The 59659-nt window shown below is 34.7% G+C and overlaps 2 protein-coding genes across 2 annotated transcripts; one reads left to right on the top strand and one right to left on the bottom strand.

Annotated features, from left to right (window-relative positions):
• Positions 1-3743: 3743 nt before the first annotated feature.
• On the bottom strand, positions 3744-5503 carry LOC129232352 (extracellular tyrosine-protein kinase PKDCC-like; the record flags this gene model as incomplete). The annotated part of the gene is made up of 2 exons (XM_054866501.1): positions 5296-5503; positions 3744-3920 (listed from the first exon to the last, which is right to left on the bottom strand). Coding segments are annotated over exons 1-2 (385 nt in total), but the record flags the coding sequence as incomplete, so codon positions are not given.
• Positions 5504-8746: 3243 nt separating this feature from the next.
• On the top strand, positions 8747-52515 carry LOC129232351 (uncharacterized). Its single transcript, XM_054866500.1, has 10 exons — positions 8747-8827; positions 10841-10928; positions 18573-18619; positions 31816-31945; positions 35619-35710; positions 37738-38029; positions 39486-39604; positions 47739-47948; positions 49025-49132; positions 52295-52515. The coding sequence occupies exons 1-10, from the start codon at positions 8747-8749 to the stop codon at positions 52364-52366; spliced, it is 1239 nt and encodes a 412-aa protein (XP_054722475.1). The 3' UTR covers positions 52367-52515.
• Positions 52516-59659: the final 7144 nt, after the last annotated feature.

Consider the following 59659-nt stretch of genomic DNA (forward strand, 5'->3'; position numbering starts at 1 on the left):
CTTCGGCGGTTGTTTAAATAAATTTGGCAGCAGTATTAATCAATCCCTCTCTATCTTTTTTTTTTTGTGCCATTCACATTTTTACGCCAAGATTGCCGCCTTCGGCGGCTATCTACCTTTACAATCTATTTCTACATTTTCTTATCCATCTCTATTTATTTTGACCTCCTCACCCATTTCCTAATAAAAACAAAGAACACTCAAAAAACCGCTTTTTTTCATTTAAGTAGAGCAAAAAAAAAAAAAAAGCTCAAATTCCCCGTAGTATGCAAAAAGTAGCGTTTGACAAAGATAAAAAAAATCTCGCTGTTTTTATTGAATTAATGCGCACAACTATGAAATGTAACGTAATATAGATACAGCGAAAGGTCCAGCTTGGGGGGGGGGGGGGTGGAAAAAGAAATAAATACAATCCCTAAATAAAACAAAAAAAAAAAGGAAAGAAAAAAAAGCAAGCGCTGTCGAAAAAACACGTGGTCATCACGTCAGAAAATGAAGTAAGCTATATAGTAAAAAAAAAAGATTTAACATTGCTTGCGATTAAGATTCCATCGTAAATATCGAATCGAAACCCAAGTAGTGACGTCACAGGCATAAAAGATTGAAGAACGCTTTTTTCGACTGATGCGTGAAAGGACATGATGTGTTCAGCATTAAAAATATTGTAAAAAAAAAAACTATTGCGTATTTTTAAGAACTTTTTTCTTCTGAAGAGGGCGAAATGGTTTTACTATTACCAACTTAAATTTCAGAAATGAGGCTTTGATACTTCTCGCAGGATGATATTAGAAAAAAATAAAACCCAGGAAAACATGCAAATTAAAGGTTTTTTCAAAAATTCATAAAAAATACAAAAATTGCTCTATCTTCAAAAATTTTTTGTTCATCATATTTAAAATTAAATTTCCTACATTACAGTAAAAAAAAAAATATTTGTCTGGCGCGATTGGTTCGGGGTCTGTGAGGTTAAAAGTACTAAAAAGTGCTAAAAACATTAAATAACTTTTTAATTAAAATATCAAAAATCGAAGCCCGAGGTGCACAACTTCAGCAAAAACTACACCTGTATACCAAATTTCATCTTTCTAGGCCTTACCGTTTTCCCGGGATGCGCGCCACACACACACAAACATCTTATTTTATTATATGTATAGATAATACAATTAATGAAAATTTTTCAATTTTTCATTCTTGTGTGTGTGTGTGTGGTACTCAAAACACTTATAATTTTCATTCAAACTCTTTGAACAATACATTATTCCAAAAAAATACAAAAAAACATGCTTCAGTTCTTAAACTTTTTTCTCAATTTTATCTTCTTCTATATATTTTTTTCTAAATAAATCGCCCCTCCCAACAGGATCGTCTGGATCCGCCATTGTCTGTGGATAAGGTGCACAAAAATATATTAGAATGGATAAAAAGGCGGAAGCAAGATTATGCATTGGAAAAAAGAGGAAAATTTTAAAAAAGTAGGAAACTAGGAAAAAAAGGAGGTCTGCGGACCCTGTCCGTAGTTGCCTGATAATCTTTGTTCGGACAGCATCATCGATATAGTGCACTTCTGTTGCTAACATTGGTTCCAGCTCCAAAATGCAGAGAACTTTGAGCAGTGTTACGCAATTTAGTTTTGTGTGGATTTTGGTAAATCAGCCTCAGAGACTTTTAGAGATGTGTAAGCAAGTGTTCAGAGATAATTGTATGCCAAAGGCTCATGTGTTTCGGTGGCACAAGTGTCTCCAAGATAGCCGGGAGAGCATCGGAAATGAATCTCAAACAGGGCAGGGGGGCAGAAAATGTTTTTAACACGAAAATTTCCCCAAAATTTTACAATATGCTTTGTTTCAGATAAAAATTCATTGCTATTACTATAGGTAAAGATAGTTTTGGAACAAAAAAGCAATTGCATCTTTAAAAGTAATAGAATGAACTAGTAGCTTGTAGAACTCGGTATCTAAAAAGTAAATGAAGTAAATACATGTAAGTTTTAATTAAAATCGCATATCTAATATTTATTATTAAATGTAAATTATCCAACAAATAGTTGATGAAAATATAAAGAATGGTGATGCAAAAGAAAATGCATTCAAAAGACACTTGCAGAAAAAATATCGGATTTTATTAAAATTGAATCTGCGAAATTTCCCCCAGATGGTTCAAATTCCCCCCGATCCCAGATCGCCGGATCGGACATATTCTGTACCCGTGAAACAGGGTGTCCGTCAACCAGCAGAAGGGACGCAAAAGTAGATTGTGTGCACTTGTTGTGCTAAATTTGGACCACCGGTTAAGTGTGAGAATGATTGCAAATGAAGCTGGACTTTATAAAATGATAGTTCACAGTACCATCGTTGAAAACTTGAGAAATGCTGGAAACACCTGATTCATCCTCCAAGACTTCCTGGTCTATAATGGTATCTCTACGCCTACACTTCCCCAGCCAACCAACAGCCACTATTTAGCCCCAGGGCATTACTGTGGATGCCGTGAAAGCACTAGTACAAGACTTTTAAAGGACATTCTGGAAGCAGCCTTCAAAGCTTAGATGACTCGTTGGGATAAGTGTGTGCTAGGCCAAGGGTCTTATTTTGAAGAATTTTAGGTTTAAGTATTAATATCTGCAATAAATACTTAGAACACAGCTCAGTCTCGTTACTTTTAAAACAGGCCCTGTATGATGATCACTGTATTCAAACCAAAAGACATTATCACATGAAATGTAAGTTTCCTCATCATAAAGGCAACTTCTATAAGTTTGGTTCATTGCTGATGCCCATTTTAGCATTATGCTACAGTGCTGTAGTCCAAAAGGTAAAGGAAAATATACTGCACATAAATTTGAAATTGAGAGGATATATGCTGAAACGGGCCGTGGTGACCTGATCAGTAAGGCATTGGACTTGGGGCCGAAGGGTCTCGGGTTTGATCGTAGCTGGTCGAAGATCCACCTTCCTCATTAATGTTGACTGGGCGATGTAAAATATGCTTGTGGTCACAATGTCCTCCAAGTGAAATGATACCTCTGGGGGTTCCCAGACCAGAAAGTTATTCGGCTCCTGACCTAGTTCTAAATTCTAGATGGCACCACCATCTATTGTGTTGTCTTCTGAAGGCAAGGCGCCTGGCATGCCGTCCTTCATAGTTTGAGGGCCAGAGGTCCCTTTCATGGTTGATATGCTGAAACTTCAGAGGAAAGATGGCAGGTAATTCTAAAATGTATATATATATAATACAGTCAATTGGGATAACTCGAAGCCTTATAATTCGAATATTCCTTTATTTCAAAGTTTTCTTTAGGACCCAAACTCTTAAGAAGGCTGTAGGAACTTTCCATAACTTGAAATACAAATAACTCCAAGGTTTTATCCACTTCCTTGGGACTCTGAGTTCTCAAGAGTTGGCTGTATTTATGAAAACTTGTATTCTTCTGAAAATACATCTCATGCACCAAGGTGAGATTCATATTCTAATATAAACTATAATAAACTTGTAATGAAAAATAAATTATGAGTAGTAGAAAAACGCATTTAAGTCTATCAGATATTGCTCAGCAACATTTCATCAGCAGTTTGCTATTTTTTAAAAAAATCATGAAAATAAAATTTAAAATATGAAATTCATTAAAAAGCAGAGGGTGTACGTTATTTCACAAAAGTAATCCTAGGGTATATATGCCTGAGTACAATCACCAACAAGAAGAATGTTGTACTTAAATAAAAAGGAGTGAAGAGGATGATAAATACCAGTCCATGTTGTAATGCCAGTCATAACAAATGCTTTACAATTCGAATCTCTGGAGCATATTTCGGCTGCTTCTTCTGCATCGTACACAGACACAGCACACCCATAACCAGTTGTCGCCGACTGGCAACGATAATCCAAATTCGGTGATATATCCATGTGATTTTCTTTTTTGAACCCTGTTAATAAAGGGGTAGGAGCAAATTACATCTACATAACATAACTTGCATCTCTATATATATATATATATATATATATATATATATATATATATATATATATATATATATATATATATATATATATATATATAAACATCAATAGACAAGGTTACAAGACAGATAAATGACAGAGATGAAGCCAGTACTCTTCAGCAGTAGAAACTTCATCATATGGTCGAAAGACCAAAAATTTTAACACTAAAATTAAGAATAGGATGTCCAATTCCGAAAAAGTCAACATTCATGAATACATTGGGCAAAAGCACCACATGTGAAAAATGAATGCAGATTTTTGGAATTAGGACCTAAAACTAAGCACTGGGGTTTCGTCTCGGACATTAGAAGCCAAGGCTATCAATAATGTCCCTCCACCGTACCGCCAGCAAAAATCAAAAGTCTTACCTATGTGTCCGGGTGTAAAAGTAAAATCCGCGTACTGCATAGTGCAAATTTTTTAACTTTTAAATAGCAGTTAAACTAAAACATTTAGTTGGGGATTAATATGATACTAATTATTAAATATTTGTGAATGTCATCATCGAGACAAAAAACCTTTTGTGCTATAAATGCAATTTTAATTAATTTATATATTTTATAAAATTAGTTTGTATTTTCAAAAACAAAAGTGTGCAAAAACAAAGTATTAAAAAATATATGAAATTAATGCAGCAAATATATTAATATATCACACAATAAAAATATACATGGATGAATATGTGTTGTCAAGAAGTTAAACAATGCAAATAGTTTTAAAATGCTGAAACTTTTGAAAAATTAAAAAAAAAGAAAAGAATTTTTTTTTTCTTTTTAAAATTTATTTTCAATTAAAACAAGGATGAAAATATTCTTCAAATATCATTGTTTAAATCAAATCATCATTTTTTTCCTTTTTTTAATTTCAAAGGATGGCATTTGCGTGTTGGTCTATATTGCCTGGCTCTGAACACTCTGCACTTCAGTTCCAAGCTCGAATAGACATTTAGCCTAGTACATTCACTAAAACATACACCCTTATATCAGCTGTTCTACTTAATCGAGAACATTGGAACAAGCTTAATCTGATGCAGAAAAAAAAAGCTCTTTCAAGTGATATATAATGTCTGGAGGATGTGAGAAATCTTTCATCCCTTTAATAGATAATGGAAAATTTAAAAAAAAAAAAGCAAACAAACCAACTCTCCAATTTGCAAACCCCCAACTCGTAAAATGTACCACACCAAGTAATTTTGTACCATATTTCAAGGCTGTAGGTGCTATAAGGTCTCCTGGACACAGACACACTACAGCCATTGTTTCAATTTCTTTGACGTTATGTTTTTAAAAATTAGATTACCTTCGAGAAAATGTAACTCAGCATGCCTGTAGCTCCCATTCTTAAACAGAGACGTCAGCTTCTCCATCTGTTCAGAAAACTCCACGGCACTCCAACCTCCGAGGCCGAAGGCGGCTGTGATTCTATCCGCCAGGGGGCGTAGTTGTGGGGGTGCTCCATGTGGAAGAATGTGCCGGATGAAGTGTCCTCCGGTCCTGATGATGTTCATCTTCTCGTTGAAGCCGAAGCAGGTTCCATCGACACATGGGGTGCAAAGAATTTCGTTGTGGACAGACAAATTAGATGAACAGCAGGGCTTTTCTACGCAGCGTGGCTCACGGAGCCCCACATCATCGAGGTCGATGAGCTTGAGCTCCCCATCAATAATGACAAACTGCTCACGTCTGAAGTCATTGAGAGCGATGGTCTCTCGAAATGAGGATAAATACTGCAAGAGCCTTGTTAATCCTAAGCTAATCTGTAATAAAATTGCATTTATATATATATATATATATATATATATATATATATATATATATATTTTAAACCCAAATCTATTGTCTTATACTTATATCTAGCTGCGTTGCCCGGCTTTGCCCGGTCCACCTTGAAAATAAAAATTGTGTCAAGTGACGTATATTCGACAATCAGGCGTAAAAATAAATAAAAAAAACCATCATGATTTCCCTTCCAAACAACGACGACAGATATTAAAATACTTTTAAGAAATTAAATCCAGAAATATGGATTTAAAATGCGTAACCATGGAAACACAAAATAAAATAAGTTTAAGGAATTAAAATGTGAAAGAAAATGGTTCACAATTTGAATGGAATCGAGATTTCTGAAACTTGATTTAAAAAGGCTTGTAACTTTTTTTCCTTTCGAGATAAAAGCTTATTTTTTCAACCATAGGTCGAGTAAAATCTGGAGTAAAAAATGTTGCTTTTTCCAATGGCGTCAAAAAGAAAGCTGTGGGACAATTCCTTCACTTTTTATTGATTTATTTAATGAAGAAAGCAGTACCTAAATTTCAGCTAAGCCTAAAAATATTCGAGCTAAAAACGCAAATAACTCCCGCTGTAATAAAGTTAGAGCATTGAAACAAATAGCGTAAGACGCAGAAAATTCTACCCTTTTGTACGATATGTAATATTAATATGTGCAAATAATTTTCCACCACCATATTTGGGCATTTATGTAAAAATTGGGCCTAAATTGGAATAAAAAAAGAACTATTCATCAAACTGTTTTTGAACTGGTCTGCAAACCATTTCAGGACTTAAAGGAACAAACTGAAAATTTCAGCGCAATCGGCCCGGTAGTTCTCGAGTTTTGCGAGTTCAAACACACAGACGCTTTTTGGGGACTTCATTTTATACTATGTAGAGACATGTACCCTAAACTAAAACTTTTAGGAAGGCAAAAATTCTCAATCTGTCGAATGAAATTCTAATTTTTCTGAAAATGATCAAATACGTCTATATATCTAATGAGAAGGAACATTAGGCCTCTTTGAAAACAATTTCAAAGAGGAAAAAAAGTCTCAAAAATCCAGTTTGAATAGCTCCAAATTTGTCGAATAAGGATTTTTTTTGGAACACCACAGTGATCTCCCAGTGGAGCGTCCCTGCTGCTCCTTGTATATAGTTTTCCCTGCGCTACATGTCTTGCAAGATTTGAAAGGCTACATGACTGCTGATGTAATGCTTTTTGTATTACTTGCTGATAAAGATCACTTTCGATCAAATTTGAAAATGACAGGAAGCAGGAATTTAGGATTTAGAAGTAAAACTAATTCAATTTAAACATTGGGGGGGGGGGGTTCAATTTGTGCTATAAATGGAGAGAAATTGAAGAAATTCAGCACATAGGGAGGTTTTCAAGATAAACAGATAGTCTGTTTAATGAAGAGTACATAGTGTAGTGTGATTAAAAATGAGAAAGTATTAATTTTGTGGGGAGGGGAAGCGATTATTATTTATACCTATTTATTCCTCCCCCTCTCTATATTCTAAAAACTTGCATTAATCGTCTTACTCTTACCGTTTAATTTTATCCAAAATTTTTAGCAGCTGCTAACTACTTTTGATGAATCTTTCTGAGGGGGAAGATCCCAGCTTCGACTATTATTTTAAAGGATAGGACCTGAGAAAATATCCACTATCAAGAAAGTTAGTCAAAAACAAGAAAAGTGTTCTAGTTTTTTTTTTTTTTTTCGCAGTGATTTTCAAGAAAAAAATTCAGAAATGTTGACCTACATATGAGCTGCATAATAACTCTTAGTGTAACTTAAACTATAACTTAAATAATGATAGAATGATAATCAAATATGAAATATCTACTGTTTTTTCCAACATAACTTTTTACAGTAGTATACCTTATGTATTCAAAACCGAAATTATCGCCAAATGGTAATCAAGATCATAAAACCTATTTCCATAAGTTTTCCAAAATGAGTAGAATGAGTTTGGCAACTCCATTACTGGAACTTCATACTGTTCTTTGCAGCAAGGCTTTATTTTGTGAAACAAATCAACACAATAATATGTAAGTACACTTTTTATAAGTTGAGGTTAAACCAAAATCAAATATAAATGTACTGAATTATTTATTTTTATTCTTCTCTGGGACCAGGTACGTATCACGTTCTTAGAAATGAAAAGTGCTACTTGAAACAGATACAACAGCAATATATTTTAAGATAAAATATAAACTAAAATGCCACATGCTTACTCGAAGCCTATCTTCCCATGACAATTGCAATAACTTGATGACGTCTATTGGTTGACCATATTCTTCAAAAATGGCAACAGTGTTATGTGGGTTGTTAGCATCTGGCAGCAAAGGTACACAGTATCCAAGAATCTATAAAACAAAAAACTCACCATATTAGCATGTACTTGAACAAGAAAAAAATCTTGGAAAATGTCCCAAACATTTCTATTATTACAAGTAAACAAACAATGCAGTAGAGTCTCAGTCATCTAAGTTTCCGCTTTAACCGAGCTATCAAATATTTCGATTTACAAAAAATGATTCAGGGCTTTTTTATGTAAAAACTCTTTAATTCTCATAAAGTATTTTTAAGTTAGCTTTTTAATTACTATATGAATTGGTATGTGCCGTACTTGAATAAATTTTGTACTTGTTGAATAAGAAACATTTATACCTACTTTTTCTTTCCTTTTTACTTTCTTCTGTATCTAATATGTAGAAGAAAGTATTGGATTCGTGCAAATTTTCGAACTTTGATGGATTTGAAAGTTTTGAGGTGTGCTGAGTCCATTTAGACTATTTTTGGAAAATGTCTGTGTGTGTGACCAGTTTTTTGTGGCCGCTCTACAGCAAAAACTACTCCATGAATTCCCAAAATTTGGTACACATATGTGCCTGTATGTGAGCTGGTGCACATTGGTTTTTGGCGCGAATTCCTCGAAGGGGGGTGGAGCAATGGGACGTTTCTTGAGTTATGCGTGCCTGCTATTACCCAGGAAGTAACAGGCAGAATCAAACAAAATTTAGTCCATATGTTTCCCCCTACCAAGAGCAGGTGCTGATTCAATTTCGGTGTCAATAGCTCAAACGGGGGTTGAGTTATAGAACGTTTTTTGTCGTCAATTGTGACTGCTGTATCTCAAAAAATAACAAACGGAATCAAACAAAAATTCATCAACAAGTTGCCCCTAGAGGGTATAAGAGCTGATTTCATTTTGGTGTCAACGGCTGAAAAGGGGGTGGCGCAATCAAACTTTTTTTTTCCATTGTGAGTGCCATATCTCAAGAAGTAATGCTACGTTCTGGATGAAATTTGGAACAAATTTGAATCCATATGTAATAGGCTTTTGTTAAATTTTGGCACCAATCGCTCCATGGGGGCTGATTTATTTATTTATTTATTGTGTGTGTGTGTGAATAAAAATAGCTTTGTAATTGCAACAATAAGAAAGATAATTCGCAATAGACTGTCCTCTGCGTATTTCGGTGAGTTTAATTGTTGGAAAATGACCAGAATATGCCAATGATTTAAACTTTCTAACTGTTGCAATCTTGTGTTTGTTAACAAAGAAATGTTTATGATTATTTTAAACAAGGCTTTTAAAAAAATTTCAATTTTCATTCTTTGCTTTGCTTTTGAGATAAATCGGGAATTGTGATGGTCCCATAACTTTTGGCATGTGTAATTTTTTTTTTTTTGGAAATATTGCTTCCTCGTCAAGCTTGGGGAGGGATCAGAATTGTGAAAAAGTAGAAGAAAGGTTTCGTGATGACCACAACATACTAGTTTATACTCTGACTTTAAACAAGGTTTTGGGTTATTGATCCACAGTAACTAGGATAATTGACTCTACTGTACGTGAGATACATATTTTGAAGTTTTACCTTTGCAATATTTGGATGAGAAAATCGACTGTAGTATAGCTATTTCCCTCAAAAGTTTGGAAGCGGACAGTAAGAAACAGTCGTACAAAAATCTATCTTCTTGTAGTAAACATGAAGTTTACATCATGACCTCCTACATTAACAATCTTCACGGACAGGAAAGTATTGTTGATTTTAATTTTAAATGTTGATTTAGTGTAACCAGATGCGACAAAATAGAAATCGTTAACATTTTGTAATGTGGAGCAGTTTAATTCGGTTTTTGTCAAAGATTCCGATTTAGAACTCCGATTAGATGCTGGTGCTAATCGCCATTTCATTATTGACTCGAACAAAATTTTTCATCAACTGGCCAAAAAAATACAGATTGGCCCCATTTTTCTCGGGGGTAATGTGCGTTGCCTTTTGTTCAGATTACAAGTTCCGCCGTTTAAGCATTGAGGGTTATCTCGATCATATATGAAGTAAAACAATAGAGCGTTAGTAAAAATAAATAAATAAGAAAAATGATTTCAAAATATAAGAATAGAAAACAACTGAGTTTTTTGCCTATGAAAAAAACCGAAGCATTTCTGTGCAACATTGTTTATTTTTGCGAAAACAAAACAATAACGTTAAGTTACAGTCACAGTTAACTAGTTTTTGCATGAAGACGGTTTTATTTCCGTTATAATGTGTCAGAATTTCAATGATTCACCTTTCAGTGGAAATTCTTTTTATAATGAGCAATTTTCAATTGTATTATTAGCTTAAAAATTTTTAACATAACGTAGCTTACTATTTAAAATAGTTTCGTTTTGTCTTAACTGGACGATGGAAGCAGAAGAACAGAAGCAGACTGAGATAAAACCCGAGCAGCGTTTTTTAAAAATCATGAATGAATTAAATGAAAGCGATTTATTATTTATTGAGAAATTTTTAAGTTCTTTTCAAACTTTAGGTGGTAATGAATCAGGGTTGATTGATTACAATCATTTCAAATCACTTTTCTTACAAGTAAGTCTTAATCAGTAATATTCATCTTTTGTGTACAAAAAGTAAGTCTCTGCCATAATTATAATTTCTTTCCAGAAATTCAAAGAAGATGGCAAAGAAGCCTTGCAGTGTTTAGAGGCTGAAAAATGCGTTGATACGGATAGCTTTGATTTTATAAAATTATGTAAAATTATTTTAATGACAAAAGCTGCCTTCAACAAAGTTTCAGTTGAAAATAAGAGAATTCTTCCTTCAAGTCCCAGAATTAACACCCACACCTATACCAAAAAAACGAGGTGAGTATGTATTTTTAGTATAGCCCTTTCTCCCATTTCCTGCCTTGTTTTATACCTTATTTTTTCTACTTGTTTGTTTCGGAATAAAAATGTTACCAGCAAATTTCACAAGTGTACTAATAAAAATGAACTTTTGAAGTTAGTGAACAAAACAGTTTTGCCTAGTTTAAGTGTTTTTAATTTTTTTTTATGAGGGAGCATGAGCAAAACCAAAAAAAATATATATATGCTTGAAAATTGTTTAAATTTCTGAAAGGAAAGCAAAGCAATATATAAACGAAGAAATATGTTTGTGCTGAAAATTAACTGAATCAATTAACCAACGTTTTGAAGCACAAAAATTGCAAATTACTGCACTTCTTTGAATTGAAAAAGGTGTTCCTTGTAACACTAAAAACACGTGTCAGCAGTAATTTGCAATTTTTGTGCTTCAAAACGTTGGTTAATTCATTTATTTAAAACAACATATATTCTGACATAATAAGATGTCAAACACATTATTCACATTTACACTGAAATAATCCTCCTATTAACCACCAAAATAGTCTAAAAATTGCATTACTGACAAAACTTTCCAGGGGGAGTGCCCACAAACTCTCCTACTTATGCACTATAATGTTTAAACAGCTCAAGCAACAAACAAATACATAACTATCTTCAAATTTTATTTACAATTGCAATATTTGTGTTTCTTTATATTTGGTATGAAAACTGGTAAAAAAATATAGTCCATCTTGATATTGCAACGTTTTTTTTTTTTTTATTTTTTTTTTTTTTTTTATTGACAACATACATTTTGAGTTTTGTGTTCTTGGTCACACAGGACCCGTATTGCAACCTTTCTTTCATAAGGAAAAAGTATAATTGAGGGCCTAAATGGCTGCTGAAAATACTTCACGAGTCCTCAAACGGATCAAAAGTTGAAGGGTTTTAATTTGGATAACCCCGACCAGGGATTTAGAATATTTGTACGAATTCTTCCACCTTTTTTTTTTCAATTTTTTTATTCTTTGTACTTTAAACTCTTATAACTTTCATAGCTGCCAACTTGTAAGATTTAGCCTTACATTGTAAGATTTTGGGAGGTATTGTAAATTTGTAAGATCTTATGGAATAATTGTAAGATAATTAGGTTTTAGATCTCTAGTATTGCTTTTTTTTATGAGTTTCCTGTTATGTTGCTTCAGAAGAATAGAGAAACTGCAGATGAAGAGCCTAAGATAAGCTCCAAAGTGAATTTCGCTCTCTACAAATAGATGATTTGCCTGATGTTGTGCTAAAAAGGGAGAGGACGGATAAAAATAGGCTGCTTTGGAGAAATTAGTTAATGTCAATGGTTCATTGAAGTATGAAAGGCTCTCCTTTTCTATGCTTTCCATTCTAGCCATACCTCACAGCAATAAGAATATTCAGTAGTGTCAGAAAGGCGGGGACAGAGCTGTGCAGTTTTCTGTCTGATAATAACCTGAATAACATTTTAATCATTAAGAATTTACACAAAAAAAACTATTATTTTGAATACGTTATTGAAATAAAATTTTTCAATGTTGCTAAGTCAGCAACGTAAGAAAGCTTAAGTTTCAGCAAAAGCAGCTGACTGCATTAATTTACGAAAGAAAAAGTAAGAGTATTAGTTTCTTCTAAAAGAATATTTTTTAAAGATTAATATTAAATGATGCATCTTACAGAAAAATATTAGGACAATATTTTAAAAGTGCTATGTAAATTAAAAATATGTTAAAATTATGAGCTCAGACTTCACAATAATTATTTTTTACATATATGGAATAAAAAATAATAAAAAGGACCTATTTTTGGACCATTTTAATTTGCCATGCGGTTTTCATATAAGCTGAAAAGAAGTCCATCATAAACTTTTGATTTGCTTTCTTACCCGCCATGACTCTTCTAGTTAAGCATATATGCATTTTTTATAATGTTTAATTACTAATTCTATGGAAAACAAAGTAATGGACAGATCACGATAATATATACCCTTGGGTTTAAAACCAGTTAGTTACAAGTCTTCTTTCGTACTGACCTTAAACTCCTATAATACTCGAAAAGCAAACAAAAGTGATTTTTTTGACAGGAGGTCTTGGCAGAGAGCTGCTTTTTATTCAAACAAACACAAATCAGTACTTAATAAAAAGTTAACCAGTTTATGTAATGTTTCTTCTAATCTTACAACTTATAACCAGGGTTGGGTTTTTGGGACTGTCCAAAAACTGGTTTTAAAACAGGACAGGTGGTTTTTACCGTCCCTAAACTGTCCAAAAGTGTCCGAAACTGTCTTAAACTGTCCAAAAACTATGCTACAGGTGTTATCTAATCAATTCGTATTTACTGCAATATTTGTAATGCATAATTATAGATAATAATGAGGTTTAATTAATGAATATTTGGTAATATTTTTCTCCAGAATGTTAATTAAAAATATTTTACTTAAAAAAATTGCCAATAACTACTACATAAAAACTTTCTTATGTAACAGTTGGTAGAGTTATGAAAGGAAATTCACAACACAACCAAGACAACTAATTTCAGTTCCGTTTATAACTCAAAAGGAATATTACAAAAATGTGCAATATTTAGGAGCCAAAGAAAAAAAAATTTAAAATGGTTTTTTCAAATAAGTTTTACATGATGGTTTAACGAAAATTATTTTTTAAATCATGGATGAAAGAACAAGAAATTGATGATGAAAACACTTATGTTATAAAACTAGTGCTATTCTTTTTTTGTTCATATTTTTAATATAATACATTCTGTAACTATAAAAAAAAAATTGTAATTTATTGCGTTTAAGTCAATTATAGCACCATATTTTGAACACTTTCTTTTGCATACATGCATAAATGTTGAAAAATTTGGTTTGTGGAAAAAAAAAAAAACTCCTGCATGCAAATTGAAATTTTTATTGTAGAATTTAATTTCTATGTAACTAGATTAAAATCAGCTACATAAATAAGTTATATATATATATATATTATATATATACAAATACAAAATACAAATACAAATACAAATGTGACGACCAGCAACAGGCACTGGGCCCAGCTAGGCTGGTCCTAGTCAATTAATTAGTCCCCAATGAAGATCAATGGCCCTCTTAAAGCTATCCACTCCCTTGCTCATTACCACCTCTTCCGGTAAGCTATTCCAAGTGCCCACGACCCTGCTAAAGTAGTAGTTTTTTCCTGATTTCCAAGTTAGCCTGAGATTTAAATAGCTTAAAACAATGACCCCTTGTCCTGCTTTCCCCGCAAAAATTTAATCCATTTACATCTTTCATTTTGATAAATTTAAATAACTGAATCATGTCCCCTCTGACTCTCCTTTGCTCCAGGCTTATACATGTTAAGCCTATTAAGTCTGGTATCATAATCTAAATCTGAGAGTCCCCCTTACTAATTTAGTTACCCTTCTTTGAACCCTTTCCAATACAAAAATATCTTTTCTTCAGATAAGGCGACCAAAACTGAACAGCATACTCCAAATGAGGTCTTACTAAAACTCCTATATAAAGGCAGAAGAACTTTCTTAGATTTGTTTGAAATAGATCTATTGATGAACCCAAGCATTTTGTTGGCTTTGTTACTAGCAATACTGCACTGTTGACTAAACTTGAAGTCCTGATTTATAAAGACACCCAGATCCATAACATTTTCTGCCTGATTTATGACTGAACCCTGTAAACGATATCTCATACGTTTTATTTCCACGACCCAAGTGTAGCACTTGACATTTCCCTACATTAACTGCCATACCCCATTTATCTGCCCACTTAGTAATATGATCTAAATCCTCTTGCAGCTGTTTTACTTGTTCTTCATTTTCGACAATCCCCATAACTTTTACATCGTCAGCAAAACAATTCATGCTTCCAGAAATATTATCATTGATGTCATTCATAAATATAATAAACAAAAGAGGCCCTAAAACTGATCCCTGAGGAACCCCACTTAAAACATATATAATATATATATAATATATATATATATTATATTATATATATATATATATTATATATACTATAATATATATATATATATATATGTTTTGTTTTTGATATTTTCTCACAAAATCTCAAAAAGTAGTTTTGGACACAATGGTTTTTGAACAGGATGATAAAAAACCCTGCTTTTATTTGCCCACCTGCATAAACATAGGGAAACTTGGTTACTAATATAAAAAAGCTAAATAAAATCATGCATACAAATTGAAATTTTAATCAAGAATTCAACTTCTATATAACTAGTTTTAAATCAGCTGCATAAATAAGTTGAATGTTCTCATTGAATAAATGTTCTATTACTTTGATACATTTTATTCTGTTTTTGATGTTTTCTAACAGAATACAATTTTTTTTTAATATACTTTTGGACAGTTTTGGACACAACGGTTTTGGACAGGATGGTAAAAAACCAGGGTTTTTACCGTAGTGTCCAAAACCTTGCCAACCCTGCTTATAACTTACCAAAAGTTAATGTTAATGCTGTCGTCAATCTTTCAGATGTTTCCTTAAATTCTGTTCAAGTTAATGCTTTAAAATTCAATAGTAATTTTGCGGCCCCATCTAAACCGTCGTTTCCTCTTTTAATTGCTCCGGTCGAAAAGGCCTTGAAATTTAGTGCTTTAACTTCCACACAGAAGGATTCAATCCGTCATCTCATTTCTAACAACATCAACTTCAATTCACAGTTCCATAACAACAAGCTATATAATGTAACTCGTACCGTAAGAGATTTATGTGCTAACTCTGATTTAGTCATTACAAACGCTGATAAGGGGGGCCAAATTGCTGTTCTAAACAAAAAAGATTATATCAACAAATGCAATAACTTAATTTTAGACGGGCCATATGAAAAAATCAAACAAGATCCTTGTGGTAAAGAATTAAAAACTATCAGTAACGCCATTAAGTCATCTCCGTTGATTCCAGATTTTCACAAAAAACGCTTGATTCCTTCTGTTGCACAATGTTCCAGATTCTACGCTTTGCCTAAAGTGCATAAACCACTCATTCCTCTCCGTCCCATTGTTTCTAACATTGGTAGTGCTTCTTACAAATTGGCCAAATTTTTAGTTTCCGTTTTTTCACCTCTTCTTTCCTGCAATTGTTTTACTGTTCGGAACTCTCTTGACTTTGTTCGCAAACTTCGAATTTTTCAGCTAAATAACCATAGAATGGCCTCTTTTGATGTGAAATCACTCTTCACTAACGTGCCTGTTGAAGGTGCGTTAGACTGCCTTAAAATGAGATTAACTGAACATCACTTTTCCGATTTTGAGATCAATGAATTATGCAATTTAACACGTTCTTGCTTAAAACTAAACACGTTTGTTTTCGACGGTAATTTTTTCCGTATGACTGAAGGTCTTGCTATGGGCAACCCTTTGAGTCCAATTCTAAGTGATTTGAACATGCACTATTTCGAACTTAAATTATTTAAAATTATACAATTTGATTTTTACGTCAGGTACGTTGACGACATTTTTGTGCTTTTGGACTCGTCTGTCAGTGACCTTGATAACCTTTTATCCATCCTAAATACTATTGACCCTCATATTCAATTTACTGTTGAATTGGAATCTGGAAATCATCTTTCTTTTCTTGATGTGTCCATCACTCGTCATAACAATATGTTTACAACTACTGTTTTCCGTAAACCCTTTGCTGTTTCTCTTCCCCCCCACAAGTTATCCGTTCACCCTCCTAAACAAAAATTGGCTGCTTTTAGATCTTTTATTTACCGTGCTTTAGCCATTTGTTCAAATTCCAATTTACTTTCATCAGAACTGAATTACCTACGAGGTATTGCGGTTGATCGGGGATTCACATCAGATATTATTGATACCATTTATAAGAAGCTATGTAGCTCAGCTAACAAAAATCAAACACCTGCTCCTGTGAACTATTTGAGTTCCGTTGTCTTACCCTTTTTTCCTAAAATCAGTCTACAAATTGCCAAAATCTTAAAAAAGTTTCATTTTTCCGTCACTTTTTCTCCTGTTACATTATAGTGTTTCCTGCCAGTGCAAATTGGCCTACATTGGGCAGACTCGACGATCCCTCCAATTCCGGATAAAAGAACACGAAAATTACGTCAAAAAACAGGATCTCAAACGCTCCTCTATTGCTCCACATTGTTGGTCTTGTGGCCATAATTTTATTTTTTCTTCCACCAAAGTTATTCACGAGTGTTCGTCCATTCATGATTTAGATTTTTGGGAGTCATATTACATATGGAAAAATGCTAATTTAATTGTCAATGATTTGTCTAGCACTCCCCCTTTTCCTAATGTTTGGAAGTCTGTTATTTGATTTATTTTTTGTCCGTGACGTTTTCTCCTGAGTGCGATTTGTCCTCTGTAGTTCTGACGTAACCTTGACGTCATCGTTTCCGGTACTGCTCTCATATCTTTTACAACTCGTCTCTCATTCCAATGTTCGCCTCGACTGTGTTTTAGTCGGGTTGAACCTGTCTTCGTTTTTAATTGCACTGATGATGGCACTTGTATTTTAGAGTGCCGAAACAGCTGTTTGCTGGTTTTTTAACCTTTTTTCATTTTGAATTTGTACTTTATATACGTTGTCATATTTTATTCACTATGCAGTACAAAGTTTTCGACTACTTTTTATGTAAAAGTGATTTTGTTCAAATATTCTTTCCTATTTATATGATGTAATAAGTAAAAAAATGTGTATTTACATTGTGACAAAATAAATCAAAAATTATTTAATGGGTGAGTTCAATTAATTTTATCCCTTCGAGAGGAGCACATAAACTCTCAATCTCCCCAAAAAGCTTCGCTACATCACTTAAAGCCTGATTCAAATACTTTTAAAGCTTAAATTTTGTGTTTATATACGAAATTTACAAAAAAAAAATAAATAAAAATAAAAATAAAGGAAAATTAAAATTGTATAAGTAGCGTCATTTTCCAAAGGTTTTTTCCTCCCAATTCTCAAGCGAAGGAAGAAAATGCTTAGCAGACAGACTTTTGGGACATTCGATCTGTGGACAAAGGTGGAGAAGAAACCCGCCCACAAGTGGGGAGCTGACCATTTCCGCCAAAAGGCCATAAATCACTCACGTAGTGGCAAATCTCGTACCTTTATAAGGGGGGGATGGAATTTTCTAGTTTGTGAATTGCAATAGGCTCACCTTTTAAATGATTACTGTTGTTCTAATAAAGCTATCAAAAATATTTTAACATCTTTAGAAAGCTTAGATTATACGCTATGATTTGCTTTTTTTTTTTAAAGTGAATACTCCTTATGGTTTGTCAAAAATTCACCTTTTCTCAAAGTTCAAATACAAGTTTGTTTTAAAAAAATTGAATAATTTTAATGAAAAACCACAAAAACTAAAACATGCCATAGTCGTGATAAATTAAGTCCAAAAAAGAAAAGTTTAAAAATCTCATTTTCCCGATGAGCTATCACTCGAATGAGAAGACATTCTGCCCCATAGGTTAACATAGGGAGTCGAAAACTGGGAATCTGTCTGATGCCGCCTCTTAAAATCTTGTTTACGAATTAAGTATCATTTTGAGAAGTGTATTTTACATATACATTTGCAATTAAAATGTTTGTGCTATCTTTTTTAATGTCTTACTTTTTTTTTCTCTCCGTAGCAAATGCTGTCACATCAAGAAAAGTTGAAAAAATTACAAGTCCTAAGGTAATTGTTTTTCGGGCAACAAAAAGAAAAGTTTCAGTTTATGATTTTTTTTTCGGTACTATATTTTTATAGTTGAAGCATATAGAACCAATGTAGTGTAAGTGACAAAATTAAAAATTTGGAGACAATTAGTGCAAATGGTTCAAGAAACTCGCATATGTTTTGAAGCAAGAAATGGTACTAGCATTCCTGGTAGGAGCTGATCATACATGATTTCAAAAAACTTTTCGATGAAAGCCCTGGGGTTTGACCTTGCACATGTTTCACTCAACACGTGAAAAATTCCTCTTACGTTCCTTTGCTTCTCACTGTCTCGTAGGGCCGGATTTAAGAGAGAGCAGGCGAACAAAAGTGGCAACCAGCAACAGACTCTGCGCCCAGCTAAGTTGGTCCTAGTCAATTTACAATCGCCAGTGAAGATCTATGGCTCTCTTAAAAATATCTACTCCCTTGCTCATTACTACCTCTTCCGGTAAGATGTTCCAAGGTTCCACTATCCTGCTGAAATAATAATGGAGAAGTTTTCGATTTTTCAATTTTATTTTTATATGATAGAGTAACATGTAAGAACATCATAGGTGAAAAAATTTTTGCGATACGATAAGTAGTTTTTTTTAAATTAATTTTAAAAGTGCAAGCGCTTGTGACGTCAAATGGCATAGGAAGTGACGTCATGTGCTCTTCCAATAGGGGAGAAGCCGAAGGTCACCCATTCGACTTCGAAGACGAAACGTAAAAGGCTTATCTCCTCGCATTTAACTCCTCGCGTTTCTGGAAATTAAACCTCTCATCTTCTCGGAAATATTCGAATATCATCATTGATGTTACATGAGGAAGATTATTTAGATTGTGCTTTAACAAATCCAGTCTCCATACTGTGTTCAAAAGGATTATTGAATTTTTAAAAGATAAAAATATCAGCGCGCTCAAAATGTCCCTAGTGAAAACAAGGGATCTTCGGCGGAAGGCTGCCCATTCGCGCCCTGTGACGTAGGCTCGTGACGTTTCAGAAGAGCGCACTTTTGCGCATGGATTTTTAAAAATTCATTAAAAATCAACCACAGCGTTTTAAAATTCGGCGATGGTGCATTTTTTAGTCTTGAGGATCAAGCCATGTTAGCCTGAGAGTTAAATAGCTTACAACAATGACCTCTTGGCCTGTTTTCAGTGCTAAACTTTAGCCCCTTAACATCTTTCATATTGTTACAAATTCTGTAAATAGTAATTATGGTAGGAACGTAACCTGTAAATAGTTTCCCGTAATGAATATACAACCCCTTTTTCATATGGCTAAAGTATATGACCCCTATTTCCTTTTTGTTCATTGATAAAATTTGATAACGGTCTACTACTTTACAGAAGCGTGTGGAATATTTGAGAAATTTCTTTTCGGTGTATTTAAGCCGTTAGCGATGGATAAACAGTGAGTTTCGATTGAGGATTTCGAACTGAGAGTGTGTATTTGCTCTGTTTATAGCGAGGCATTTTGCTGTGTTGTTTTCGTATTTGGAAGTAAATACGTGTGTAAACGTTGAGTTTACGGTGTTGTGTGATAATTGCTTAATTGCTGATGAATAATTTAGCAGTTTTTGAAGATCTTTCCTGTACATAGTGTAAATAAATTTCCTGTGTTTTTATCAAGAACTGTGTCTTCATTTCAAGAAAGTGGAAGTCGCACCGAATCCGTTACAATTTGGCGCCCAACGTGGGGCTACTTCAGGACTTTCTTGCAGTAAGTGTGACTTTGGACATTTTTTTTCATAAAGACTTTATAAATTTGGACTTTATTTTTATGGTGATTACCCGCGCAATGGATGAACAATTAAAACAACTTCTTGACGCAATCACCTCTGTGAAGAATGATATGGCGGCTAATCAAGAACAATTGAAAAATGATATGGCGGCTAATCAAGACCAATTAAAAAGTGATTTGACTGCAAGTTTTACTGCAAATCAAGAACAATTAAAAAATGAATTAGCGACTAACCAAGAACAGTTAAATAATGATTTAACTACTAAAATTACTACAAGTCAAGATGAAATGAAAAGTGACTTAACGTCGATGAAAACCATGATGGAGAATCAACTAACCGCCATGGCAGATAAAGTCGATGCTCTGGAAGAAAAATTTGATACTGTGGAAGAGCGTATCGCCAATGTGGAAAATAAGTTGGAAGAAGAAGACAAGAAATTTACCTCATTTAAGGAAGAAATAATTAAAGACATGGAAAGGAGATTGGCGACCGCGGAAAGCAGCTCTGTACAGTTTGGCGCTCCCACATCGGTTGCTCGACCGTCCATTAAACCTGCCACATTTGATGGGAAAACTTCGTGGCAGGTTTACAAAACTCAATTCATGATAGTGGCGGAAGCGAACGGATGGGACTCTGCTACCAAGGCCTGTCATCTTGCAGCATCCCTGAGAGGAGACGCAGCGGACATTCTCCAGACCCTTCCGGACAGCCTGCGCCTGGATTTCGCCGCCCTCACATCTGCGTTGGAGCTTCGCTTCGGTGAGAAGTGCCAGAAAGATTTCAGCCGACTCCAGTTGAAGTCCCGTTTCCAGAAAACCGGGGAAACCCTGCAAGAGCTAGCGGCGGACGTCGAGAGACTGTCTCATCTTGCTTTTTGCGACTGTCCTGCGGATGTTCGAGACAACCTGGCACTCAACTACTACATCGACGGGGTTCGAGATCCGGAAATCCAGAAAGCTCTACGGATGGCGGATGTCAAAGACCTGAATTCTGCCGTTGTGTATGCGATGAGATACGAGGCCGCCCAAGAAGCAACCCGTGTGGATCGCCATCTAATCCGGACTCAGGAAGCTGATGAGTCTGATTCCAGGTCGTCCCACCTCGCTGAACTTGAGAGACAACTCGGTGACTTGACAAGACATTTGAGCAGCATAACAGCCCAAAAGAAACAAGAGCAGAAATGCTGGAAATGCGGTAGTGAAGGACACCTGCAAAGGAGTTGTCCGGCTCGCCAAGCTACGCGAGGGAAGGAAATCACCACCACTAAAGCTCTGCAGATTTCCTCTTCTAGTAGTGGCAGTGATGGACTTTTCATTTACGCACATGTAAATGGGAACCCCTGCAGACTGATTGTTGACACTGGAGCCAATGTGACAATCATTAGGACAGATGTGGCTCGTGAATTTGGATTGAAACTGCTGTGGACATCGCCACGCGTAAGTCTCCAGACTGTGACAGGTGAAAAAATTGAGATTGACGGTAAAGTGGACTTGGAAATAGTGTTTGGGAATGCCACCTACCATCATACGGCATTCGTCGCTAATATCACGGACCCCTTCATTCTCGGATTGGACTTTTTGAAGAAATATGACTTCACTCTCGACTTCAAGACTAATGAGCTGCACTCGATGAGAGAAGACATAGCCGTTTTCCCTGCAGAGAGTGATGTAAAATCCGCTCATCAAATAATAGCTCAAACAGATTTATCGATTCCCTCAAGGTCAGAATCATTAATACCTGGCTCCCTTGAAGAAAGCAATAGTTTTCGATTTGGACTCATTGAATACCCTAACCTAAGCAATAGCCTAAAAGGAGTACTGGTAGCATCTACGCTTGTGGACCTTTCTAAGGATGTAATTCCTGTGAGAGTCGCCAACGTGAGTGAAAGGCCAAGGAATATCCGAAAAGGTGAAGTGTTGGCAACTTGTACTCCAGTAAACTGCATCATTAGAAGAATCAATTCCCCTGAGACTGTGTCTTCTGAGTCCTTGACGTCGAAGTTAATTGGGAGTGCGCCATTATCGAAAGATCAAAGAACTGCTGCGGAACAATTGGTGGATGACTTCAAGCATCTGTTTTCATCAGCATCGGAGGATGTCGGCCGTACGAATTTAACGCAGCATAGGATTTACACTGGAGAACACCCCCCTATTAAGCAGCATCCAAGACGACTACCATTCGCCAAGAAGGAAGAAGTTGAGACCCTCCTGAAAGAGATGAAGGAGAATGATGTCATCGAACCGTCATCCAGTCCTTGGGCTTCTCCCATCGTCTTAGTCCGAAAGAAAGATGGCTCCACCAGATTTTGTGTCGATTACCGACGGCTGAATGAAATCACCAAGAAAGACAGTTACCCTCTTCCACGGATAGACGACACCTTGGACACTCTTTCCGGACACAAGTGGTTTTCGACCCTGGACTTGAAGAGCGGCTACTGGCAGGTTGAGATAAACCCTGATGACCGAGAAAAGACAGCATTTAAAACTGGAGAAGGCTTATGGCAGTTTAAAGTGATGCCCTTCGGCCTCTGCAATGCACCAGCTACGTTCGAGCGTCTTATGGAGACAGTGTTAAGAGGACTTTCCTACGAATCCTGTCTGGTCTACTTAGACGATATTATCATCGTGGGACGCAGTTTCGAAGAACATCTGGCAAATCTTAGGAAGGTGCTGCAAAAGCTTAAGGAAGCCAATCTGAAGTTAAGCCCGTCCAAATGTAATTTGTTCCGCCGGAAAGTGAACTACCTTGGTCACATCATCTCTTCTGAAGGTGTACAAACCGATCCAGAAAAGGTATCTGCGGTCAAGAGTTGGAGTCGTCCCGAAAACATCCATCAGCTGCGAAGTTTCCTGGGGCTCTGCACGTATTACAGGAAGTTTGTAAGGGGTTTTTCCAACATTGCACGACCTTTGCATAAGCTGACGGAGAGCAAGCAAAAGTTTGAATGGTCCAAAGAATGCGAAGATGCATTTCTACGACTGAAGGAGGCTTTAACATCAACGCCTATCCTCGCCTATCCTCAGCCTGAAAAATCCTTCATCCTAGACACTGATGCAAGCAACGAGGGCATCGGAGCTGTTTTATCCCAAGAAATTGACGGAAATGAACATGTCATCGCTTACTGGAGCAAATGCTTATCAAAGTCGGAGCGAAATTACTGCGTCACCAGAAAGGAGTTACTGGCCATAGTGAAAGCTGTAGAACACTTCCATCATTACCTCTACGGCCGAAAATTTCTGCTTCGGACAGATCATGCCTCATTAACTTGGCTTTTGAACTTCAAAAATACGGAAGGCCAGATAGCCAGATGGATACAGCGGCTCCAGGAATATGACATGGAGATCAAGCATCGAAAAGGGTTATCTCACGGTAATGCTGACGCTTTATCAAGGAGACCCTGTCCTGAGAACTGCCACTATTGTTCCCGAATCGAGAAACAGTATGGAACGACTAGCCCTACCGCCTATCCGGTGACAGTGACTCCAACATCATCAGAACCTGATCCATAGAGTGATGACCAAGTTCGAAAAGATCAACTTGAAGACCCCGACATAAAACCAATTTTAGAGTCGACGCCCTAGCTGGCAGGACGTTTCCATCTTCAGTCCTGCAACAAAAAGATACTGGGCTTTATGGAACTCACTCCATTTACGGAACGGCGTGCTACACCGGAAATGGGAATCTGACGACGGTAAAACATCTAGGTGGCAGTTACTACTTCCCCGATCAAGGATTTCAGATGTTTTGAAAGAAATACATAGTAGTGCGACTGGAGGACATTTTGGTGTCTTGAAAACCCTCAATAAAGTTCGGGAGCGCTTCTTCTGGAGCAAGGCGAAGGATGACGTGGAGAAGTGGTGCCATTCTTGTGACGCCTGTGCTGCTCGTAAAGGACCGAAGAAGAGAAGCAGAGGGAAGCTACATCTGTACAACGTTGGAGCTCCTTTCGAACGAATTGGGATCGACATCCTGGGTCCTCTACCAAGAACTGCTGATGGGAACAAATACATTCTTGTTTCCATCGACTACTTCACCAAATGGCCGGAAGCATATCCCATTCCAGATCAAGAGGCTACCACCGTAGCAGAGACTCTAGTCCAACATTGGATCTCGAGATATGGAACACCTTTGCAGATTCATTCCGATCAAGGGAGGAATTTCATCTCTGCTGTGTTTAAGGGCCTATGTCAAATTTTCGGAATTGAGAAAACTAGGACAACACCCCTACACCCACAATCGGACGGCATGGTGGAGAGATTTAACCGCACAATCCTGAACAATCTCTCACTTATGGTATCCAGAAATCAACAGGATTGGCACAAGAAGCTACCTTTGTTCCTGCTGGCCTACCGCAGTGCTGTCCACGAGACTACCGGATACGCCCCATCTCAGATGCTCTTCGGACGAGAGCTTCGGCTACCTTGTGATCTCGTCTTCGGTCGTCCTCCGGATGCGCCTGCATCGCCTGAGGAGTACATCCAGGATCTCCAGGCCCGGTTGGAAGACGTTCATAACTTCGCACGAGAGCGAATCAACATCGCGGCGGAAAAGATGAAGACCCGATACGACACAAGGTCTACTGGACATGAATTCAACGAAGGCGACAAGGTTTGGTTATGGAATCCCATCCGACGGAAAGGTCTGTCACCCAAATTGCAGTCGCATTGGGATGGACCCTACAAAGTCCTTAACCGACTAAATGACGTCGTAGTGAGGATCCAAAAATCACCTAATGCAAAACCTAGGGTTGTACATTATGATCGGTTAGCCCCATACTATGGCCATAGTTCATGAGTATTACGTAAACAACCATGGTTGATAACATAAAAGTTGTAGATAATTTTTTTTTGCTTTTAATGTTTAGTAATATTTCTTGTTATTATTGTGTTTCCTATGTATCTGTTAGTTATTAATTAATGTGAATATTTGTAAACTTTTGATAGAAGTTCGACACCCTTTCTGGGGATTGTACTGCCCGGGACGTGCAGTCCTTAGGAAGGGGGCAATGTTACAAATTCTGTAAATAGTAATTATGGTAGGAACGTAACCTGTAAATAGTTTCCCGTAACGAATATACAACCCCTTTTTCATATGGCTAAAGTATACGACCCCTATTTCCTTTTTGTTCATTGATAAAATTTGATAACGGTCTACTACTTTACAGAAGCGTGTGGAATATTTGAGAAATTTCTTTTCGGTGTATTTAAGCCGTTAGCGATGGATAAACAGTGAGTTTCGATTGAGGATTTCAAACTGAGAGTGTGTATTTGCTCTGTTTATAGCGAGGCATTTCGCTGTGTTGTTTTCGTATTTGGAAGTAAATACGTGTGTAAACGTTGAGTTTACGGTGTTGTGTGATAATTGCTTAATTGCTGATGAGTAATTTAGCAGTTGTTGAAGATCTTTCCTGTACATAGTGTAAATAAATTTCCTGTGTTTTTATACAAATAAATATACTAATACAAATGTGACGACCAGCAACAGGCTCTGGGTCCAGCTAGGCTGGTCCTAGTCAATTAATTAGTCCCCAATGAAGATCAATGGCCCTCTTAAAGCTATCCACTCCCTTGCTCATTACCGCCTCTTCCGGTAAGCTATTCCAAGTGCCCACAACCCTGCTAAAGTAGTAGTTTTTCCTGATTTCCAAGTTAGCCTGAGATTTAAATAGCTTAAAACAATGACCCCTTGTCCTGCTTTCCCCGCAAAAATTTAATCCATTTACTTCTTTCATTTTGATAAATTTAAATAACTGAATCATGTCCCCTCTGACTCTCCTTTGCTCCAGGCTATACATGTTAAGCCTATTAAGTCTGGTATCATAATCTAAATCTGAGAGTCCCCTTACTAATTTAGTTACCCTTCTTTGAACCCTTTCCAATACAAAAATATCTTTCTTCAGATAAGGCGACCAAAACTGAACAGCATACTCCAAATGAGGTCTTACTAAACTCCTATATAAAGGCAGAAGAACTTTCTTAGATTTGTTTGAAATAGATCTATTGATGAACCCAAGCATTTTGTTGGCTTTGTTACTAGCCATACTGCACTGTTGACTAAACTTGAAGTCCTGATTTATAAAGACACCCAGATCCATAACATTTTCTGCCTGATTTATGACTGAACCCTGTAAACGATATCTCATATGCTTATTTCCATGACCTAAGTGTAGCACTTGACATTTCCCTACATTAACTGCCATACCCCATTTATCTGCCCACTTAGTAATATGACCTAAATCCTCTTGCAGCTGTTTTACTTGTTCTTCATTTTCGACAATCCCCATAACTTTTACATCGTCAGCAAAACAATTCATGCTTCCAGAAATATTTTCATTGATGTCATTCATAAATATAATAAACAAAAGAGGCCCTAAAACTGATCCCTGAGGAACCCCACTTAAAACATCACTCCAATTAGAATGATTTCCTCTCACAACTACTCTTTGCTTCCTACCAGTAAGCCAATTTCTAACCCAAAGTAAAGTTTTTCCTCCTATTCCAATGTCAGCTAACTTGCTGAGAAGAGCAACATGCGGTACCTTGTCAAAAGCTTTTTGAAAATCAATATAAACAACATCCACACGTTTTTTGTTATCTAAAGCTGAGGTAACCTTGTTGTAGAAATGCAATAAATTAGTAGTACAGGATTTACCTTTCCTGAAACCATACTGCAAACTAGTCAACAGACTATTAGTCTCTAAGAACATCATGATCTTAATTTTGATCAAAGTTTCGAAAATCTTACAAATCACCGAAGTCAAACTTACAGGTCTATAATTCCCAGCAATACCTTTAGACCCCTTCTTGAAGAGTGGCATTATGTTAGCCAGCTTGCTTATAATTAAGTGCTTCTTTAGTCTCCCTGGAGAACCACATGGGCCAAATTTTGGTACTAACACCTTTTCTCCTAAATGGAACATAGTCCCCAACGGTTTTAGCAAGTTTATCCTTAAATTCCGTCCACTGCTGATCTACGTCGCTATTTTCCAACCCTGACGAAAAAACCTCTTTCAAGCTCTGCCTAAGTGCAACAAAATCGGTGTTTCTGAAATTGGGCACAAACCTAAAATTATCATCTTTGCACACTTCAAATTTAACCCGGAACCTAATGCTGTTATGATCACTATCTCCAATATGCTCCCCTACACTCAACCCCTGAACAAAACTACCTATGTCACAAAAAACTAGATCCAAAATGGCCTCCTCTCGAGTTCCCTGAGTTACAACTTGATCTAAGAAACAGTCACCAATTACTTTTAAAAATTCCTCTTCTTTGCCATTACCAGGAAAAAAATTATTCCAATCAATACCCGGAAAATTGAAATCCCCCATTATGATAACGGATCCCTTACTGGACATGTCACTGATAATACGGTACATCTGTTCATCTTGTCCCTGGTTTGAATTAGGTGGTCTATAAATGTTTCCAAAGCGTAGCTTTATGCCCTTACTGCTCATCAACTCCAGCCAAACCATATCAATATCAGTAGGCTTATTATTTATGACCAATTCATTGCAAATAAAATTGTCTCTAACATAAAATAAAACCCCACCACCTCTTTTACCTACTCTATCCTGTCTGAATAAATTATACCCAGCAATATGTAATAACTCTGCATCAGATTCGGTAGCCCATGTCTCTGTAATTCCGATAACATCCAATCCATCAAGAACTGTGTCTTCATTTCAAGAAAGTGGAAGTCGCACCGAATCCGTTACAATATTAATAAATTTAAACAACTGAATCATGTCCTCTAGGTCTCTTCTTTGCTCAAGACTACATTTTTAGCATTCTAAGCCTGGAATCGTAGTCTAAATGAGAAAATCCATTTATTAGCCTCGTAGCCCGCCTTTGAACCCTTTCCAATACATTAATATCTTCCTTAAGATAAGGCGACCAAAATTGAATATCATACTCCAAATGAGGTCTTACCAAACTTCGATATAAGGGCAGAAGAACTTCTTTATATTTGTTTGAAATAGATCTATTGATAAACCCAAGAGTGTTATTGGCTTTGTTACTAGCCATGCTGCACTGTTGACTAAACTTTAAATCCTGACTTATTAAGACGCCCAGATCAGTAACTTTTTCTGCCTGACTTATGTCTGAACCTTGCAAATAATAACTAAAACTATTTTGCAAGGTGCCCATCCTCCAACAGTAATGGTGCCCCCCCCCACCCCCAACATCCCACAAAGACCCTGATCTGCTATGAGAATGAGAGTCCCCCCCCCCTTAAAAATAATAATAAAGGCATTTAAAAATCCCCTCCTCTAAAAATTTCAATGGTGTCAACCCACTTAGTGGGCACCTCTGTTTTATATTTTGATGCCATCATCAGCATTGGTGATAGTATTGAATGTTCAGGAGCCCTGATTGGAGGTCAGAGAGGTCATTGTGATCTACCAGAAAATTTCTTCAGCAAATTTTACTGACAATTCCCTATATTAATAGACTATTGAAACATTGAGGTTTTATTATTATTTTGTTTTTAACATTGTCGAGTATCCTTTCCCATTAGATGTGATATAGTTATGGTATATGTACAAGTTCGTAAGTCAGTAAAATTCAGTAATACATTTGTTAAATTGAGAATTTCCTCTTTTTAAAACTTTTCATTTGTTGTTCCAATGACATAAATTGAATTACATTTAGTTCTTCGTGAATATTTCAACAAAAATCAGCTGTGTCACCTTTTAGTGATGTCTGCATTGATAAAATTTGGCATTGTTTCTGAGTGTTGGTGAACTCATGAGGCATCTAACAGAGTTATACCTTTATATAACGCTGGATGAGAAGCAAAGGGATGATGCGACAAAATAAATATTTTGAGTTAAATGAGTACAAAGTCTGAATCACTTGCGATCCTTACTGCAATTTTTCTCCCTAAAAACTTTCTTTACAGCAACACCAGATAGAGTTACCACTAATATGTGTTGCTGCAAAATAGATGGGAGTTTCTCATATCATTTGCTCTTGTAACCTCAACACTTTCAAATTTGTCACAGACACCCCTTTGTTTTTTTGTGCCTCATATATTAAAAATAACGTCCAGTGCCAAGCATATAATCTATACATCTATATTCTATACTAATATTATAAAGAGAGAGGGCGGATTTTTGTGTGTTTTTATATGTTCGAAGTATATCTCCGGAACCACTTCACCTATTTGAAAAATTCCTTCACTATAGGAAAGGTGCTTTCTTACTGAGTGACATAGGATATAATTCGAAAAAATCGATAAATAGTTCTTTTTTTATTCCAATTTAGGCCCAAATTTCACATTAATTCCCGAATGTAGGAATGAAAAATTACTTGCACATATTAATATTATATATCGCTGAAAAGGGTAGAATTTTCTGCATTCTAAATAATTTGTCTCAGTGCTCTAAGTAAGGCAAATTACGGAGGGAGTAATTTGCCTTTTAGCTCGAACTTTTTTAGGCTTAGCTGAAATTTAGGCACTACTTTCTTCATTAAATCTATCAATAAAAAGTGAAGGATTTTTCCTTTGACACCATTGTAAAAAGCGACATTTTTTACTCCAGACCTCTCTCGACCTATGGTCAAAAAAACTTAGCTTCTACTTTCAACGTAAAAAAGAGTTACAAGCTCTTTTAAATCAAATTCGAAAAATGTCATTTTGATTTAGGTTGTCAACCATTTTATTTTCGCGTTTCCATGGTTACACTTTTTGAATCAATTGTTTCTTTCCTTATTTTGCATTTAATTTCTTAAACTTATATTATTTCGTGTATCCATGGTTATGCTTTTAAAATCCATCTTTCACATTTTAATTTCTTAAAAGTATTTTAATATCTGTCGTCATTGTTTGGAAGGGTAATTTTGCATGGTGTTTTTTGTTTTTTTTTCTTTTATTCAAGCCTGATGGTTGAATATTGTTGACACAGTTTTTATTCTCAAGGTAGACTGGGCAAAGCCGGGCAACGCAGCTCTTAATATATAAAGATTTGAAAGCTACTATTAATGTGGTTTTATACCTTTTTGTTTGTTTGGCGAAACATATATTATTGCCAAAGAAAAAACATCCGCCTCACTCGCAAAAGGGCTGGGTTCCTGTAGAGTGGTCGCTTGGCGCGTTAGGCACTGAGCAGTTCAGTCTAGGATTATTGTTTTAAAGCAACTCTAATTGTAATTCATCGTTTTGGCAATTTGTTTTGAAAGAAAAGAAATTTTTTATTTGTTTTTATCCGAGTGGGATGTACGACATTTTCTTCTTTTTTTCTTACGATGATTTTTGAATTTCCACAGGATCTTTTTTTTTCTTTAGACGGATGGATTATGATAGCGTGGTTAACAGGCAAGTTTGGCGATAAAGAATAGAGTTGCAGAACTATTTTTACATTTGATGTCTTTTTTGTTTATTTGGGGAAATATATTAAATTACAGTAAAAACCGCTTCACTCGCTAAATAGAGTTTTAAAGCAACTGTAAATCTAATTTAATGATTTGATGGAAAGTTTTAATTTCCAAAGAAACTTTAATAGTTTTTTTTTTTTTTTTTTTTTTTGGAAAGGTGTGTACGCATTTTATACAAAGAAAAATGACCATTTCACATCAGATGGGGAGGGGGCGTCAATTTTTTTATTTCACTGACTTCCATTAAATTTTTAGCACGGACATCACTGTGCGGGTACTGCTAGTAGTTCATAAATTGATGGTTCAAATCAAAATTAGATTAAGGAAAAAAAAATGCCATGAACAACCATTTAATTTTAATTCAATATTTTCTATTTTTAACTAAAATTATTTTTTTAGTTTTCAAATTTATTTAAAAGGGGAAACTTTTTGAAATTTAAAACATATTTACCTGTTATCTATCCTTATTTTTTAAAACAAATAAGAAAATGATATTCAATTTTGTTTTGATAAAAATTTATAGCACTTTAGAGATTAATAGCCTATATTTACTATTATCTACTCTAAATATTACTGGTTTGTATGCTCTATACTCAAATTTTAAAGCAATTTTTAACAAGTATAGGAGAAAAAAAGCTTTTAAATATGCTTCTAAAGTGAGGATTTGACTCAAATCGAAGAATGGTCCAAAACCTGCATTATTTTCAAAGATTAAAATACCCAAAATCGAAATGTATTAGGTTACGTTCAGCTCAGAAATTAAATTGTTAAATTTAATATTAACTAAACTAACTTTATAATTACTACTATTTTCATTGTTTTTGGCAACCGGAAGTAAAACACAGGCATTATGACAGATAATGTAAGTTAAGAAAGTCTTAATGTATTATGCCAAACCAATTGTTTAAAATTGATGATTCAAATCAAGGTTTTTGACTTGGTCCTTTGTTCATATTCCCCATGCAACAAAATGTTTTCATACTTATATTAAAATAAAGACAAATGAGCATAAAATAGTTACAATATTTATTTTTTTTTTCCTTTTCTTTTTTTTCTTTCCAGAAACGTTTCACTCACAAAATCAAAGGAACGTTATACAATTTAATTGAAGATTGCTTTTCAAACAGGTACCTGCTAGACATTGCAGAAAACACTGATGTAGAGATTTTAGTGAAGCCTGTTTCACATTTAGGTAAGTAAACTAAATTTAACTCTTGTTAAAATGTAGGATGTTTTGCCCTTTTATAATCAGACATACAATGTTATTAAATTCATTGAAATCTATTTTAAATTAGTTTAAACATGCATTATACTTATGAGTATTCAACACAGAAAGTCGGGGGCGTAGCTAAGGGGGGTTTGGGGACAACCCCCCCCCCCCCCCCGAAATGTTAGTCTCAAAAAAAAAAGAGAAAAAGAAGAGGGAAGAGAAAGAAAGAAAAAGAAAAAAAAATCAAAACGACTTTTTTCTGAGTAACAAAGGTCAAAAATTCACTTCGCTTCCCTCCCCCCCCCCCCCCCATGCCATTGAAAATCTGCTCCATGTGTGACCCTCAAGCATAAAGACGCCTCCCTCTGCTGCGACAATTTTTTGATAATCGAATGAAATTTGACTTTTCGCTTTAGAAATGAGATTGATTTGTTAAATCCACGTATATGCAGCCTTTCTTTGTCATAGATTCTGCAAATTGTTAAATATGTTTAATTTTATGAGCCGCGCAATGGGAATATTGCATACAGTCGAATCTGTATATTTCGAATTTCACATTAAAGAAAAAAAATCGAGATAAAGAGTTTTGAAATACTGGGGCTTAAGAAACTTTTTATAGAAATTTGAAATATGAAAAATGATGGTGAAAATTTGAAATCGATACTAAAGACAATATGGGCTCTTGATTAAAATTCCTCTTTATTAGTTTTGTTAGGTATTTATTCTATTATTACATTATTGAGTGCTTTATTGCGAGTTTAAGGAATCATTTTGACAGTAAAAGAAACTTTAAGCATATCTTTTTCAAGAAAAAATCTTTTATTGCTTTTTAGTCCCTGATTTTTTTTTTTTTTTTTTGATTCATTATTTATCCTCGAGGTTAGCAATTGCAGCAAATCTAACTTGGCCAGTATTCTACAATTTTCCTTTTTTTATCACTTGAAAAAAACTTATACTTTCTTTCCACTCCTATCATTTCGGTTTGCTAAGGAATCACAATTTTAAGAAAGAGAGCAACAAAAGAACAGTACTAATCCAGATAACAGCGAAATGGCTTTTAACTTGAAGGACCTTTAACCATGAACTTAAATGTTCATCTTACATATGTCAAACCTGTGAATTTCACCCCTTTACTCTTCTTCCAAGAAAGTGCGCGAAATGACTGTCCTTTGGTTAATCTTCCTGGAACTTTTTTCCACTGCCTCCTCAGCTCTTGAAGACAATTCCTCGGTTTCTGAGTTGAAGAAAATGTTTTTGTTTGCTGCTTCAAAAATCATTGGGCTTTGAATCCAAAAATGATAGCATAACCGTAATTCGAGACTATAGGTTTTTGTTGGTCTGGTCTCGTGTGTGTCATAGGTCATAGTCAAAACGACCTTTGCTAACCAGCAGAGTATCCATTGCAATCACATTGATTTTTCAGCCAGTATTTATGCGTTTTTTTTTTTTGGAAACGTACAGTCTGTTTAAAATACTACATTCTAAGTGAAAGTTGTTGCATAATGAAGCGAGAAAAACTGATAACAAGCTTTTTTGAATCCAAAGAAAAAAATTAAAATGACGAAAAGGATTGCTCTAAAAAGAGAAAGTTAACGTCGTGTGAAGAAAACGAAGTACAGTCTGTAAAGCAGCATTAGTCCCATCGGACCCTTCTGAAGGTAATTTTATTTTAATTCAAAAGAAAAACTGCATAGCATTACATGAATAAAATGTTTAAAAACGAAATGAATCTAGATTATTTCTATTTGCTTGGTTCGGATTAAAAAGTAGAAAATAAAAAACACTTCTGTTTGTTATACCCAAAAATTGCTGTTGCTCTCTCAAATAGATATTTATGTAAATTCTAAAGCAGCTAATAAAATTAAAAATAAAGACTTGAAAGGAGAACTGATGGCATGATGTTGAGCGAATAACTTTCTACCGCCAATATTTCTTCCCTAACTTTTTATTCAAAATTTATTAACTGCTTTAGAATTAGCATAAATGTAAATACATAAAAAGCAACATATAAATATAACGATATGAAAAGCAATTTAATTTTTTGCGTGAAATTTCAAGAAGTCTTTTTTTATTTTGTTTCATACTTTTAGTGCAAACCAAGTTAGTAAAAATAGTCTCTATAGTCTGACCATCGATGAGATTGAAAGTCAAGCATCCAGTTTATAGGCGGAAATGGAAGTATCTATTAGCTTTCAGGGATGCCAGCTTTTGTAGATGTGTGTTAGTCTCTAAATTAAGCAGTCATACTGAAATGAATGGAACACGCTCATCAGACATTTGATTTCCCCCTGATTTGGATAGACTGGTTTTGACAAGACGTTGCTAGAAAATTTCACTTTAAATTAAATGGAGGGAAAAGAAAAAAAAGTTGAATTTTCCACAACATTAAAAAAATAAAAAATTCTTTGCTTTTGTTTTGTTTGACACAAGTATCGGAATTGGGGCACCCCATTCCAAAGTATGTAAGATTCACCTCCCTCTTATTTTTTTTAATACTAAAAAAATGTACATATACACACACACACACACACACACATATATATATATATATATATATACATATATATATATATATATAAAAGAAGAACCCCCCCCCCCCCGAAAGTCGGGTCTAGCTACGCCTCTGCAGAAAGTTGAATCATTTTATTGCATTCTTTTTTCAAAGATTGTTAATTAATGTTAGAAATAAAAATTTAAATCTAGGCATCATGAAAGCACACAGGAAAAGTTTTCTGTGCATCAAAATGAAAAACCTTGATGTCATATAGAATGAATCAAAATTCCTTTTTTTGAGCAATCACGATTGCTTATTGCTTCTATTTGACTGTTTTTAGGTCCTATCATTTTACTTTCCCGCCAGCACTCTCTACAGCATCACTGTTGACCGACCGCCTCACGATGCTGCTCCTATAGCGAAAACCGTCTCCAGGTTGCATCCATACCCTATACTTACACGCATACATACATACATACACACACACATACATACGTCCCTACACAAACACATAGACACACAAACACACACTCAAACACATACACACACATGCATACATACAGACACCTACACACAACTACCCACACACTCATGCCTGCACACAGACACAAACACATATGCCTACACACACATACACATACTCCCTACACACAAACACACATTCATACACACAACTACCCACACACTCATACCTGCACACAGACATAAACACACATGCTTACACACACATACACATACCCCCTACACACAAACACACATACCCCCCACACACGCACATATAAACACACACGCCTACATACACACACACTCGTGATAGTGAAAAACATAATTTGAATTTAAGAAGTCAACATTCATTTTTTTAAAAATCTTTTAGTAGAAATAATATTTCTGCAGAATAACAAAAGGTAAATATCTGTTCCGAAACTTCAATTGCATGTACATGTGGAAAATAACATTTGATAAAGACAAAATTATTTGTATTTAAAATATTAAACATCTTCTAAAAATTTATTGTGCAACATCTGACCCACTAGATTTTTTTTTTTATCAATTGGGTTCAAATCCCATGAATCAGTTATCAGTAATCTCTTTTAGTAAATAAACAAAACTTTATTCATAGCTTCAAGGTTAAGTTATTCATTCTTGGGCCTTTTATTTCAGAAGGTGGACAGACATTGTATCCGGTTGAAGTATTGGTTCTTCCACATGAAGGTCCAGGTCTTATTTCTTGTTCCACTGCAGTAAACTTGGAAGTATGTCTTCATTTCATTTTACCTTTAGATAAAAGTCTTTGGTGTAGACTTGAAGAAAAGAAAGTGGTCTATGCTTACAAATGCAAACATAAGGGTTGTTGAAATTAAAAGTAGGAAAGTCCGTTGAGATATATGATCATGTTCAGAATTCAAATGAAAATGAAAGATCCATTAATTTTTGTAATAAATAGTTTAAACATTCAGATAAATAGATAAACATCTTACAATACATGTTAATGCACGAAAATTCCAGTAAAACTCTTCCAAAAGAAGCTTTAATAGGTTTTTAAGTTCTTTTTAAGTAAAAGGAACCCAAAAAATAACATCAAATTATTCAAAGTAATCTTATATCTTGATTGTATCTTAATTTAAACTTTAGATATTGATTGATTGCATCTTATTCTTAATATATCTATTTTAGTTAGTTTAATTTTAAAGAGCAAGGATATGTAGACATACATTAGGATGTAAATTTGATCGGGTTTTTTGATCAAAAATACCGTCTGCAGGGTGTTTTTAAAAATCACTAGGGGGCTCTGCCCCCTGCTCACTGACACTCACCAACTCCTGAAGATTGCTTCGCAATCTTATTTGATTTGCAAAGATTGAAATCGTCAATTAAAAAGAAACGGATTAAAAACACATAATGAGCTCCCTTTGGATCAAAAAGTACCCTTACCCTGGGTTTTAAAATAACTTGAACCAACTTGTAGAGCCGTAAAGGCTAAGGGGCTCCTAAGCATTGGATAGCTGTAGTTTTGTGCGTTTGAAAAGTCGCTATAATATTCATGGTCTCTAGTAATATATTTTGCTCTTTAGCTCAGGGCTTGAACTGAGTTGAGCCTAAGATTTTCCTTTAAAATTGAAATCTTAAAGGTTTGTCAATAAGAAAGAAGAAACATGCGAATAGAAAAGGCTACTAAGGTAACTATAGCAACGCCAAATAAAACATCAATAATTTTAATGGAGATGAAATTATTCGAACTTGATTTTTAATGGCTTGTAACTTTTTTTTCCTTTGGAGATAGAAGCTTATTTTTCGACCTTAGGTCGAGTTAGATCTGGAGTAAAAAAAGGCGCTCTTTCCAATGGTGTCAAAGTTGTTCCGTGTTCCCCCCAAAAAAACGGTGGAACAATTCCTTCGCTTTTTACTGATGAATTTGATGAAAGTAGTGCCTAAATTTTTGGATAACCTAGTAAATTTTGAGCTAAAAACGGAAATAACTCCCGCCGTATTTAAGTTAGAGCATTAAAACAAATTGCAGATAACTCAGAAAATTCTACCCTTTCCAACAATACATAATATTAATATGTGCAAATAATTTTTCACCCCCTTTGATTGGCAATGTACATGAAATCTTAACTTAAAAAATTAATTACAAAAGATCTAATTCAAATTTTTAAAAATAAAACCCCAGGTGCACACCCCCAGGGCTCAAAGTAACTTTGTACAAACAGACTTCCTTCCAGAATTCGTTTGAAACCTTACTTTTATTTACTATAAAGAGAAAACAGTCCTTTCATTATGTTCATTTATTGTATTAGAATGCCATGAATGAATTTTAAAACCAATGCCTCTGGGTAGTATTTTAACACCTCCCCCCTTCCTCGCTGCGCTATTGTCATAGACATATCTAATCTTCAGACAATCCATTGTTTCCTTATCAGAAGTTTGATTTGAAAGAATTACTATATCTTAGTAATAACCATAAATCGATTGCAGACATGTGTTTCAAGGTTTCCCGAAACCTTTTTTACAATATAACAAAATGCGAGGCTAAGTCACACGAGTAATGATTTTTTTTACTCCAATAACTTTTCATCCTGAAGCCCACACTTCCTTGCATTTAAAAAGGGGTGCCTTGAAATCCCAAAACACTTATCTGCAATCAGTTTGTGAATTTGTACTTGATCTATATTGTTTACTATTAATGTTACTTTGTTTGCACGAAGGTATTTATTCATTTCAAACTTCAGCTTAGAACAAGAATCCTATTGTATTTATAAAATGCTTCTTTTTATTTTAGGGATTTTGTACTACAAATGCAAGCTTGAAAAAAGGGAAGTACACAGTTGTTCCGGTTCTTTTGAATTGGGCTGCCGAAGCGAGCCATTTGGCCGATAACGGTTTTTTCGAGTCCTTGACGGAATTGTACGAGGATGAGTCTACATTTAACTCTGCATTAGTCATCATTTTACAAGCCATATTTTGCTCGGTTGACCTGGATGAAGATGGTTTCTTGAATCGCCAGGAGTTTGATTTATTTGCTGAATACGTATTAGGAGAACATGCTGAAGAATGGTCTGTGAAAATAGATGGTACAGTTTTACTTGATTGCTGTTTGTGTGATCCAATTACTTCTCTGTGATCCTTAAATGTCCTTAATTCATTAGAAAATGTTTCTAGCTCTTAAAATATTTGCCTTTAAAATTTGAGTTTAGAATTTTTATTGGGTACGAAGCAGGGTTCCCATTAAAGGTAAAAGGGGTAAGAAAATCTCACCATCTGTTAAAATTAGAGTGAGATTTTTTAAAATTGCGAGAGATTTTTTTAAAAATCTTATTATTCCATTTAACAGAGGTGACAAAGTCACGAGTAAATCCCTCGTCAAAATATTTTTTATGTAAAATCATTTTTCATGAATTTCCAGTTAAATTCCAAACATGATTTTCATATCCAAGCATTAATATATATATATATATATTTTTTTTTTTTTTTGCATTGGATCTTATGGCACTGAAACAGATATTCTACTTTGAAAAAATGTTTCAATTTTAAAATTTGCCGCCCTAGGTGGCCGCCTACCCCAGGAACTGGGCCTGATGCTGGGACCATCAAAATGTGTTCAGAATATCGGGGTGTTTACATTAGGGATTGTTTAGATTCAGTAAAAAAAGCACACATAAAGAACAATTGAAATATGTTCTTTCAAACTTACCATTTGCATACTTTTGCCAGTTTAGTGTTAAGCGGAAAGTTTTAATACATGATTATTATTTCTAATTCATTAATTTATGCGATACTATCAGTTAAGAGCTATGAACCTATCAAGCTTTCCAATACATAAGAAGAATGATATATTAACTAAATGAACTGATGGAATAAACAGGTGGCTCTTACTTTCAAGTGTCACTGTTAATAGTGGTGGGTTTGAATTTGGACCATCTATGTGCCAACATCACCAGTATTTCTGTTGGCAGCAACTCTGAAAAGCAGTTTCCAATATATGGCATTTTTTATGACCTTTATAGCAATAAGTTGCTATGCAACTGAGAAGTGCTATTTTCGCCTTTGTTTTACTTTGTTCATTTATTTACCTCTTTTTGAAGTTTTCCTTATCAGAAGGATTTTTTTAAAACATTTTTTAAATGAATTTTCTTTTTAAGTGAAAATTTAAAAATGTCTTGAAAGACAATAAGCAACATCTGTAAATTCTGCCAAAATTTTGAAAAACAGAGGAATCTCAAAAATGTTGAAACCCCACTGGACAAAGAAGTGAAACAAAAGTAAATAATGAACTTTCTTAGATCTGTTAACATAAAGTCAATTGCTTAAATTCACATATGCTGTTATGTATTTGACGGAATTCAATTATTGTTGGTTAGAAATTGAAGATTCCAATAATATTTCAAATTATAAATGCTCAAAAGAGAGAATTTCATTTAAAAGGTTTACTATAAACCGTAATCAATAGATATGGTTTGATTTGGATATAAGAATTTCTTTTACATTTATGTTTTTCTCTAACTAGAACTCAAAATTATTATGTTTCAGATCGACTATCTTTCAGTGAATTTGTTGAGGAGTGCAAATTTGTCTTGGAGACGGATCCTTCTAGATTCTTACACATGTTCCAGCAAATGGGAATAGATGGCTCTTTGAAGCAAAAGAATGTTAGTTTTTTCATTATACAAGTTATAGCTTCAATGTAATATATATATATATGTAACTAGCTAATCGAATATGATAAAGATGAGAGCATACAACTTTTTAACATAGAAATGCAAGATAGATAAATCTGTACTGAACGAAAGTTTTCTTGTTTTGATGCAACTCTGAAATCGCTTAATTATTATTGACAACAATTTCATATTGGGGGAAGGAGGTGACATTTGTTTTCTCTTAAAAAATCAATTAATTCTAAATTAGTGCTAAAAGTGTAAATGCAAGAGCTGTAGAAGCACAGATTTAGATTTTCTTTATATTTATCAGTAAGTAAAATGCTGTATGACATGATTTAAAAAAAATATTCCCTAAAATTTATTCTAATGATGTTTTCCTGAATAATGCCATTTATACAGAAGTAAATATGTACTTTAATTTGTTTTAAGAATTTAACAATTAATTTATATTTTCAAGGAAACAAAGTTGTGGGATGTGCTACTGAAAGCAAGAGATAATGTCTTTTTAAATTGATTAAATGAATTTAGGAAAGAATTAAATCCGATTTTTTGGTGTTTGTTACTCTACAATCGTTAAAGGAATATTACAATGTGACTTAGCGTCATTAGAAATTTCTGTTTATCCCACTTCAGAGACAACTGTTTTTGAAGATTTAAGCAGATTGTCATTTTTCACCTTTTTTTTTTTTTTTGTAAATCATGGTTTTGAACTTACATGTTGACAAACTGATTGAATTTCCCAAATTAATGAATAACATGTTGTTCAGAAGAAAACTAGAAAATGCTATTTTGTGATTAAATTTTTATAAGTGCAAATATATATTATATTGCTAGCAAGTATCACTTTACTCAAAATTTTGAACTCGAAAGGTAAAGTGGATAATACGGTAGTTTGTAAATTGTATAATATCATAACAAAATTCTTTTCTTTTGACCATTCTGAGAGAACTAGTATCTAAGGCATCTTCTTTAGCCACCCGTGCGACCTGAATACTGGAGTTGGTTGACCCATGCATACATTTTTACATGTTATGTGTGTTTTAAGTTCTTATGGAATTATGACCTCCTATCTCACTTTTTGTGGGGCGCTACTGTTTGGGTAACAGTTGTGTGGTGGGGTGCAGTATATTTTCACGAGCAAGTTAAAGCTCTGGGCAGATTTGTTTTGTTTAGATGCCTTCCAAGCTCTGATTTGCTGAGCAATACTTTTAAGTTTCTAAAACTGGAAAGAAATAATTACATTTGGGTTGAAAATAAAAATAATGAAAATAGAAAAGGTTAATAGATGGAGAAATATTGCAAGTAGTAATTGCACACCCGTGTTTCGAGGTTCCTTGTAAACCTGAAGCATGTATATGCAGTTATTTGCAAAGTTTGTGCTTTAATGTTGTACGAATTATCATAAAAATTATACAAAACATTAATTTATAAATCCTAGAATTGAATTTATTTTTAAAAAAGTGATACAAAAAAGTGAGGATTAGAAGTGGAGGAAATTGAAACGAAATCGTACAACGCATTCATCTTTTCTCATTTTTTGAGGAAGCCAAGCGACATCAAGTCATTAGCAGCTCCCCATTCATGCAGTTGTCGCTATCACTTGCTAAATAGCTATCGGCTAGAAGAAAGGGTCTTCTTCGGGGAGGTCTCGCAGTAGGGTGTCTTCTTCTACCCACCACCCCTGAATTCGCAGAACTCGGCCGGGTACGGGCGGGCTCGGATCTAAGTTACAAAGCCGTATACGGCCGGCCTCGGTCTTAAGGAGTTAAAATGTTACCAAATTTGCGAGAATCATTTTGGGAACCTTCGATAATACTCCCCCTTCTTACTAATTTTTTATTATACAAATATTGGCGCCAGATGCAGAGATACTTTTGGTCAAAATAAAATGGCGCTATACGGTTTCAACCGAAATGTTTCCAAAATAAGTAGTAAAATTTGGCGATTGTTTGAAATTGTGCAAAAATAAAAAATTATGGAAGTTATTTTGCTCTTTATGGATTTGCCTTATTTAGTTGCTGGATTATTTTACACAGTAAAAAAAGTTTTTAAAAAAGATTCTTCGATTGGCTATATTTTGTTTCATGGTGTAAGCTGAGAAACATTATTACGTAGCCTTTGGCTTCAAAAACAGCGACAGTTGGAAAAACTACCAAATGCATCAGCTACTGAAGCTTTCTGCAAAAATTTTCGCGATATTTCTGCTGATTGATCGGATAGTGAGTAAGTGTCCAATCGGCATAAATAATAATAAAAAAAAACATTAATTACATTTAAGTTCCATTTAAAAGGAAAATGATCAGCCAAATCTATTTTATTTTTAGCCAATCTTGTGGAAAAACGTTACTTTAAGATTTGACTTGAGAAAAGCCTCAAAAAGCCAGACGAAACACAAAAATATTCAACAATACAACAATTCTAGCTATCGACTGGGAGTTGAGATGATACACTAAATAATGAATTGGATTGATGAAAGCCTTCGAACAGGGAACAAAAAAGCTCATTACTCGTTTTTTATACCACTTAGAAACTTCGAACAGATGTTATCTTCAGCAGAAAAATTAGCGCTTTCGATAGACACATAATGTTAATATGTGCCCGTTTTTTTCTACCCCCATATTGAGGCATTTGTGCGAAAATTTGGACAAATTAGAATAAAAAAAGGAACTATCAATCGGATTTTTTTCGAGCTGGTCTATAAACCTTCCCAATACCAAACTGAACAAACGGTGAAAGTTTCAGCCAAATCTGCCGGGTAGTTTCTGAGATCTTAGGGAACAAATTTACCAAACTCCATTTTTATATATATAGATATGAAAAATCCTTTGCTAGGCCTTTTCCATATTAAGTTCTGTTCACTTATATGTCAGCGCGTATGAGTCACAGACATTATTTATTACACACTTAAATGCTTCTCATACCATATATGGTTATGTTCTAGGCTCAGATGTGTTTTCCCTTAAAGTTCCTACCAGACACTTTTTTTCTCTCCAGACTTAAGACAGCCTCTGTCTGCGGTGCAAAGCCCAATAATATTTCGTTATTGCAATCTGCTCCACCTATATAGATCACGTGAGATCACATGATCGAGGGATAATTATCTGTAATCTCTTAATGATATTCCCTATATAAAAATCGTGGCACAACTAAACAAGTTGGTTAGTTAAAAGAAGTTCCTGCTGGTATATTCTATGTAAAAATAAAGATATTGTAAATGAAGCTTTGTCCTCTTCCTACGTGTTGGATTATCACGGCACAACACTGCAACTTGCGAAAATCAAGATTCGTAATAAGAACCGAGCAGCGGTTCTTACATATATATATATATATATATATATATATATATATATATATTTTATGGATTATCATAATTTATATGACCTGTTGAGGGCAAGTGGTTATTTTTATAATCTGTATTTACACCGTCTGAAATTAGTCTTAACCTTATTCTACTTCTGGCGAAATTAGCTTAAGTCTAGGTTCAACCATTTGCTTATAGACTGTTACCCTAAAACGAAACAGCAGTAGAGTGTTGTGTAAAAGTAACCATTAAACCATTCAATTATCCAAAAGAATCTTGTTTTGTTGACTTACACCACTTTTTCTCTCAACGGCTCATGTATTGATTGCATTTTTGTTTTAAAAATTAATGAGTGGATGGTATGTCATCATTATGTTAAATCAGGATTGAATGAAAAAGTGCCTTTACAGCTAAATCCATAGCAATTTTCCTTTGAGATAACACTATTGTATTTCATGGCTACCAACTTTCCAGGAAAATTCTGGGAACTCCTGAATTTCGAAACAGTCACCCAAACTATTTTTAAAAAGTTTTTGTAGAGTAAAAGTTATTAAGTGTTCAACCACCAGCTTTCTCTCAAAATCTACAACCTTTCAGTTTTTAAAAGTTGAAAATAGTAGTGATTCAGTTTTTGTGCCTTAAGAATTTCTTTTAATTCAATCTTTTTGCGGGACCTTCACGATCGAGTGGTCATGCTTGTCTGCCACAGTACAGGAGGTCAAGAGTTTAATTGTAGAGTGACCAATTCACAAAATAGAGAACAAAATAAAAGTTTTTAGGTACAAAAAAAATGTGTTATTGATGGAGCTTGGACATTTTATATTCCTTTCTGAAAATTTATTCTCTTGCTGTGACAGTAAAGTGAATTAAAATTTGTCACAAATATAGTCGGACCTCCATATATCGAAGTAGCAAATTTCCGGGAAAAAATATTTCATTACATAGAAATGATCTTGGTTTATCACAAAAATCTCCTAAACATTAAAACTAAAGCTAATTTTTGTATGAAACCGAATTTCTAATTTATAGGATCATCGGATTGTATGAAAGTTCATAATTAAAAACTTAAATGTGAAACATTTACTGAGCACCGATTAGTTTCTAAAAATCAACTGTAATGCCGTTTCATGTTTTTGAGGGAAAGTTTTCTGTAAGTTTCAGTGCTTTTATTATGGCTTTCCAATTTCTCATAATAGCAGGCACTCTGCTTGCGGAAATACTAAATTTTGCGCCTTAATACATTTCTATTCTTCAGCAATTCAACTTGATTTGTAACATTAACTTGGAAGATTTTCACTGAAGCTAAAAAAACTAGGAACGATAATTAATAGACAATAGGGTTAGCTTGAAACTGATTTTACTGTGTTACTGGTTGCAACTAAGATTTGAAATAAACTTGAGGAAGTTTAAGAACTCCAGAACCAAACAACGACTTATCTACGCACCCCTCAACCCCAGATTCCTTGTTAGTTTTGTAGCAACCTTTAGTAAATATAATTTTGTCTCCTAACCTTCATTTTTCTCATGTGACAAACATAGTACAGTAAAAAAAGGGGTCGGACCCAAACATCCAAAAAAAAGGTTTAAACCAGTTGCAAATTTTTTATTACCCTCCCAATAAGAACAGGTAAAAAGTCCCCCCCCCCCCCCCCTCCATTGTGCTTTGGGTTTCGGAATGAGGGAATCTAAAAATTGTTGTTTTGGGTATTTTTTGGATTTTTAGAGTAAATTTCAAGTGGGAATATTATGTTATACTAAATTTAAAAGCCTGAAAATAAAGGTGTGTGCCCCCAAAGAGGGATGATACAACCCACCAATGCTGCAAAACCCCCCTATCCCCGTAAAACAAAGCAGTACACCCCCCACACCCCTCCATACATTTCAAGTGGAAATATTATTTTATGCAAAGTTAAAGTTAGAAATCAAGTATGTCCATCCTCCAAGTGCAATGATGCACCTCCTCCCTAAGCTATTGCACCCCCTCCAAATAAAATAGTACTTCCATCCCCCCTCCTTTCCATTTCAAGTAGAAGTATTATTTCATGCAAATTTAAAATGCATTATATCAGGACTGTCCATAAGAACAGTAGCTCATCTCCCAAAACAAAATTATATACCTAATGATTATCCCCCCCCCCCCCCCCCTCCCCTCTCTGATGGCACATTTGATTAAATGGTCAGAAAAGTTATGTTGAACTGTTTTTTTTTTCACCCTTTTACCATATTGCTTTTTTGCAGTATTTAAAATCAAAATTTTTAGTTTGCATTATGACATGCATGCCTCAAATACTTCATCAGATTGAGATAAACTCTCCGTTAGAACTCGAGTTTTCAAATGATTTCTCCTATGCTTGTAACAAAAAGTCTTCGTTATCAAGAATTTTTTTGGAATCTAGATCCTCAGCAAAATTGTTATTGTTACAGCTATGTCTGACACAGTTTGTGCATATAGTTGAGCACTTCAGTCCACTTTCAGACTTTTCAAACATTCACTATATCCAATGAACCCCTCAGAGCAAGCATAAGATTTGACGTGCAGAAAGTCTTCTAGAGCAGAAGGCTTGGCTGTTGTAATAGAATGCAGATGATATTTCTGTGGTGCTGTCTCCTTCCTTGTACCCATCAAATAGCTTTCCCATACTTACAGGTGACATGTACAGTGCATTGGTGGCATATTTCCTTGAAGCTTGCAGATCATTACCAAAAAATATGATCGAGCAGGTATCTTCCATCTATTACATATATGATACCAGCTGTTTGTTCTGTGATGGTGGATGATTCTTTTGCTTCAGATAATAGCACTTTAACAATACATGATTTCTTTCCTTCTGAAACCAGATTCATCGAATACTTATGGAGGATCAGCGCATAACTCATGCTAGAAGTTTTTAGCAATTTATTATTCCATCTTTACTGTTCATACCATTCGGTGTAAAAGATGGTTTGGGCTTACACATCTTTACAGGTAGTAACTACTCTCGTAACAGAAGCTAGAGACTTACTATCTGACCACGGATTGTATGGAAAGATAAACATCAGTTTTACCGCTGGAAATGGAAGAATCTATTATTGTCAGCTTTTGCTGAAGCAGAGTCTCATTCAAATGAGCGGAATATGTGCATCAAATTTTTACTTTCCCCTTTATTCACATAGATTCGTCTTATCTAGATGTTTGGGAATTCCACGCAATTCATGGTTGGACAGTAACTGCTTACCTCCTTTACAAAGAAATGCCACTTGTTTGCCTTCAATATCCTTTGATGTTACTACCCCAACATTAAAGGCCTCATCACAACGGATTGTGATCTCTAAACTGGGAGACAAAAAGATGTAAATATTTAGCATTCTACTGTTGTATTGCTCATTGCTCTCATCAAGACTTGTTCTATGGTTGAATCACAACAGGTTCTGGACTACCTAAATTTGACACTGTTTTAGATTGATGGATAGCAGATGTTTTAGCTGATGTTTGATGTGATCAAATTTTTTTTTTATCTCATAATGTACTCAAAAGTTTTAAATAGTGTTGCAAGTATATGTGCGCATATTTCACATAACCAGCTGCGTAAAAGAGAGGCAGCTTGGTGTTTGGAAATGAGAACCCCACTGACTTAGAGGGTGCAGAACTGCAACATTACCCGTCTCACTATTGGCAATTTCGGTTTACTCCCCCTTACAATGATGGCAAAAGATTGTAGAAAAGTCGAAGTAAATTAAAAAGAAGGAGAAAAACTTCAGTCAATTTGGAATTTTTTTTATGCTGCACAGGGATTTTGTTTTAGATATCACTTCAGTGCTCTAAACAGTTTAATAATTCCAGTCACAAATAAATTGCTTACTGAGCTCGCTTAGATCTTTTAGAATTATCCTTCTGACATTACTATATCATTGTGTGGCATTTTGTACTTTGGAAAAGTTTAAAATCAGTTACACTTTTTCATGAACTTCACTGCAGTGGTTGATTTTAGAATTCAAATCTGCGCCATGGACCCCCCCCCCCCCCTCCCTGCCTGTGCACTCTTGTTAATTAGAATTTTTTGCTGTGAGAGTTTATTATTTTACTATTATACGGTCTGGTTACTGCGACTTTTCAATATTTTTTTTAAGTAATAGAAATTATTTTTATTTAAAAAAGAGGATTATTTTGCCCCCCCCCCCCCCTTTTTCCCCCAAAACTTGACACGCAAAGTGCTGGGACTTTTTACCCCTTCTTGCTGAGAGGGTAAGAAATAATTTGCAACAGGTTTCAACTTTTTTCTTTTTGAAAGTTTGGGTTTGGCCATTTTTTGGCATAATTTTACTATACTTACAGTTTAAAGTGGAAAAAAAAAAAATCTACGAATGTCTTGAAATTTTTTTCAATATATAGAGATTTTTTGGATGTATAGAAACAATTTTTCTATGTAATGGACATGGAAATTTGCTGGGATTTCGGTATATAGAAAATTTTCATACCTGGAAGTTCTAATTATGGAGGCTTGACTGTAGTAACAATAATATTTTGGAAAAGAAAAGCTTCATTTCAATTCAAGAAGGTTTATGTCAGCCACTAGTAGAGCAGTTGGGCTTCCTGTTATATGCACTCTACTGTGAAAAGTGGCACATTCACAGAAGATGTAGACAAAATAATCTGACATGGTAGAATAATGCTAACAAGAAGAATAAAAATGCCTATTTGACTTTAAAGCAACTCAAAAATCTAACTTGGCAGAAATTTTGGTTAGAATTTTTCCCTTATGTAATCAGTATGAGTGTGAATTAGTTAAGGTAAAGACTAGATTTTTATCTTGAAAATAAATAAACTGACAATGGTTTCTGTTTCAGGCGCAGTCTTTCACGTTAATAATCAACTCCACTTCTTCTAAGTTGGCTCTGAGACCTTTGTCTATAGCAGCATACAGCAGCCTTGCAGAAAAATATTTTAAGAAAATAGCTGTAGAGAAAGGGTCCTCGAAGAAAGTGAAGAATATGAATGATTTGGTGTTATATACTCACAAGTTACCACACAGAGCAACAATGGTTATCCAAAATCAGGTTTGTTTTATTTTAGTTTTGACATTCATCATAATTTGTCAGTCCAATCAGCAACAAGAATGATTATGTGTGAAGTTTTTAACAGTACAATCTCAATTTGATGCAAATATTAGCTTTTTATGCGCAATTTATTCACTGTTTATACTAAAAAAAGCTATTGGATAAAAACTTTTGAGTATTTTTACCAATTATGGATATTAAATGGTCAGCTTAAAACTTTTTGCATATCATTTATGATAAACAGAATGGATAAAATGCAGGGACAACTTTGATGGAACTGTGATGGCAGAAAAACAACTTGTGTAAAATTCTCTCTCTCTCTGTTTTTTAAATTTAGCTTCAAATAGAGTTTAAAATATGTTTTTATAAATAAACTTGTGGTACCCGCACGGCTTTGTCCGTAATAGAAAAATTAAAGATCTTTTGGTTTGCCTGTATATTTACAAATAATGTATGGTGAATTTTCTCGCCAATTAGCTTGTACCCATGTTACTGTTCCACGTTATGATAATTTCGTATCTAGCCAATGAGCTTGTGCCCATGTTCGGTTCCATGTTATGATAACTTCGTAATTTACTCGTCATTCTTATGATAATTTTGTTCTTAAAATTAAAATTGAAAAAGAACCACATCGAATTTTCGAAAAATCTCTTTGAGGTGCACACCCCCATGCCACAAACTATGCCAAATTTCATGAAAATCAGCCGAACGGTCTAGGCACTATGGCGCGTCACAGAGATCCTGACAGACAGAGAGACTTTCAGCTTTATTATTAGTAAAGATAATAAAACTGGGCTGTCTGGTGTACTGGATGTAGTTCTGCCTTAGCCCTGGCTGAGGTGTGGTAACTTACTGCCTAATAGGAGAGTGTGCAGCAACGAGCATTGCAAACTTGTGACAGTGGGAGTTTCACTTTTGATTGCTTAGTATAGCTGCACAGCGTCAAACGACAGTTCATGCATTTCATTACTTTCTACTCCAACAAAAAAATACATCTCAAATTCAAAATTAATGATTAAATATATGTATATATTTTGAATTTTATTCGCATTTATTTTGAATAATTCCTTTTATAGGCTCATTGTAAAGTAACTGTTCAGCTAGATTGTACCAAAAGTACAAACTGCCAAAGCCACAGAAGAAGTCTAAATCACTCAATCCAAATTAAACCAAGAACAAGTGTTGTAAGTACACAGTTTGTAATATATTCTTTCCAGTCTAGAGAGTAACTAATACAGTGAAGCACCGTTTATACATTTCTCTTTTATAAGTTTTTATCATTTATACATTTTTTTAATTCGGTCCCTGCAGAGTTTAATACGTATTAATGTATCCTGCTGTAAGTTTTTTTTTCATTTGTATGCTTTTTTCATACAGCCCATTGACACATGCCTGTATTCTTATTAATATGTTATACTGCTAATAGGAGACAAACAGAACTGTTTATAGGGTATAGAAAAACTAGATAAAAAACCAAAATCACAAGAAAATCGAATACACCGGTTTTGGAACTCCAAGAAAACCTTTCTTGGGTGAATATGAAAGAGCCAACATAGTAGTGCACAAAAACCTCTTTATCAATTAAAAAACTAAAAGTCAGTATCAAGATATTGCTCAGAAAATTTTGCATTAACAATTCGCATTGTATACCTGAAATAGTTTCTGTATATTCTTTTTACAGACTGCGTCAAAATGTCGAATAATAATTTCAATTTCAATGCAAAGGTGATGTGCTTTCTACCTGCATAGAGAAGGTTAAAAAGCATTATAAGTGCATGTTTTTCTGTGAAATTAGTGATGCAATGCTGTGTCCGAAATACTCAAACAAAACAGTTTAATGTGAAAACAAACTTACTTATGGGATTTTATTTTCAAAAGCAGTTTAAGCCTCAAAAATACATGAGTTAAGTTTGATTAAAACTATTTTGCAACTTTCCAAAAAAAAAAAATGACAGTTAAATCTAAAACCTTATTTTCATGATGAAGCCTTCTCGTGATCAAACATCCCAATCAAAAGTATGAATTGATATTTATAAAGGCCAAAGCTTTAATCACATAAATATAAATATACCATATATATGAAAAAAAAAAAAGCCTTTGGGTCTTAAACTCTTTGAAACGAACTGTAAAATGGCAATGTCAAACAGTTCCAATGGTCAATAACCAGGGGTGTGCACAGAAATTTTGGGGCCCGTCACAAATGACTTTTTCGGGCCCCCTCCATATTGTTAACCCCAATATTTCACCCCTTTTTTAAAAAAATATTGGGCCTCCTTCAAGCTCGGACCCGGGCCAACAGGTGTCTCTTCTCCCCCCCCCCCCCCACCTGTGCAAGCCCCTGGTAATAATTGCAACCAATTTGCTAAAAAAAATACCTAGTTTTGTATTTTTCCTAGTGTCTGGTGGCTAATGTGATTAATTTAAATGTGCAAGATATAGTGAAATTATTAATTTAAAAAAAAAACTTAAAACATTGGAATGAAATGTATCAAAATGCTTCATTATATTTTTCAACAAACAATTTGACTTTTGTTTTGTTTTTAACATGCTTTTATTAGCTTCACTTGTATGTTTGTGAGTAACTCTCCTTTGGACTAAGAGCTAGTGGCTCATTTCTGTTAGTACATTCCACCACCTAATGAGCATTCGTGGCTGAGCGGTCTAAGGCACGGGTCTTCTCTGACGTCCACCTCCGGGAATCATTGGGCTTGCATTCTAATCCCGTCTACACCAAAATTAAATTTATAATCTTGCAACTCAATTTTCGCCCACTTTTTGTGATCGGTTTCTTTTTAAATTTGGAATGCATTTTCAGACCCGATGACAATGCAATATTCTATAGTCAAATTAATTTGTTAATGATAAGTTATTAGTTTATTCTAATTAACACCCTTTTATTAGCTTAACTTGTATGTTTGTGGGTCCAACTTTCCTTTGGACAAATAGCTAGTGGTTTATTAGAATTACTTACAACGTACAAATCAGAGCTGCAGAGTGTAACAATGTTAGCACATGAATTTACCAGAAAGCATTCAAAATGTCTGATGCAAATAATGCAATAGAATACTAAGATACATTCCATTATAAAAGTCTAACATACGCACTAAGATTTCATTTAAGAGTTACAAGTGTTAGCAATATTTAGTATCTAAATCTTATTTGAAAAAAAAAAGAAAAAAAAAACATTAATAAGGTCTTTATATTTTTCAGAAATAAAAAATACAAACAATTAATTTTCAATTGTTTGAGTACGAAAACTAGAATCGTAAATCCACAATCTTGGTGGTGTCCATCCCTTTATGAGTCCCCCCCCCCCCCCGAATTAGAATCACCCAAAAAAGACCGCTTTAAAATACCCTCCCCCCTAAAAATGTCTATAGCGTAGTCTGCCTAACCTCCCCCCCCCTCGTGAATCATCAATGATAATTCATACAAAATAAAATAATAGTTTAAAAACTAAAAAAGTACGCTTTAGTAGCAAAATGAACTAAAAAGTTCAAAATAATCTTTGGATGACAAGTATATAAAGTAATTGACCAAACACTTAATTTTACTGTAACACAAAAAGCGTGGGGGAGGGGGGGGGGCTGCTTATCAGTTGTCTTAAATTTCTTCCACTTGTTATCCATGCAAAAATATAAACTTTTTTTTTTTATCACAGTAAAATTAAGTGTTTGGTCAATTACTTTTTATACTTGTCATCCAAAGATTATTTTTAACTTTTTAGTTCATTTTGCTACTAAAGCATGTTTTTTTAGTTTTTAAACTATTATTTTTTACTTAAAGATAATACTTTATTTTTATGACACTCGAAAGCCACGATTGTTATTCTTATGAAGATTTTTGATTTGCAGTGTAACTTTGATTATCCAAAGCATTTGAGACCAACTGCTATCAGAAAGCCCAAATTTTCGGATAATCCAGAGAACGCTTCAATTTTACTTTAATTACATGTGCTCTTTTTTTATAACACTATCCCAATTGCTTCATAAGTAGTAAAGCTGTTGCAAAATATAAGCTAAGATAAAGTAGTTACTAGAGTTTTAATTTTAAAATGCCTTTAACATGCACTTTGTGACTCTGCAGAGGGTTTAGTTTAGTTTGCAGCAGTTTTGATTGTGCTTTAAAAATTGTGTCAGCCATTAAGGTTTTATTGTATAATATATATATATATATATATATATATATATATATATATATATATATATATATATATATATATAATCTTTTTTTTTTTGTTAGAGTTAAATAATATGTATGAAGTGCTTAAAAGGAATGTACAGTGCTTAAAAGCAATTTATTTATTCTTAAAATTGTTTTAATTACAATAATGCTCCCTTTTATAGATTGGACATCATCTTTTTCCAACAACAGTCTCCCAACCTTGGTCTGTTGTTTGCACTGCATCTTTGAATTAACTTTTACTGTGCATAACAATTTGTATTATAGTAATAGCAAAACAGTGAAATGTTTTGTCCTTTGTTTATAACACGCTTTCCTGTAAAGAAAAGTGCAAATAAATTTCTGTCCTGTTTTACATGAAACATAACATTTATTTAAGGAGAGAAAGGGGTTTGTCTGCTTCAATAAATAAATAAATAAATAAATAAATAAAAAACTGTTTAAGTTTATGATTAATTTGAATTCTGAAATTTTGAATTCAAAATATGTTTTTCGTAATCATAATTGCGACTAACTCATTGGTTACTACCCTATAGAAACGGGTCCTGTCCCTCCACTTGGGCGGTTACATGAGTACAGTTGTGTATGTGTATATGTAGGCTTGTGTGAGTGCGTAGACTTGTGTGTATGCACGTTGGCGTGTAAAGGCGTATGTGTATGTGTATAAAGGCGCTTGTGTGTATGTGTATGTATGCATATGAGCGTGCGTGTGTGTAGGATATGGACGCCACTGACCATGGGATGTGGGTTCCGGGAGGGACTCGTGCCTGCAGAGAATGATGCGGTTGAAAAAGGAACCAAACGTCAAGGAAGGTCAAGTAAAACCGATTAGCAATCGTGATTGCTCAAAAAAAAAAATTGGTTCATTTTAAGTGAGCTTATGAAATACTTCAAAAGAATAAGGAGCATTATGCAAGAGATGGGCAGTTCAAGAAAATTAGCCATAAATTGGGAAAAGCAGAACACTATTTCAGGTCATTCCATGGAATAGCAGACATTTAGTTCTGCATGTGAGAGCTCTATATTTCATTTTGAAATGTGTAGTAAAAATTTAAAAAAAAATTACCTAAGAAATCACGTGTACAGTAAACTCTCATTGTTCATCAACGTTCTTTCTCAACTTTAAAAAAAAAAAAAAATATATATATATATATATATATATATATATATATACTATATATATATATATATATATATATATATACAGTAAAACCTGTAAAGTTGACCACCCTTGTAAGTTGACCACCTGTCTATGTTGACCACTTTTGTCAGGAACGGAATTAGTCCTATCTCATATAATGAAGGAAAACCTCTGTAACTTGACCACCTCTCTATCTTGACCACCTGTCTATCTTGACCACTAATGTTCGCCAAATTTGGTTTGGAGTATTGTAAAAAACCCTTTGTAAGTTGACCACTTGGTTTATTTTTTTTAACTTTCTTCAGCAAATTATTTTATTTTATTATTTATTTATTTATTTATTATTATTTTTTTTATAGCTTTCCAAGAATTTTTTTAATGCTTTGATGACATACTAGCATTTTACTAACTAAACAGCAGCATAAAGCTTGTGCTGCTCTTTATTCTCCAAACTTGTTTTTCATTTGTTGTTATATTTGAGATAGCTTTTTGTACTCTGTTCAATGAAAATAGGTGTCAGTAAAAGAGTTCAAAGTCTTTTCTTTCAGTTGCAATACGTTGTGGCAACACAGAAATTCTGCTAAAAAGATCAGGCCCGGATCTGTACATTTTGGGCCCCCTGCAACAAAATATATAGGGCCTCTCCCTAGTGGCCAGCAGTGTCTATTTGAAAAGCGATAAACCTTAGATCTACTTTTTTTTTCTATTTTTCCATCAAATTCTAGGGCCGTTAGCCCCTTTAAGGACGCGGGCCCCTCGCACTGCGGGGGATCTGGGCCTGCTAATGAGTAATGAGAAAAGTTACATGTTTCTGGTGCAAGGGATTAAGATATAGGATATTTTAATTTTGCCTTTATGAACTGGGAGAGTCGAGCTTGTTGCTCTTTGTACTATAAGTTTTACATAAAAAGGCTTCAAAAAAAGTTAGCTGAACTTGAGATTAATAAAAAGTATGAAATATTAAAAGTAATTGAAAATGGAGAAAGCCAGAGAAAATTAGCTGGCGTATATGGGATTTCTAAAACTACAGTGTCTAATATAGTTTAAAAACAAGGGGAAAATAACAAAAGTATTTGAATAGTATTTTAATTATTGTTTCACTTTCAATAATGTTAAACAATGGAAGTGGAGCTGAACAGAAAGAGTAAGGGTGAATTCCTCAAAAAATGAATACATATTGCAAGAAATGACAAAAAAAAAAAAAAATTTACCGCCCTTTATAAGTTGACCACCTGTCTAAGTTGACCGCCAAAGTACTGCACCGCGAGTGGTCAACTTACACAGGTTTCACTGTATTTATATATATATATATATATATATATATATATGTCTGCAATGATTAACCAAATGTAGATACATGCACCCATTTTTACTTTAAAAGCGAAAACACAAGTGTGAGACTTTCATATTCGTTCTCTCCCCTCCCTTCCAACGACATCAAACCTTCCGAGGTCACTTGAACTCTTGAACCTGACTAGTTGAATTACACTGTTTAATGATTAGACAAATGACCAGATCAGTCTCGCAGTGAGTTACTGTTCCTAAGCTAGGCTAAGATTTTTTTTTAGAACTACATGTAATATAGCAGACAACCCGGTTATCACATCCAGGGACTGCAGTTTCGTTCTTACAATGGCTGAGCCGTCTGGGTGTGTACCAAATGTGTCTTTCAGTAACCCAGACTGCCGAGTCCTAATAAGAACAAAACTGCAGTCTCTGGATGTGATAACCCAGTTGTCTGGTCTATTGCATGCATATCAGTTTTGTTCAAAAAGAATTCCCCACCCCAAGCATATACAATTTTGATTTAAGGTAGCTTGATCTGTTTCAGTTAGTATGTTTGTAAAACTTGCTCGCGTATGTGTGTAACATGGGTGCAAGACCTTCCGTCTCAGGACGGATTTCCGTCTTGGACAAAATTTCCGAGACGGAGGTTGGGACGGAAAGAAATTCGACGACTTTCTTTCAGTTTTTACTTAAAAAAGAAAAATTGAGTGTTTGAAAAATATGCTTTAATATTACTGGACCGTACCATAACCACGAATTTACATCGACATTCTCTCGGTTTTCCGCCATGGGCTTGTTTTGTTTGCAACGTTCTTTTGGGGGAATGGCTTTTCGACTCACGCCGTTTGACTCTTTTTAGGTATAGCTCTGTTATTTCCAACTCACTGCATTGCAGACCGATGAGTTGCTCGCTTTTCTCCCTGATTTTTCGAAATAATCGGCTCTAGTTAAAAATTTAGCCTTTTCTCATGCTATTTTCGATCATCCTTTGGTTTTTTTTTTTTTCCCCCATTTGCGGGGTTTTTTTTTTTAAATTGTTTTGCAAACTTGACACGCATAAATGAAAATTATGTACGCACTTAAAATGTCTTAAGAGTTGAATCTGAATCACCGATTGAGAGTGATTGCTCACAAGATGAAATGTTTTCGCCACAGAAAGGGCGTCCACATACCAGGTAAAACGGAAACTATCAGGGATTTTGATGATTTCAATGAAAATGGGAATTTTGGAAATAATTGAGGGGAAATTTCAAGCTGGTTGGAAACACCGATGGACAACCGTTCCTGCATTTTTGACAAAGACTTGAGGAATCACTAAATTTCAGTGTCATTGAATCTAACTCTCGCTAGAATGGAAATATGGGAGGGGGGCGGGGAGAGGAGAAAGGAAAGGAGAAAAATAAGGGCAGCACGAGTTTGCGAAAAAGCGCTGCTCTTGCAAAGAGGGTTCGCAAATTAAACCACGATACTGAGATCTTAAAACGTTGATATCTTGGACAATCTAAGAGGGGGGGGGGGGGGGATACTCAAGGGTTACAGTATAAAATATCGAAAAACTGAATTGAAAGCCATTTTTGAAGCTAGGAGTGGTTCGATATTTCTCCTCTGCAAACTCTTAAAAATTTAAAAGTCAAAAAGTTTTAGGCTGTTATTAATGATGTAAAAGTGGGGTGGGGGAAATTAAAAAAAAAAAAAATCAAAAACTGATGTCTTAAAAACACTAATTTAGGCAATCTTTGGTGAATTTATGAGAGATGGTTTTGGTGTTTTAACATGAAAATTTTTTGTAGCTGATGTATTAAAAACTATTTCAGGCTATAATTAAATGACTTGAGTGAAATGACATTTCGGACTCTCTCCCGAAAAGAGTTTGAAATTGAAGTCTTAAAACTTTTAGGCTGTCTTTGGCAATGTCAAGAGGGAGGGAGGGGGCTCTTTTTAGGTGGAATTCCGAAACTGGAGTCTCAAAAGCGCAACTTAAGACCGTCTTAGGGTTCGGGGTTCCCCTTTCCTAAAAAATATTCAAAGCTGAAGTATTCAGAACTCAGGCTTTAGGTAATCTTTAAAAGACTTAAGAAGAAGGGCATTTGAAGGCTTTCTCTCTCAATAAGTTTTAGAATTTAAATTCTTAAATCTTCGGTGATGAAAAGGGGAAACCGCAAATTTAAGTCAAATTTAGTGAACTTAGGAAAAAGAGTTCGGGGGGGGGGGGTCTCTCTTCCCGAAAATTTCTCCATGCTGAAGTATTGAAAAGCTATTTTGGCTATTTTTGAGTGAGTTAAGAGTTAGGGAATTCAGAGGTTTTTCTCAAAACATTTTCGAAATTGGAGTCTTAAAGCTTTGGGTTGTCTTTGGCGATGTGTGGAGGGGAATTGCTCTTTCAATAGAAAATTAAATTTTAAACAAAAACTTACAGAGCGTGTAGTAAACAATGAGAGGGGGAGAGGGATATTCCGCACCCCAGCCCGAAATAGTTTCGTTTCTGAAATTTTAAGAGCTTTGTTTTGATCTATCTTTGGATGACTTAAGGGGGAAGGGGTGTAGGAAGGTTCTTTCAAAAAGTTTCCAAAATTAAAGTATTAAAACTTTTAGGCTGTCATAAGTCATGTTTATAGGTAAGAGGGGTACTATTCCTACAAAACAGTTTAGAAACTGAAGTCTTAAAAATTGAAATTTAGGACATTTGTGGTGAACTCAGGGGAAGGGTTTCGGGAGTTCTCTTCCGAAAATGTTTTGATACTGAAAATATAAAGTGCCACTTTAGGCTATATTTGAGTGCCTTAAGAGGGATGTGATTCGGGAACCCATGCTACCTTATATAGACATTCCGATCAGAACTGATTTATGTTGCAAAAGTGAAAACCTTATGTTCTAAGCGATTTTATTGCTACAATAAAAATGTTTACGATCGGCAAAAACTAATGGTGGGGCTCTGCGAACGCTTTTACCCCTAACATTATCCATCGTCGTCTAAAATTGCGTTTTTTGGAACTTCCATTTCGAAATATTGCCGAAGGAGGGTTCCTGAACTCCATCCCTTCCATAGTGCATTCAAAAAGCGTATAAACGTTACGAAAGATGGAGTACAATTTCGTTTTTAAAACTTCGGTTTTGGTGAGAGCCCAGAGCGCTCCCCCCCCCCCTTTCTCTAATATTTTTGAAGGCTGCCCAATATTGTGATTTTTGGACTATTCAGTTTTAAATAATTGATGTAAGAGTCCCTGAACCCCTCCTTTCCCAGAACTTTACCAAAATGGCCTACCATAGCGTTTTTTGGACTTCAATTTGAAAAAATTTCGGGGGGAGAGCCCCCAGACCCCCCCCCCCCCCTCCACTTATTGCCGGATTTTAGATTTTTTGGAATTATGATGTCAAAACGCTTAAATATTACAAAGGGCTTAAAAATTAAATCGAACACAGATTCCAAAACTGGCATTGTTAAAATCTACAACATTTATGCACATAAATTTTCCTTAAGACTGCATGTGGGGGGGGGGGGGGGGGGGACTGAAAATATTTTCCGTCTTGAACACATCACCAAACTTGCACCCATGGTGTGTAATCCCTTTGCAATGATGGGCAATCCTTTTTGGCTTTTACATCCTTTTTTTATAAGCATTGTTATTGTTTGTAGCTACACTTCTGATGTATGCAAGTGTTAGATTTTTTTAGCTGTTGCATACTTTAGTAGCATTTTTTATGGCTCGATTTTGTGGATTACCTACAGAATTTGTTTATCCCCGGTTACTCTGATACCCTATTTTGTGGATAATCTAGAGTTGTATGCGTGATTTCTTAGGCAAAGAATGTTTGTTCAAATATTTTTATTTTCTTTTTTATCTAATATATTGGAAAAAGTATTGGATTCCTGAAAATTTTCAAATTTAGACGGATTTGCACCTTTTGAGTGTGCTGAGTTCATATCGACCATATGGAAAATGCGTCTGTCTGAGTTTTTGTGGCTCCCAAGAGCAAAAACTATCCCATGAAATCGAATGAAATTTGGTATGCATATGTGCCCCCATGTGAATTGGTGCCCATTAGATTTTTCCACCAGTTCCTCCAAAGGGGTGGAGCAATCTAATGTTTTCTCAGTTTTGCATGACTTGCTATGTTCTCAATTATAGACATAATTCTTATGCGAAATCTTTGCTGTTTCTATCAAAAATAAAATGTCTAGCTTGTTTTATTTGTACTTATAAAACAGAATCTATTAACAAAACTACGCAAAATGTCCCATTCCGTCACATAAAATGACCCTTTAGTAAAAAATGTGCTTCAGTTGAGCAATTAATTTCTTAAATGTATTGATGTTATATGTGTATTTACCGAATAATAAACCCCTTATTAACAAATTATTTTAACAGCGGGATTTTTTTTTTTTTTTTAAATTTGAGTTGGGAAATATTGGATTGTTTTCCAAATGTCATATCTATATTGTCTGAAATAGAAAAAGACTTTTCGTGGAATCCATCAGCAATTTTTGATGGGCAAAGGGGCAACCAATGAAAAGTGATTTTGATGAATAAAGCGATAATGAGACTCCCATTAAAAGGGTTACTTTTTGAAATGCTTTACATGGCCTGGAAACTGTAAAAACATATCTCATGCAGCAGGCTAAAAATGATACAGTATTTTCTTCTCTCCATAAAGTCAAAAGAGAACTATTTTGAGTCAAGTACCAAGGAAATTGTCAAACATCTATTACCCAGTAGTTTAAAATTTCAAATTAACTAGTGTGCAATAAGTCATGAAATGCTGAATAAAATGTTTCTAATTTAGTTTCACTTTGTAATTATGGATATTTTTGCGTAGTTGCTTATTAGGGGTTTTAGATATGGTAAGTGTAGTTTTTTTCTTTAATTTTTTTTTTCACACGCCGATATTACGAATAACCCCGATTTAACGTATAAAAGTTTAGGTCCTGATGAATTCGTTAAATCGAGGTCCAACTGTAAGACTTTTTTTTTATTTAATGGGAAACTTTTTCTGAACCTGGCAACTATTTTTTCAGGCTACTAAAGCTACTATTTTTAGTAGCAGAATTTAGCGACAGCCCTCTAAATGCCTTATGTATTAATTTTATTAGCCCAGTGGTTGG

Source organism: Uloborus diversus, unplaced genomic scaffold (genome assembly GCF_026930045.1).
Source record: "Uloborus diversus isolate 005 unplaced genomic scaffold, Udiv.v.3.1 scaffold_1183, whole genome shotgun sequence".
Taxonomy (NCBI): Eukaryota; Metazoa; Arthropoda; class Arachnida; order Araneae; family Uloboridae; genus Uloborus; species Uloborus diversus.

What these genes read in the sequence shown, in the direction of transcription:
- LOC129232351 (XM_054866500.1), top strand. Translation starts at nt 8,747, where the DNA reads ATGCGTGCCTGCTATTACCCAGGAAGTAACAGGCAGAATCAAACAAAA. An exon ending in CCACTGCAGTAAACTTGGAA is followed by an intron (nt 35,711 to 37,737) that starts GTATGTCTTCAT and finishes TTTTTATTTTAG; the next exon opens with GGATTTTGTACTACAAATGC. An exon ending in CAATGGTTATCCAAAATCAG is followed by an intron (nt 47,949 to 49,024) that starts GTTTGTTTTATT and finishes TTCCTTTTATAG; the next exon opens with GCTCATTGTAAAGTAACTGT.